Genomic DNA, 72089 nt, shown 5'->3' on the forward strand with positions numbered 1-72089 from the left:
AAAACTGAAGCAATTGTTGTTGTCCTACCTTAGAACCCCTGACCTTTAAAATATCTATAAGTAATGTACACAGAGTTGTTTGCTATTTTCCTGGCCTATATTTACCTTTTAAAAATTATATACAGGTTACTTCTTATTTTACAATTATTCTCGAGTTACTTCTTGTTTTTCATGCTACCCTGCTAACCTCTTTTTTATATTTACACCGTGCAACTGCTGATACTCCCGGGAGATCCTTAATGTACTTTAGAGCACCCTTACAATTTGTGGTGTCCCTATGAAGACACCCTTCCCCAGAAAGCTGCACAGCTGGATGTCAACATGTAGGAGTAGCTCCTACAAGGTCAGCTATTGTTCCTGGATAGGGGATCCTCCGATGCCAAAGAAGATGCCAAAGAAACGTCAGAAGAAACAGAAGACAGGATAGAATCAAGAGGTGTGTCCAGTCATGCTCTAGCAGCCAAACAGCCTAGGGTTTATTTCACAACTTCCTTAAATACAGAACAAATCATAGCATAAATGCTCAGTCAGTATCTAACCACAAAGCCTCCTTTCCACATTTATATGAACCCAATCAGAATTTTCCATCTGCATTTAATTCTCATCGAAGGGAAAACAAGGGTTATATTCCTTGGTAGTTTCAAGCACATCTATAAGTCTGATATAGATGCCATGAGCTTCTAGCAAGTGCTTAGGTATAGACAGAAACACAGGAAAGTTATCTTGTCCCATTACCTTGTAATTAATTTTCTTATTATCTGACACTCCTGTCATTTTTTCAAGGTCCCTGTTTCAGGCACCAATAGTTGGGGTCCCTTTCCAAACTACCTCTGTTATGGATGACCCTGGTTAGTACCACAAAAATTAGAACACAAGGGAAGCAGGGCAGAAGATACAAGATATTGCAAAGCCAGTGCTCTCTAATAATACTCAAATCACAATCCAAGCTAGGTTCTCATAATACCTGAAATAGTTTCAGAAACTAACAAATTTGTTAAAAATTATTTCAAGAGTTTGTTCCCCAGTTAATCTAAACAAGAAGCCTGTTGTTATGGGAACAACTTTACCTGTAATATAATATATAAAAACACTTCATCAGGAGACAAAGCACAACCTAATCATAGCGAGTGAACTATAGTGCACTTCTGTGTACTCAAGGACTGATTATTGGCAAGGTATTCTACTGATCAAGGAGGTATGCTTCCTCCTTACTTGGCCTGCCAAGCATGTCAGCAAAAGTGCCAGGTCAAGTCACCCCTGCACAGAGTTTCTATGAAGTTCAAAGATAGCCCTCCACAGTGGAGTTGTGTTTCTGCATTAGCATAATCTTTGACTGAACCTTCTAAACCTCTGATCTCTTTCTGTCCATGAGTTGTTCTCATGGGTATCTTTGTCACAGTCACTGGAATCTAACCATTACAGCTATTTATTACAGATTTACATCTAGGTTTTTTTTTCTGTGTTTGAAAATTTTTCATACCTACACACCAAAGGAACAAATGAAAGAGGAGAATTTAAAAAGAAAGAAAGGAGATGAAGAATGGAGAGCTTTGGCCAGCTGGGAAACAACAATATGGTGAGCAAGGGAATGCAGGTTTCAAATGGGGAGGAGCAGAGTGTGAGGTGTGGGAGACAGTGTGGTGCATTCTCCCTGGATCTGGGTGGGAACCTGCCATGACATTCCTTGTGTTGTGAAGTTCCATGCGGTCCTTCCTAATTTGTGGGCCTGTAGGCAGGCCTCTGAATAACTGCTCTGTGGGCTTTATTTGTTTTTAGAGAGTTGGGAGTAGGGCGCTGTGTGTACAAACATCTTAATAGTCAATTTCTGCGGGGTTGATACATTTATGGAAACAAGTTGACAAACTCGGAGAGGCCTAGTTTCTCCAGTATCTTCCTGACATTCAGTACTTTTCATTCCATCTTCACATATGGTCATCACTAATTTTAAATTTGTGGAGGTTATTAAAGGCTTCTCATGTTTTGGCTAACACTCCACTGCTATGTTGTAATGTGGAAGAGTAGATTTGGTGATATATAGAGTATTTACCAATGCTTAGGAAATAGGTAAGTCTCACAAAGTGGAATTTAACTGAGGGACAGCTGTGTCTAAAACACCCAAAATTTAAGTATATGATAATCAGTACTGGTAGAGATTAGAATGCTTGGTATGCATTGTTCACAAGTATTTTGCAGGTATTTTTCTCAAAACTATTATAAAGAAGGCATCACTGACTTAAAACCTGTCACTAGGCCCTTCTGCATATCAAAAGAGGCCTCTAACAAGCTGCTCAAGGAGGCATTACAGGGTCACAGACAACCTTAAGGCCTGGTGTGCCTTAATATTTCTGTTTTCTTTTTGAGAAGAGCATAGTTTGGCCAGATGGGCATTATGATATCAGGTGACAAATATTTGAACAGTAAAATAGGGTTGTGGTAAGAACTGACTTGATCAATCGAGGCTTTATGTAGCAACTCATGCATGGTGAAAGAACATTCTTGGGAGCATCCCCTAAGGGGCCAATGTATTAATAATAAAACACAGCTCATTCTCTAAAACTAGCAATATGTTTGAAAGAGTGGTAATGGTCGGGGGCTAAATCTTCCCACCATATTTAGCTATGGTTGTCACCCCAAGGCCACTCTGCACTTAGTAAAGTTCTTGAGATTCCCTGTGTTCCCCTTGTGTAGAATTGTTTGACTAGCTTTCTCCTATATTTGTGTGATTGTTTCTCCTGACTTCTGATAATTCTCCCATTTCCTTCCATTCCCCCCCTCGCCGGAAGTATACAAGATAGAGGATGCTTTTCTTCTCTCTATTTTTGTTTTTGTTTTTTGAACAGAGTTTCTCTATAGGACTGACTTAACTATCCTAGACTGTCCTGACTCTTCTAGAACTCACTTTGTAGACCAGGCATGCTTCAAACTCACAGAGATTACTTGGCTCTGCCTCCTGAGTTTTAGGATTGAAGGCGTGTGACAGCACTACCTGGCAAGAGGCTACTTTCCTTAAGAAGCTTACAAAGAATAGGACATATCTTCTACAAGACCTCCTCACCATAGCTTCTATCCTTTCTACATTTTACTTGTCCTGTCTTTCTCATCCCTTGTGACCTTCACCTCAGAACCCTGTCAGTGAAGAATGCCCTGCTGTTTCAGGTCACCCCTGTACTTAAGAAATTATTCTGTGAATAACTTTGACTCCTGTCTACCCAGTTGTCTAATATGGCAAGTTGTCTGTTTTTATTTCAATTGTTCAAGGTGTATCCTGGAGCCGGATCCTAAAGGACACTCAAGGATAATAGCATATGGGGAACTCAAAATCTATCTTAGCTCTCTCCTCTTTGAGCATTAGCCAGAGATGGATGCATGCCATCATTAAACAGGTTTTTCTTTATTAATTTCCTAAGTGAGTGAAATGGTTTCTCAATGGAAAGCCATATTGAAAGACCCCAAAAGTCAGAATGGTCTCAGTTGGAGACCCCTGCTCAAGGACCAGTCCACTGGATGCAAGAGCAAGAGGCAGTCTATTGAGTACACAGGTGCCTGCAGATGCCTAAACAGCTTAGCTGAATGAACATGCCGGGCTAGAGATACAACATGCATTTATGGGGGTTCAGGGGTTACATAAGAGGCTGAATAGCAACAAGCATTTCATTGGTTCTCACATGGTGGGCTGGGTCAAGCTTAGGATAGGGCAGTTTATCCATCTGCAGGTTATCAGAAAAACCATAAGATCTAGATAAAGCTAAGTTTGGCACTCTGGTTTTTCGAGACAGGGTTTCTCTGTGGCTTTCGAGCCTGTCCTGGAACTAGCTCTTGTACCAGGCTGCTCTCGAACCCACCTGGATTCGCCTGCCTCTGCCTCCTGAGTGCTGGGATTAAAGGCGTGTGCCACCACCACCCAGCGAAGGTGTCTGCTTTTATAGCCAGGGGCAAGTGCTATTGAAATGCATATCTCAGCCAATCAAGAAAAGATCTTTGACTGGGGGGGGGGGGAGGGGATGGAATGACCAGAAACCTCTGTGCTGTCTCTTTAAGTACACTTCAGCCCTGTGGGAGGTGTTCTTGTCACTCAGGCCGCAGTAGCCAATCAGACCCTCCAGGGGACCTGCCAGTCAGAAGTCTTGCAGGCCTCTTCCGGGCATCCGCATTCCGTCTCGATTTTGCCGATTTTGCTGAGGAGCTGGCACCGGTGGTTTCCTGTGTTAAGGTGAAGTTGCTGCTGCTGGGAGATGATGAACAGCTTTGGCGACCTGAGAAACGACAGCATGGTGAGCGGGGGAATGCTGTCTCCAGATGGGGAGGAGCAGAGGGTGAGGTGCGGGACACAGGATGTTGTGTTCTTCCGGGATCCATGAGGGAGTCTGCCGCCAGATTCCCTGTATTGTGAAGTCCCATGCGGTCCTGTGAATTCCTAGACTGAGGGGCAGGCCTCTGAACAACTTTGCACTTTGGGCTTAATCGGCTTAGAAAATTGGGAGCAGGGTGCTGTGTGTACAAACATCTTTCTTGTCAACTTCAGTATGCCAAAGTCGGAGAAGCCTAGTTTCTCCAGTTTCTTCTCGATATTGAGCACTTTGTATTTAACCTTATGTATAATCTCCATTTATATTTATAACTATGCGGATGTTATCAAGGCATCTCTCCTGTTGGATAGCACTGCACTTCTAAGCTGCAACGTGGAAGAGTATAACTGCTGATATGAAGGATTTGCCAATGCCTTCGAAATAGTTTAGTCTCACAAAGAAGAATTTAGCCTCTAAGTCACCCAAAAGATAAATGTGTTGTAATCAGGGCTGTTAGAGATTAGGATGCTAGGGCATACCATGCAGAAAAGGAGAGGCTGGACTGAGGGTGAAAAATTTCCCATTTCTTAAGTAGTAGAGATTATCTATGTGGAATCAGGTAGTCAGTTGGAGATGCTCTATCAGTGTCCTGATTGACCATTGTTTGCAGCCCACAGACCAGAGCAAAAAGGAATCTGGGAAAGGGACTGACCTTATCTTTAAACCTAATTGCTATATTTACTGTAGTTCATCTAAAATAGAAGATCTGGGTAAAATGTTGTGGTCCTACTTAACAGAACTTTTCTGCATTAAGACATTGATCTTTCGAGAAAATACATGAGAAATTTTTAATGTGGTCGAATACAAATCCCTAGTCTCTGGAGTACATGACCACAAAGTCTGTCTCAAGTTTTCAAAATAGTTTTAGAGTTGACAACTACATCATATCTGCATTCTCCTTGCTTCCTCCAAGCCCTAATATGCCTGGATTGTTTTATAATTCCTGGTCTGTCTTTCTTTAACAACAGTTAGAAAGTAACCATAGTTACACAGTGACAGTAGTTACTTTATGAATGTGACCTGTGTCTTTAGGATTAATTAGATTATTACTTCATCAGGCATCTTAAAAATATGTTCAGTTAACAGAATGGGGTCATTAAGACACCCAAAGATAGGTTACAGAATGGATTAAATTTTACTTTTTTAATCCTAATGGAAAGGAAACAACTGTGGGGAGACATTGGATAATAAAAAACTCTGCTGAGTTAAATCAACCTCTTTGCTTTAAAGATATGTTGAGCTCAGAATAAAAAAGCAGGATATGTGTTAAGTTGGGGAATAAAGATATAGAGACCATCAAAGTTGTTAGGAGTATTTTCCTAATGTGAGCTCTCTGCCAATTCCAAATTCTAATCAACTCAAATCAAAATACGCCAAATTAAAAAATAAGTCCAGGTTTAATGGGAGTTCTGCACTCTCAGGTGGCCCCAAGGGGTCACAAATGCAACCACTGGGAGGAACGGAAAGAGACCATGTGTTCCTCTTTTGGGAGTTCACTTGAATATTCTGTGGAAGTGGTTCTGAGCACTCCAAAGGAAGTAGCCAGATTTGAGTCTACATCCTTTTTTCCAAAGAGAACCTAAAGGTTTTTCATATTTACCACTCCAATTTTCTGTCAACCCTATATCCAAAGTGTCTAGAATGTTAATTTGGGAGCTTAGGCCCCAGCCCTTGCATCTGTTCTAGCCCTCTGACCCAGAGAGTTATCACTCTGGACCTGGTCACCTGGGATTTGGGGCATGTAGACTCAAATCTGGCAACTTCCTGTGGGCACAGGGCATCATGGGGAAGGGGAGAGGTAGGTGTCCACATTCAGCAAAAGGTGTGGCTGGAGAGGCATCCCAAGTACTGTCATCCCAGAGATGTCAGGCATCTGTTCCTTGGGGGAAGTGAGAGGCAGGTGTCTAGGAAATAATTGTTATCACCAAAGATGAGTGTGCCAGAATGAGGAGCAGGTAGGTGATGTAGTGGAGAGCGGGCTGCATCTCTGGCCTGGCTAGCTTATACCCAAAAAAACCACACAGAAATCTGTATTTATTAAATCACTGCCTGGCCCATTAGTTCTAGCCTCTTATTGGCTAACTCTCACATCTTGATTCAACCCATTTCTAATAATCTGTATGTCACCATGAGCTCATGGCTTACCGGGAAAGATTCAGCATGTCTTACCTAGCAGCTTCATGGCAGGTGGCTCTCTCTGACTCTGCTTTCTTCCTCCCAGAATTCTGTTCTGTCTTCCCCACCTACCTGAGTTTGCCTTATCAACTAGTCCAAGGCAGTCTCTTTAACCAATGAAAGTAACACAGACAGGAGGCCTCCTACACCAGGTAGGCTTTAATTTGTCAAAACATGGTGGGATGGTCTTCAAGGTTCCTTCTACACCAGAGAGTCTGCAAGACATTCTGAAAGACACAGAGGAAAGTAACTGATAAAATTTGCCAGTACAAGCTGGGACAGTCCTTCAAATTTCCTGCTTCACTGACAAGTCTGTCAGATACTCTAAGCCTGTAGGTTAAAGATTTATGGCCCATGGTCGCCGAAGAACTTCAAGTGACTGTCCAGGCAGCCAGAATTCTCTGACATCAGGTATTATTACATCCTTCTGGGATCTGTGATGGAGCAGAAGACTGAACAATTAGATTTATAGTTTTCCTTACTAATGATGGAAAGTAAATTAGGTGAAAAAGTTTTGAATTACTAAAATAGGGTAGGTAATAGAGTATTTTCTCTAAACTTGCTAAATACAAAAGTAATGAATATTTTAAATATTATTAAATATCTTGATAAATGGATTGTTGTATGTACTTTAGTGAAAAAGTCCAAACCTTTCATTTTAGTTTAGACACAATGTGGAATTGTTGTGGAATATCAGATGTGTTGTGTTTGTGTATGCTGTGGAATATTTGTATGACAGGATTTCTTGAATTCCTTTATTTTGCATTTGTTTAACTCTGTGTAGCTGTGTGACTTTGCCTGTTGAAAATACTTGATTGGTCTAATAAATATCTGAATAGCCTATAGATAGGTAAAATTGGGATAGGTGTGGCTGTTGTTCAGCAAGAATAAGTAGAAGGAGAAAGAGACAAGTATCCAGGAGCAAGACAAGGAGAGACAGACATTAGGGTCTAGTCACCCAGCTATGCAGATTAATAAGTAGCTAAAGGTATATAGAATAGAGAAAGATAAAAGCCCAGAGGCAAAAGATAGATGGGATAATTTAAGTTAACAAAGTCATGTAAAGGGAATCCAAGCTAAGGCTTGGCATTATTAGGTAAGAATAAACCTCCATGTGATTTATTTAGAAAGTTAGTGGTAGGCCTCTAAAAGTGCCAAAGATTAAAAAAAATGAACTAAATGATGAAGCATCCTTTGTGCATGTGCCCAAGAGTGGTATAGCAGCATTTCGAGGTGGATCTATTCTCAATTTTCTGAGGAACTGCCATTTTGATTTTCATAATAGCTGTATAAGTCTATAAAATTTATTTCTCAAACAGGAAACAGAGTGAAGCACTTAAAGTACTGCTCAGTTCATGCCTTTCTAAGGTATGAGTCCTTCAGCGACTGTGACTTGAAATTCCTAGGACTTCTCTTACTACCCTGATTGGACTTTTTTGTTTTTATTTTGTTTTCTAGCTCAGCAGGCCACTGTTTCATGATAGTTTTCCTGCCAGCTTATGAGAGATGTGGTTATATGTCATGTACTTTTCTGAATTCTTATGTTAGCTTCAGCATCTAAGAGCCATTTTTACTCCTTCTTGTAGGATTAGTAAGAAATGTGTTTCAGCCAATGAGAGGTATGTGACAGGTGCTGCAGAGACTGAGGACATTTGATGACATCAATTGTGCATGCACATGTTTGGGGTATTGATATGGGTTATATTTTTTGAAAGTTCAATAAGTGTGGAATAATGGTAACCAAACATGGGTGCTTGTTATGATTGCAAGAAGAGCTTACTACAGCTTACTGAATGATATCTGCATTTCTTTGAATAATAAAAGGTAGGAGTCGGAGCCTAGCAAATGGAATACTAAAAGAAAAAGATTTAATGTAGGTATTTGTAATTTGTAGCTCCAGAGAGTTGCACAGAAGCAGGACCTCTCTACTAGGCATCATGTGAAAATTTCACATTAGTATATGCATTCTGTATTCTTTTTAAAATGTAAGGATTTCCGCATCACCTGCTTATGCTAATAGATTGTATTATATTGTATTGTATTATAGCTCTTATGCATTTTAAACTGCATCTTTGTCCTGCGGCAAAGGTCTCTAGTTAATGTTTTGTACTAAAGAAGTATCATACTGATGTTAGCAAATGCATACACCAGTGAATATAATACATTTTGGTGATTCTAGCTACTGTTTCTTTGGATTTATTTTCTTTTTTAAAAAATGATTTATTTATTCTTATTTTCTGTGCATTTGTGTTTCCGTATGTGTGTCTGTGTGAAGGCATCAAATTTCTGGGAACTGGATTTACAGACAGTTGAGAACTGTCGTGTGGGTGCTGGGAATTGAACCTGGGTCCTCTGGAAGGGCAGACAGTGCTCCCTACCTCTGAGTCATCTCTCCATCCCCTGGGTTTAATTTCAATACTAAAATCTTGCCATTTGTAAAGTTGACCTAAAATATTTTGATAGTAAACCTGAGTTAGCTTTTGTATGTTTGGAAAGCAATCATACAAGTATATTTGCACTGACTTGATGTGTCAGTAATTGTTTGTAATCTTTGACTACATGTATTTGTGAGCTCTTGAGATGATTCATCCCATCAATGCAAACTGACATACATGTACAATTAATTTGTTCCAATGGTAGAGAGAATCAGTTCTTAAAAGTTGTACATTGGCCTTTACATATGAGGTATAGCATATACCAGGATTCACACATCAAATACACACACAAATCACATACACTTCTTTCTCAGATGCACATTTACTAACACATATACAAAATACCCATAAACATTCATCACACACAAAATCACAAACACTACTCAAAGAAAAACACACACAAGCGTCATCATATAGCATATACACATACCCACACATGTACACAAATATAAACAAACATAAGGACACACATAAACATATAAATACTCATCACAAATACACATACCTACACAGAAACACACACATATACATCCACAAAGAAACTTTCCAAACCAGTGTTAGCCTTTAAAGAACACTCAGTATATGTGTGGTGAATATATTTACACAGGATTGGATTTTTTTCTTCCATTTGTTTCTTTTTATTTGTATGACCTAACAACATGTTCTGAAAAGTTCTGACCTCCTAGAACTAATCTGTTCTGGTAGACTAGATAAATAAAATAAATATTTGCAGATTATGACTCAGCAGAATCATTTTGCATCATTTTGATCCTTTATCAATACCACAAAATATTGTAACAGTTGAAGACTATGATATTTTAAAGACTCTTAGACATAAGTTATAAAGATTTTTAATGTTTTGATGTAATGAAAATAGGCTTTGATTTGATTTTTTGACACATTCTTTGTAGTCAGGTCCGTTATGGAAATTGCATATAGTCCAACCTGGCCTTGAACTCACAGACAGACCCTAATGCCAAGTGCTGGTAATGAGGGCATGAACCAGCATGCTTGTCCTTTGTTTTAGGTTCTTTGAAATAGTGGTGATATGTAACCTTGAAGGGCCTGGCATTGTTGAGAGGAACAGGCTGGCTTCAAACTCAGATTTGCCTGCCTCTGATTCCATATCCCTGGGATTATAGTATGATCTGCCACACCTGGCTGAGATCATTTTAGTATGACCACTAAGTATCCATGCTTGTTGTGCTATGAAAAAAATAGAATAACATGTGTGGTCTAAAAATTTTTTTGTCAGAATTACTTATTTTGCTCCCTAGTCTTTAGCAGGGGTGGGTGTCCTTGACTTCCATATGCACCCAAGGATGGCCCTGTCTTGATGCTCTTATCCTCACACAATCACTGTCCAGCTCATGATTTCTATATGTAAAATGTGACGGTTTTGTGCCTTTTTTCATACTACATAGGTTTAGATTCAGAGTTGAAGGATGCTCTTGATTTTCCTTCAGATCTATGTGATTTCTGCTTGTTTTTGGTCCTTCAGGGCCCACGTCTACAGAAAATAGTACTAAGTCATCATTATTACTTGACTTCCCTTTTCAAAATTTTATTTTTTTTTACAACTATGATTTTGGGATATCTTTTATTTTCCATTATTCTAGGTAATTTTTGCATTGGGAGTGAAACCCAGCAGGGCTTCTGCTAGCAGTTCTTCGACTACTGAGCTGCTCCCTCCCTAGAAATACTTGTTTAGGGCCTGGAAAGATGGTTCAGTGGTTGAGAGCATTGCCTGCTTTTCCAAAGTTTCTGAGTTCAATTCCGGGCAACCACATGGTGGCTCACAACCATCTGTAATAAAGTCTGGTACCCTCTTCTGGCCTGCAGACATACACACAGACAGAATATTGTATACATAATAAATAAATAAATATTTTTTAAAAAGAATCAATAAAAATCTAAATTATGGGGAGCAAATGCCATCACAACCAAAACAAAATAAGAAATACTTCTTTAATATTGGAAAATGTGCTTTCTTCACTATGATTTCAGTAAATAGATCAAGTGTTTGCTTGAAAATTATTTCTATTGTTTTTTATTTCACTGTGGCTTTTCTCACAGTAGGATAGTTATCTTTTTAGATTACTTCATTTCTTAATTTTTAAGATTTTTTGTTCATGTATCTTACCTTTCAATAAAGATTAAAGCTTTTCTCATGGATGCTATCATGTCTGTACTTAAGAAAATATATTACTTTTTGTCACAAAGTCAACAAAATATTTTAGCTAAATAATATTTACATTGTTGTTGAACTTCTATTTAATAAAGTAATTGCTATATTTGAGCTAATTTTTCTGAGTAACATTCCTGGAATTCATTTTTGTAACCCCAGCTATTCTGACACTTGGGGAAATCCTGCTAACTCCTAAGAGCTGGGATTATACATCATGACCTGGAAAATATCATTTTTCTTCCAGTTATTTCTTACCTTGTATATGTCTAAATAAATGATTGTGTATTGTAACAAATATGAAATCTGCTTAGAAATGTAACTCTTGCTTACAACTAGACAGTCATTGGGAAGGATGTTTCCTATTCTTCAGTTGGAAGATAGATTTTTTTTGAGTTCAGATTAGTTTAATTCAAGATACATTTTCAGACCTATGAAAGCATGAAGACATTACCTGTATTTAAGTAAAGCTATTATTACTTTTCTATAACAGCTATAATGTACCAAGAAGGTCAAGACATTACAAATTAGGGAATACAATTTTGTTGCAGTTCTGGAGTAGGTTCTTCTAGGCCCCTGAGAACACATTGTTGTCCATGTAGGGAAAATCTAGTGCCTTGTGTTTTCACAACATTAGACTTGCTTAGCCAGCTTGGTTTTTATGATCAGTTTGGTGTTTGCCGTGGATTCAAGGGACCTGGGTTAAAAATGAGGTGTACACAAGATTAAACACAGTCAGAAATCCTGGGGTTTCCTTGTCTATATTTCAGTAGCTATTTATGGAATCCTGGTGCCTACATGTATGTCTGTGTACCACTTGCATTTCTCTTACCTAGTGAGTGATTCCCTGCAAATGGAATTAAAGATGGTTGTTGGTTTCTCTGTGGATGTTGGAAATCATTCCAGGCCCCTTAGAAAAGGAATCAGTGCTCTTTATTGTTGGGCTTTTGCTCTTCTTCCTCAATCTTTTGCCCATCACAGATTTGTTTCATCTTGTCTGTGATGATATTATTGCTATTGTTTGTTTAGTTTAGTATTTTGAGACAGGCTCTCAGGTAGCCCAGACTAATTGTGACCTCCTGTGAATCCTTTAGCTTCTGATCCTTCTAAGTTTCCAGAATTGCTGGGATTAGAAGTGTATACCACTACCACAGTTGCTACACATGTTTTTGGTGATGTGAATGCAGGGCAAATACCCCACCAACTAGGCAAGCTTCATCCACAGCACCTATTATGTTGTCTTTTCATTGAAACATGGTAAACCAAGTTGTCTTCTATTTCACCATATTTTCATTCAGTTCACTGATTTCAGTAGTTAGACCTGTCCTTAGTGACAAATGAATTAGATTTTATTTGAGTGAATGCTAGAGGCTCTGAAATGGATTCCTTTGAAGGAATACAAAATATTTCAAGAACTCTTGTCATTATTCATACTGTCATGCATTTGTAGTTTCCCACTCCTGTTTGAATCTTAATTATGTAATAATACTTCTGAAAATCAGCCCACTGTCACCTTTCCAGTAGTTTCCTGTCAGCTTTTGCAAAATTTCCATGTTTAAGCAACTATCATTTAGTTAATAGATGTACTGATAGTTCATCTGTATTTTAATAAATAAAACTTCCCTGAAGATCAGAGAGTTAAGCAGTTGCACGGATCAGCCATACTGACCATGTAGTGGTGGCACACACCTTTTCCCCCCATAACCCCACTAGTTTGCCATAGAAATCGGGCAGTAGTTGTGCACACTGACTTGAATTCAATGAAATTTCCCTGGCTTTACTGCCATATTCAGCATTTTTCACAGGGATCAATTGATGATACTCAAAATTAGTAAAAGAGACATAGTCTGAATTTCAGGACCTCTGCTTTGATTAACCTGAGACAATTCAGCGCATTTAAAAAACATGATTTCAGGATAAGTAAATACAAGTCAAAGTTGAAATTTTATTTTGAGATAGGACTTCTTTATCTATCTATGGCTATTCTTGAACTCATATTATAGATGAGGTTAGCTTCAAATTCCCAGAAATCTGCCTGCCTCTACTGCCATAGTATTGGAATAAAAGTCGTGTGCCACATTGTCCAAATGCAACTTTCTTATTTAATTACTTATGTATATTTGTGTGCATGTGATCATCTATATGCAGAAAAGTATGCATTTGTGTTGTGCTTTGGGTATAAAATTCAGAGCACAATAATTTTGGCTGTTGGTCATTTTACATTAGCATGTTTGAGAGAGGGTCTGTAGTTTGCTATCAGATATAAAGAAACTTGCAGAATTTCTGTTGTCTGCTCTGTATCTGTCCTTAAAAGCTTTGGGTTGTAGGCATGTACTGGTGCTGACATCAGGGACAGGAGTAAGCCCATACTCTAAACATTTTATATATTTTGACCTCAAACATGGCTCATTGATATTTGAGATATCACTAAAAAAGCAAGGTTTTCTTTCTGTCTGCTCAGAAAATTTTATTAATTTTGTTTGATGGTTGATACTGATTTTCAACATGATAAGACCTAGATTCAGGCAAGGGTGACCCTTCTAGGCCCACCTTTGAGGGCTTACCTAGATCATGTTATTCTCTGGGGTGTGCTTATGAGAGATTAGCTTTTATATTAAGTTCCTTGAGATGAGAAGTCCCTTATTCCTTCCAGGATTGATAGCACTATTACATTAAATGATCTAGGTACTGGATTTTGTAATAAGGACCAGGGACATTTATCATTCTCTGCCTCTGGACTGTGGATACAGTGTGATTGTGTTAATAGTAGAATCAACAACAATCAGGTTGAAAAAATAGAAACTACCCTTGCTTGCTATCTGGTCAGAGCACAAACTCTCCGGGAGTTTGCTGGGGATTCTTCTGCCTTGGGGTTTTCATGGACAATCCAAGATTTAAGGGTTCATGGAGCACTGATTACCTTTGAACAGACTTGAAACACCTGCAGAGAGGACATTAATTACAGTGAACACCTGAAGGTAGAAGTATTTTATATCCTAGATTATTAATAGAATCTCCTCTTTGTATTTGCACTTTTTTCAGAAGTAACCTGTAATCCCCAATGAGGCAAAAATTTCTTACTTCATCAAACATTTTCTCTAAAGTATGTACATTTGAATCAGCTCATAACATTCTGTATGACCTTGAAAAACATACCTAACATGAGTATAATTTCAATGGAAATAGGAGACTAACTACTAACATTCATTTCTGTATGTCCTAATTAGTTGGTAATAGTAACTTTCAAGGACTAGAAATTCTCATTACATTGTAAAGTGAGTTGTATTTGGTAAAATATCTTGGACAGGAATATAAATGTATGGACAGCGTGTTTCAACAAAAATAATCTCAAGTTTTTATCAACTAAAACATCCATATCAATGTAAAATATTTAAAATAAGTAGCTGTTTTTTAAAAGTTGATTCAACAATCTCCCCTTTTATCTTATAATATCTTTGTCCTCCTTTATTCTTTGTAAAGTAGATTCAATAATCTACACGCTCATCCGATCATTTCATTGGGGGCCTTTTGTAGGCGGATGTTTCTGCCCCACCAGAAACTCACAAGCATGTAGCAGCTGCTTCACAAACAACTGACCCAGGAGCTTAATATTTGTTACAAATAGTAGCTTAGGTTTATTACTAACTAGCTCTTGAACTGAAATTTACCAATAATTTTTATTTATGTTTATCCATGTAGTTTGTTAACTTCTCTCAGTATGGCATTCTCCATATGCATCTGACTCCACCTTCTCCTGTCTAGCATCCTCAGTGTGGATTTTCAGCCTGACTTTCTGCATAGTCTGTGCCTAAATTAGGGTTTTATCAAACCTATTTAAATGACAATTTTTTTTACAGTGTACAAGAGGCTTATACCACAGCAACACCCCAAAGATAAGTATTTGCTAACAAGGCCTACTAGAGATTAAGTTGCTAGGATACACATTGGTTCTCCAGGATCATCTAGACATATGGCTCAAACCATTTCAAAGGAGGCATTATTGATTTACAACTGCCCACAAGGTCCATCTCCATATTAAAGAACCAGCCTCTATCAAGCTGCTCATGGAGTCATTACAGGGTCAAAACCAACATTCAAGCCTGATGCACCATAGATTCACTTTTCTTTTTGAGAAAAGCAGAGTACTGATAGATGGGAAAGGTAACTAGTATTAGTAATGGAAAACATTGTTGTGTTGAGGGATGGCCCTATCAAGAAGATTTTCACTTTAGACCCTAACACAAGGAAAAGGGATATCCATGGCAGAGTCAGAAGTAGCCTGGAACCTGAGCCTTGGGAGCCACCACTTCACTTAGAGCCTGAGGTGTGAGAATATAAAAGATCTCTCTGTCTCTGTCTCTGTCTCTGTCTCTGTCTGTCTCTCTCTCTTTCTATCTCTCTGTCTCTCTGTCTCTCTCTCTCTCTCTCTGTTTTGGCCCAGCACGTTTGTGCAGGGATTGTTTCAGATCTTGAAAATCAAATTCTTCCTACCTAATGGGACTACATGTATCAGTCCCACTGACAACTATGGGCTTAATCAGTAATGTTCTTATATTTTTGGTTGTGAGCCTAGCTTCTAATGGCTGAGGCATCTCTCGAGCCCTGTAATGTTCTTGAAAATACCTGTGTTCCCCTTATACAGCTTGGCTTGATTACCCTCGTCCTGAGTTTTGGGCATTATATGTTACTCTCTGCTGACTTCATAGAGGTCCCCCATTTCCTTCCTGGAAGGTAGTATCCAAGGTGGTCTCATTTTTATTTTTAAAATATTTTCCTGATTTATTCAACTTTATTTCATATGTGTAGGTGTGTAGGTATCAGATCCTCTGGAACTGAATTTACATGTAGTTGTGAGCTGCAATGTGCATGCTGGAAGTCAACTCAGGTGCTCTCAAAGAACAGCCAATGAGGTTAACCACTGAGCCATCATTCCAGCCCAATGTTACTCTTATAAAGAAAATTACTTGGCATGAGACATAGTTTCTGCAAGACTCTCCAAAAAAGTTCTGATTTCTTTTCTACCTTATATATTTCTAATTTTTCTCATCCTGTGGCCCCCTGTCTCTCAATCCTGTCACTGAAGACAATTCTGCTGGTTAAGGTTGCCAGTGTATGTAAGAAATTATTCCAGGAATATTTTACCTTGCAAGTGTCCCTTCTGCCTAAGTGGGTAGACTCACAGTCTTCTGTCCCTATTTAAAGTGTTCAGAGCATGGAGCCTGAACCTAAAAGATGCAAGGATGACAACACATGGAATGCAGAATCTCTTCTAGCCCAGCAGCTCTTTGAGCTGTAGCCAGAGATGGGTGTATCATATAATTAAAAAGATTTTTCTTTATTAATCTTTCAAATGTGTAGAGTGAATTCTCTCTGGGGAAGTCCTATTGGTGCGGGAGAATTATCTGTATTCTGTCAATCATGTATTTTAATAAAACGCTGATTGGCCAGGCAGGAAGTATAGGCGGGTCAACCAGACAGGAAGTAGAGGCGGAGTAATGAGAATAGGATAAGGCTAGGGAGGAGAAAGGTTCCTCAGCCACTCCTGTACAGACCACCTAAGAGACAGCATGTAACTTGCCCAGCTGAGAAAGGTACGGAGCCATGGGCTAACGTAGATAAGGATAATGGGGTAATATATGTTATAAGAGCTAATAAGTAGCCTGACCAAATGGGCCAATCAGTTTATAACCTTATGGAGTCCTGTGTGTAATTTCTCTTTGGGATTTGCCGGCTGTTGGGGTACCGGGCGGGACGGAAACCCCAACAAGCCAGCCCTCATGTTACATATGGCGCCATATTGTGTTATTTTCATTGGTCAATAAAGAGACTGCCTTGGGCCCTTGATAGGACAGAAAATTAGGTAGGCGGAGTAAACAGAATAGAATGCTGGGAAGAAGGGAAGTGAGGCAGACGCCATGGAGCCAGCCACCAGGTCAGACATGCTAAATCTTTTCCGGTAAGCCACCACCTCGTGGTGCTACAGATTATTAAAAATGGGTTAATATCAAGATATGAGAGTTAGTCAGTAACTAACTCTCTAAGAGATAATGGGCCAGGCAGTGCTTAAATGAATATAACTTGTGTGTTATTATTTCTGGGACTAAGCTAGCCGTGCGGGAGCCGGGTGAGGAGAAAAGCAGGCCTGCCCTGCAGCCCCTCACTACATCCTATCAGTTCTAAACAGCCATATTTTCAGGGTTTTAGAAATTCCTTTCTGAGACTAGCTATCTTATCCTGACATAAGTGACTTTGGTCCCAGTCTTTTCCTCTCCAGGGCAATGACATTGTGGTCCTGTGTGACACCTTCAAAATCTTAAATTAAATGATTGTAGCACCTCAGTTTCAAAGCTGAGTCATGAAGTCCTGTGTGAAAGGAGGCAAGCCTCTGGTCACTGCTAGCAAGCATAACCCACCAAAGAGAAGGAAGTTACAAAGACACTGCATTTGACTATGTTTTCGGGTGTTTAGAAATTTTTTCCAAGTTGTTTCAGATTTTATGTGAAAATTTTGGCTACACATTGGAATGCCATTTGTGAAGAGATAATTACTTTCCTAACTGCCAGCACATGATTACCACACAGAGGGTTTTATGATTTTAAGAACTGAAAATACTTACCCAAAAGATCATAGTTATTACTAACCTGCTCTTACATTTTAAGTTAACCTATATTCCTTATTTAGTATCTTCCATTGGTAGAACATTTATCAGCATGGCACATTTATGTCTTCCTCCCTCTGCCTCATGCCCAGCTTATGGCCAGTCAGTGTTTTATTGAACCCATTTGAGTAACAAATCTTTAGAGTATATAAGAGAATTATTCCAACATAGATGTTACTTAGAAATGGGATTTAGTTTACCAAAACCCTTGGTACTCATGGAACTATGACTTCATTTTTATGTAAAACCTATTCAATAGCTGGGAATGTTCATGTTACAAATATAAATAGGCATACATAAACATTTAGAAAGCTACACAAGCAAAGTTAGTGTTGATTTGTATGTATGTTTGTAGGTGCAATTGTATATTTGTGTGGAGATGGATGTATGCGTGTGATTGTGTATGTGCATATGATGTGGAAGCTCTATTAACCAATCATGCCTAGTTAAGGCGTGGCTACCTGGAACCCAGGAAGAAAACTGGGACTTACCAGGTGCTCGCTTTCTCTGCACATTTCTTGCCCACACAGAGAATGTTGGACTCCCCATTCTTATGGTGTGAGTTTCCCATTGTAACCATTAAAAATATAATTGTTATCCTTAAGCTGGCCTGATTCTTTCCCATATCAAGCTAGTTTACAACATATATGTCTATATGTGTGGAATACAGGAGAAACTCTGGTGTTATTCCTCTGATTTTCCCAAACTCATTAGTTACTTCTTTTGAGATAGAGTCTCCGATTACTCTGTGACTTCCCAAGTAGAGTAGGCTAGCTGGCCAATAAGCCCTATGTACCCAGTATTCTCTGTGTCACAGTACAGTATTAAAAATCCTTGTGACCATGCTTTATTTTTTCCTTTTTCTCTTCAGCATGGATTCTGGGCCTCAAATTGATTTCCTTAAGCTTACAATACAGGGTCACCTGTCTTCTCAGCTCCAGAAAACTTCAGGTTTTTTGTCCTCACTCTTTGGTTTTCAAATTTAGTTGTTTGAAACAAATCCATGTAGCCTTGGCTAGGTGCCTTCAAACACACCTATAATACCAGAGTTTATGAGGCTGAGGAAAGATGTTGGCAAGCTTGATGTCAGCCTGTGCTACATTGTATGGTCCAGTACCAAGTAAATAAATAGATACTACTCATTGGTATTGCCCTCTTCAGTGTCCCCTTAGTCCAGCATCAGGAGTATCATTTTAATTACCAATTAAGATTGCATCAATCTGCTGCCTGACATCCATAAATGGCTCCTCATTGCTCTCGAGATGAAGAATATGATCATCAGTAGGGCCTCACGGCTGTCTGCCTGACTTTCTAGCTCCCCAGCTTCTCCCCACAATTTCATAGTCAATGCAATAAGTAATCAAATGTGAGTTTCAATCTTCCCTATATTCATAATGTGAAGTATCAAACCATGAGCCTTGTGGTAAAATATAAAATGATGGAAATGGGTTAATTTAAGATGCAAGAACTAGATTGGAATAAACCTGAGCTGTTGGCAAAGTAGTGTTGTTATTAACAATGTTTTGTGTGATTATTCAGGTTTGGATGGTCAGGAAACACAATTGCAGTCTCCATTTACACATCATCCACACCATAGTGAGGTAGGCCTGAGCTCTAACAGTGGTCTGCGGGTGTGGAATAGTATTTTAACTTTGTAATGGCATGCTACATTTTTCTACTACTTTGTAAAATGATGCAAACGTGTTACAGTTCTTGTTTAAATAGAATTAACCTGGGGTCAAGAGGCTGTATCAGCAATCAACTGACAAGAAGTGGTAGGGAGAAACTAAGAGGAGCAAGAGTTGTTAAGTGGGGCTGAGTAGAAGGACAGCACATTTTGGGGGGAATGCAAGCAATGAGAACATATTAGGTTGCTATTCAATGTCTTTGAATTCTTCACCTCAACTTTTAAGTCCTGTGTTCTACAGAAGGATAGAGACTTAGATATGTAGTTCCTTACTCACTTTCACAGCATCCCCTATCTCATGTCTCTATGAGTGTGAGGCTGGAGACAAGGGCCAAACTGCTGCTGGTAAATGTGGAGTTGCAATCATGGGTTGAGACATCAGTTGCTGAGTTACAGTCACTGGATTAAATGCAAAACATCAGTCTGGCCCTCCTGCTAGCTGACTGCTGGCCACAGCTCCACAAATGTCCTCTCTCTGCTCTATTGGATCTTCCTGTCTCCTCTGGGACTTTCAGTTAGGCAGGCTAGAAAGAGAGAGGAAGTTAAGGAGGAGGGCAAGTGAAAGGAGCTGTGCCCCTCAGGTCTAATTGGTATGTCTGGCTCACCAAGATTCAAGAAACTTCAACACAGTGATAATGAAAAACAGGTTTTCTGCAGATATTCCTAAACATATATCAAAGAGAATATTCAAAAATGATCAACAACTCAAGTTGGGCAATCCCAACACTCAGGAGGCAGAGGCAGGTGGATATTTGTGACTTTGAGGCCAGACTCTTCTACAAAAAAACAAGTTTTTGGACAGTCAGAGTGGTTACACAGAGAAACCCTATCTTATGGGAAAAAATGAAAAAAACTATCCAAAACCCAATAAATGACTCTAATTATGGCCAGAATGTCCAGGATAAAAGCTGGAAGGATGACTCAACAGTTAAGAGTACTTACTGTTCTTGCAGAGGATCCCTATGCACATGGCAGCTCACAACTCAGGTCCAGGTGACCCAGTGCCCTTTTCTGGCCTCCATGGACACTGCACACATATGGTACATATATTGACAAACAGGCAAATATTAATATACATAAAACAAAATATATACATCTTTAAATCATATACTTCTACTTTCAAACTATACTAAATCTGTAAGTTTTATAAATTTCATCATTTGTTTTTATTCGTTTTTGAGACAAGGTCTTATGCCTTGCCTGGTCTGGAACTCACTTTGTAGACCAATGGTCTGCCTGCCTCTGTGGTATGGGAAGTCCCTTTGTATATGTGTTTCTTTTGATGGTTAATGAATAAAGAAGCTGCTTTAAGCTGACTGCTTTACAGAATGTAGTCAGACTGGAATAGATATCTAGAGAGAGTAGGCATAATCAGAAGAGAAGCCTTGTAGCTACTACAGGAGAAAGACACCACCAAATGCTGGTATTAAAGGCTTATACCACTATGCTCAGCTATGAATTACATCCTTTAAGATATGTGACAAATGTTTACGTATCTTTTGTAAAGACACCTAAACACAGTGTCTGTCTCTATTTACTACCTATTTTAGGTGTACACACTTTCCCCTCAATGTCTCTTTGGGTTTTGCTGAAATATTTTTCTGTGCTGTAGCCAAGGATTCAATTTTTCCCAAGTGGTGGTTCCTAAATAGGGCTCTTCCCAAAGCATTTGAAGCAATGCTGGACTGAATCTGCCACTGAAGTTGATACAAACAGAGGTGAAAGGGAAGTTACCAGGGCTCAGAGACATCTTCTGAGCATGCATGAGTCAGGACTGGCATCAGTTTTGCTATGCTACTTTTAATTCAATCTCTGACAGGATATCATCTTCCCTTACACACTTAGTGTATCAGCTTTTCTTGATCTTGTGAATATTGTTAAATAAGGAGTTGGAGGGGTAATAAATCAATATGAACCTCTTATACAGTAATTGGAAAACAGGGTCCTTAAATGTCAGATCTATTAATCCTTCACTGCCAGCACTAGGAGTCTAGTTTAAGATAAAATGAATGACATCTCTGTATCATGGTGGTGCATACTCACAATCCTAGCACTTAGGAGACAGAAACAGGGAGATCAGAAGTTAAAGGCATTACTCAAACACAAGGCAAGATTAAGATCAACCTGGGAAACATGAGATACATTCACATGCACTTACACACACAGGTGTACATACACAGAAAGGTAAAAGAAAAATATGGTACAGTTAATGATTAATATGTACATATTTTATTTACAGCACAAATACATTAATCCAAGTTTCAAAAAAGTTGCAAACTTGATGTTCAAATAGAACAGAAATGTTTAAATAAATTTCTGTGGAGTACAATGGTGAAATGCAATAGATATGAGAAAATTTTTAAAGAAATATTAGATTATAGGAAATTATCATGATGTAATCAATGGGAGGGTAAATATGCAGACCATAAAACATTGCATTCACTTCTGTCCTAATCTTATTTTTTAAAATTATTTGTCCTATAGATACATGTTTAAGTCTAGGACAATTTGGAAAATTGTGGTGAGATACTAATAGTTGCTTCCTTTCTTGTCAATGTGGTTACTCTTCTTTTTACCTTTTTAATAATGTTAGTTATTTCTAAATAAATATGACCTTGGACCAAAGAAATAATGGTATTCTTTTAAAGAAGGCAGGCAACACCTTGTTCCAGACAGGTGGGCTCTGCTAGGGTGTAAGTGATGGAGATGGAGATGCAAGCTCAGCCATGTGGAAAGACTGAGAGAGAGGGCCAAAAATAAAAGTAGGAAATATTGACAGGGATGAATAAAATAGTAGGGAGAAGGACATATGTGGGATAGAATATGTGATTTACCTATGCTATTTGCCATCCTAGAAAAGGGTAAGAAAGAGGGAAGCTGGACTTCAGGAGATTTCTTGGATGGGTAGAGATGCTACTACCATCTACCGTGCTGTAAAAAATATGTGCGACAGAGGTAGCCTGTACTTGGAAATTCCTTCAGTCAATAGCCTTTAAGATACCTGCCCACCTTGGGCATAGTATCATGTACAATAAATACAGACAAAACCTCTTGGCTGTTGGATTTGGTTCCCATTCCCATTGCTCACAAAAAGCTCTGGATTGCTATTCTTTTTGTTAGTTTATTTCCAGATGAGTAAACCTTTGTAATCTCTATTCTGGACTATTTAGGAACTCTTCGTACAACAACAAATTGGTGACCATATGGCCAGAATCCGCACTATTGCTGGGCCTCTCCTGCAGCCCCACGACACACAGCTGAACTACCTCTCTGCAACTTAATTACATCCCCTTTGGCAAACAGTTTTGCACCATTTTGCTGGCCTCTTGCATGACAACTTTATAATTTCCTTCCTCCTATGCCCATGTGGCTTAGTCCCTTCTACTAAGTGGCTGACTTACTGTTGCTTGTGGCTTTTTGCTGAAACTCCTCTGCAGCTTCCGGCTTCTCTGGCTTCTGGCAGCTGCACTCTGATTAGTCTGAGCTCTGAATCTGAGAGCAGGGGCTGCTCCAGCTTGCATTTTAGATCCATGAATGCCTGGCCCAAGCTTTGGTCTGTAACCTCATGGCTCCAGCTGTCTGCAAGCTCTATGTTCCTTAATATTCTGCCCAAAACAAGTCTTTGTATGGGGGATGTGTTGTTCTTAAGTAAGTAACTAAATTTGTTAATATATCTAAGTCTCAGGTACTTCAGGTACTGATCTAGGCCTTGCTTTATTGCAGCAATTCTGATACCTGTTGGCCAATAAAGATTATTACACCTACAACAATTTTCTGAAAATTATAATGTATGTATGGCAACTTAATAAATAAATAAATAGGAAAATTGTAAACCAACCAACCCCAAGATAATTGCAGACAATATTGCCATGCCGAAATTTAACAGCATTTTTTTCTACTATGGATGGAATTCTGCAAGAGCTATGTGAGTTATCTTGTCCGTATATTTTTGTGATGATCGCAGCTATTAGGTTTGCTCTTCATATTATATCCTTAAAGAAATGGTATGATAACAGAGTCAAGAATGAGAAATCTTTGGAATGGATACAGTCTTTAGCTGAAAGGATTTATACCATTGAAAACGATTACTTTAATTTGACAGGCAATCCATGTCAATGGGTTATGAAATCTTAAAAAAGGGTATTGAGAGAGTGTATGAAAGGAATGATACTGATGAAATGACAGTAAAAATCTGTTAAAATGTTATGATAATATAGCAGATAGAGTATACCTCCAGGAAGGCAATCTACACACAATCCAAATAATATTTAAAGACAAGAAGATTTCATTAATGGAAAAATTTAAGAACTTGGAATCACATGTGCAGAATGAGAACCAGAAATTAATTGCTTATATGAAATCATTAAAATTATTTACATGTGAAATGCCATATTCTCCAGATCTCTGAAGTGACCTGTCTATCTATAATATATCTCAGCTTGACATTGAATACATACATAATATGACTATTAGATGAATTGTAATTGATGACCGCTACCTTGTATTTCATTATATTCTAATTAGTTGATAATAATAACTTTCAAAGCCTAAAATTTGCAATGTATTACTAAATTAACTATATAGGCACAATACTATGAATAAGATTAGATATATATATTATATATATAAATGTTCTAACAAAAACAACCACAAATTTGTATCAATATACAAAAACCCATATCAATATAAATGTTTTAAACTAGTTACTCCTTTTAGGCACAAATGTAGATTCATTGATTTACCTTTCTATCCTATTTATATATCCTACTTTTATAATTTTCAGAGTAGATTCAATAACATACTGTTATATCAGGTCATGTCTATGTTCACTATTTCTTAAAACAACAACCCTGAATCTAAACTCCTTTTAAAGCTTTCTTCCTGACTGTTACCAATACCAACTTTCAACATACTACCCTAAATGATGACAAATATCCATAACCCATCGAATACCAAAAACCACACACATTACTGTAAGGAGACTACACTTTCATTTCCAGGCAACCCTGAATTGAACAGACACACAAAAACTATATTAATTACAACACTGTTTGTTCAGTGGCTCAGGTGTATTTCTACCTACCTCTTACATCTTAAATTAGCCCATTTCTTTTAATCTGTGTATTTTAACATTGTCATGGAGTTACCTCATTTTATTTTTCATTATTTATTTTTTTCTTTTCTCCTTTTTTAATTGATATTTATTGAGCTCTACATTTTTCTCTGTTCCCATCCCTGCCTCTTCCCTCTCCCCCAAGGTACCCATGCTCCCAATTTACTCAGAAGATCTTGTCTATTTATACTTTCTACTTTCATTGTAGGTTAGATCTACGTAAGTCTCTCTTAGTGTCTGCATTTGGTGTCTAAGTTCTCTGGGATTGTGGATTGTAGGTTAGCTTTCTTTGCTTTATGTTTAAAAACCACCCATGAGTGAGTACATGTGATAATTGCTTTTCTGTGTCTGGGTTACCTCACTCAAAATAATGTTTTCTAATTTCATCCACTTTCCTGCAAAATTCAAGCTGTTGTTTTTCTTTCTCTTTTTTTCAAGTATCCGAAAACACTCTTTCCACTTCCTCCCCTCCTTCCAATACCCTTCCACTCCCCCCACTTCTCCCACTCCCTCTCCTCCTCCCTCACCATTCCCAAGAGCAGTCAGGGTTTCCTGCCCTGTGGGAAATCCAAGTTCCTTCCCCCTCCCTCCAGGTCCAGGAAGGTGAGCATCCAAACAGGCCAGGATCTCAAAAAGCCAGTCCATGCAGATGAAACAAGACCCAGTGCAATTGTCAATGGCTTCTCAGTCTTCATTTGGACCTTGGGGGCCCAGTCAGCCTCCATGTCAACCACATTCAGAGAGTCCGGTTTGTTCACATGCTTGTTCAGTCCCAGTCCAGCTGGCCTTGGTGAGCTCTCATTCGATCAGTCCCCTTGTATCAGTGGGTGATACAAGGTCCTGGCTTCCAGTGCTCCAATGTGGGTCTCTGTCTCTATCTCCATCCATCCTCAGATGAAGGCCCTCTCTGATTTTGCTTTCCTTGCTCACAATCTCCCTCCCTCTGCTTCTCATTTGGGCCTAGGGAGTTAAGTCCAGTGTTTCAATATGTGTCTCTGTCTCTATCTCCATCCATTGCCATATGAAGGTTCTGTGGTGATATGCAAAATATTATGGTTATGGGCCCAGGCCAGATCAGGCACTCTCTCCTCTGCTGCCCAGAGTACAATCTGGGGACCTCTCCTTGGGCCTGGGACCCCCTCCAGAATCAAGTCTCTCGCATACCCTAAAATGGCTCCCTTAGTTGAGATATAAACTTCCCTGCTCCCATAATCATGCTTCCTCCCTCCCCCCTCCCATTCCCCCAAGCCATCCCCAATCCTCCCCCTCTCTCCTCTTCCTAACCATCTCCCCGTACTTCCACCCCCCCACCCCCCGTGCACCCAAGATTGCCTGGCAATCTTGCCTATTTCTAATAACCAGGAGGATAACTATATGATTTTCCTCAGGTTCACCTTCTTATTCAGCTTCTCTAGGATCACAAATTATAGACGCAAAGTTAACTATGGCTAGAAACCACTTATGAGTGAGTACATACCATATTCCTCTTTTTGGGTCTGGGTTACCTCACTCAGTAAAGCGTTTTCTATTTCCATCCATTTGCATGCAAAATTCAAGATGTCATTGTTTTTTAGCACTGAGTAAAACTCTAATGTGTATATGTACCACACCTTTTTTAACCATTCTTCTATTGAGGGGCACCTAGGTTGTTTCCAGGTTCTGGCTATTACAAATAATGCAGCTATGAACATAGTTGAACAAATACTTTTTTAGTATGATAGGGCATCTCTTGGGTATATTCCCAAGAGTGGAATTGCTGGATCCTGAGGGAGGTTGACTCCCAGTTTCCTGAGAAACCGCCACACTGATTTCCACAGTGACTGCAAAAGTTTGCATTCCCACCAACAAGGGATGAGTGTTCCGCTCACTCCACATCCTCTCCAGCATAGGCTATCATTGGTGTTTTTGAGTTTAGCTATTCTGACAGGTGTAAGATGGTATCTCAAAGTGGTTTTGATTTGCATTTCCCTGATCGCTAAGGAGGTTTACCATGTCCTTAAGTGTCTTCTGGCCATTGGAAGTTCATCTGTTGTGAATTCTCTGTTCAGTTTAGTACCCCATTTTTTAAATTGGGTTAATTAGAGTTTTAGTGTCTAGTTTCTTGAGTTCTTTGTATATTTTGGAGATCAGACCTTTGTATGATGAGGGGTTGGTGAAGATCTTTTCCCAGTTCGAAGGTAGCCTTTTTGTCTTACTGACAGTGTTTTTTGCTTTACTGAAGTTTCTCAGTTTCAATAGGTCCCATTTATTCATTGTTTCTCTTATTGTCTGTGTTACTGGGGTTCTACTTAGGAAGTGGCCTCCTGTGCCTATATCTTGTAGACTACTTCCCACTTTCTCTACTATCAGGTTCAAAGTGGACAAATAAATGTTGATGTCTTTAATCCATTTAGACTTGAGTTTTGTGCAGGGTGATAGATATGGATCTACTTTCATTCTTCTACAGGTTGACATCCAGTTATGCCTGCACCATTTGTTAAAGATGCTTTCCTTCTTGCATTGTATACCTTTAGCTCCCTTGTCGAAAATTAGGTGATCACAGGTTTGTGGGTTAATATCCGGGTCTTCTATTCGATTCCATAGGTGAACTTCTCTGTTCTTATGCCAATACCAATCTGTTTTCAATACTGTAGCTCTGTAATAGAGTTTGAAGTCAGGGATGGTAATGCCTCCAGAAGTTCCTTTATTGTATAAGATTGTTTTGGCTATCCTGGGTTTTTTTTCCATATAAAGTTGATTATTGTTCTCTCAAAGTCTGTGAAGAAGTTTGATGGGATTTTGATAGGAATTACAATGAATCTATAGATTGCTTTTGGTAGAATTGCCATTTTAACTATGTTGATTCTCCCAATCCAAGAGCAGGGGAGGTCTTTCCATTTTCTGGTATCCTCCTCAATTTCTTTCTTCAAAGGCTTAAAGTTCTTGTCAAATAGGTCTTTCACTTCCTTGGATAGAGTAACCCCAAGATATTTTATGCTATTTGTGACTATCGTGAAAGATGATGTTTCTCTGATTTCTCTCTCTGCTTCTTTATCCTTTGTGTATAGGAGGACAACTGATTTTTTGGAGTTGATCTTGTATCCTGCCACATTACTAAATGTATTTATCAACTGTAGGAGTTCTTTGGTAGAGTTTTTGGGGTCGCTTATGTACACTATCATATCGTCAGCAAATAACGAAAGTTTAACTTCATCCTTTTCAATTCGAATCCCCTTGATCTCCTTATGTTGTCTTATTGCTATTGCTAGAAATTCAAGCACTATATTGAAGAGGTATGGAGAGAGTGAACAGCCTTGTCATGTTCCTGATTTTAGTGGAAAGTATTTGAGTTTCTCTCCATTCAATTTGATGTTAGCTGTCACCTTGCTGTATATTGCTTTTATTATATTTAGGTATGATCCTTTTATCCCCAGTCTCTCCAACACCTTTATCATAAATGGGTGTTGAATTTCGTCAAATGCTTTTTCTGCATCCAATGAAATGATCATATGGTTTTTTCTTTCAGTTTATTTATATGATGGATTACATTGATAGATTTGCGTATGTTGAACCAGCCCTGCACCTCTGGTATGAAGCCTACTTGATCATAATGGATAATTTTTCTAATGTGTTCTTGGATTCGGTTTGCCAGGATTTTATTGAGAATTTTCGCGTTGATGTTCATGAGTGAGATTGGCCTGTAATTCTCTTTCTTGGTTGTGTCTCTGTGTGGTTTTGGTATCAGGGTAACTGTAGCTTCATAAAAAAAGTTTGTCAATGACTCTTCTGTTTCTATATTGTGGAATACAGTAAGGAGTATAGGTATTAGCTCTTCCTGGAAGTTCTGGTAGAATTTTGCATTGAAACCATCTGGTCCTGGGCTTTTTTTGGTAGGGAGATTTTTGATAACAGCTTCTAATTCTTCATGACTGACAGGTCTATTTAGATTGTTCACCTGTTCTTGGTTCAACTTTGGTGTATGGTACTTATCTAAAAAAATGTCCATTTCTTTTACATTTTCCAACTTTGTGGCATATAAACTTTCGTAGTAATATCTAATGATTCTCTGAATTTCCTCTGTGTCTGTGGTTATGTCCCCCTTTTCAGTTCTGATCTTATTAATTTGCATGTTCTCTCTCTGCCGTTTGATTAGTTTGGATAGGGGTTTGTTTATCTTGTTGATTTTCTCCAAGAACCAGCTTTTTGTTTCATTGATTCTTTGGATTGTTTTCTGTGTTTCTATTTTGTTGATTTCAGCCCTCAGTTTGATTATTTCCAGTCTTCTACTCCTCCTGGTTGAATCAGCTTCTTTTTTTCTAGTGCTTTCAATTGTGCTGTTAAGTCTCCAATGTGTGCTTTCTCCGTTTCCTTTAATTGGGCACTTAGTGCTATGAACTTTCCTTTTAGCACTGCTTTCATAATGTCCCATAGGTTTGAGTATGTTGTGTCTTTATTTTCATTAAATTCAAGGAAGACATTAATTTCTTTCTTTATTTCTTCCTTGACCCAGGGTTGATTTAATAGTTGACAGTTCAACTTCCAGGAGTTTGTTGGCTTCCTGGGGGTAGCATTGTTGTTGAATTCTAACTTTAATCCGTGGTGATCTGAAAAGACACAGGTGGTTACTAATATTTTTTTGTATCTGTGGAAGTTTTCTTTTTACCAAGTATGTGGTCAATTTTTGAGAAGGTTCCATGGACTGCAGAGAAGAAGGTATATTCTTTCCTATTTGGTGGAATGTTCTATAGATATCTGTTACGTCCATTTGATTCTAAACCTCCAATAATTCTCTTATTTCTCTGTTGGATTTCTGTCTGATTGATCTGTCCATTGGTGAGAGAGGTGTGTTGAAGTCTCCTACTATTAGTGTGTGTTGTTTGATGACTGTCTTGAGTTCTAGAAGTGTTTCTTTTACATAAGTGGGTGCCTTTATATTAGGGGCATAGATATTCAGGATTGAGACTTCCTCCTGATGAATTGTTCCTGTTATGAGTATGAAATGTCTATCTCTATCTCTTCTGATAGATTTTAGTTTGAAGTCAATTTTGTTAGATAGTAGAATGGCCACGCCCGCTTGTTTCTTAGGTCCATTTGCTTGGAAAACCTTTTCCCAGCCCTTTCCTCTGAGTAGATGTCTCTCGTTGTGGTTGAGATGTGTTTATTGTAAACAGCAGAATGTTGGATGCTGTTTTCGTATCCAATCTCTAAGTCTGTGCCTTTTTATGGGTGAATTGAGTCCATTTAATATTAAGTGATATTAATGACCAGTGGTTGTTGACTCTGGTTATTTTTTGGGGGGCGGCGTAGTGGAGTGTATGCTTTTCCCTTCTTAGATTTCTGCTTGTGAAGGGTCGCTAGATGTCTGATTTAGTGTAGGCGGTGTTAGGAATGTTGGATTCCTTTGGTTGTGATTTGCCTTCTAATACTTTCTGTAAGGCTGGATTTGTTGCTACGTATTGTTTAAATTTGTTTTTATCCTGGAATATTTTGTTTTCTCCCTTGATAGTGAATGATAGCTTGGCTGGGTAACGTAGTCTGGGTTTGCATCCATGGTCTCTTAGTTTCTGCAGTACCTCTATCCAGGACCTTCTGGCTTTCATGGTTTTCATATAGAAGTCTGGTGTAAGTCTGATAGGTTTACCTTTATAAGTTACTTGATCTTTTTCCTTTGCAGCTCTTAATATTCTCTCTTTAATCTGAATGTTTTGTGTTTTGATTATTATTTGGCGAGGGGATTTTTTTTTTTTGATCCAGTCTATTTGGTGTTCTGTATGCTTCTTGAACCTTCATAGGGATATCGTTCTTTAGGTTGGGAAAGTTTTCTTCTATAATTTTGTTGAATATATTTTCTGGACCTTTGATCTGCAATTCTTCTCCTTCTACCCCTATTATTCTTAGATTTGATTTTTTTATTGTGTCCCACATTTGCTGAATGTTTTGTGATGAGAATTTGTTGGATTTGTTGTTTTCTTTGGTCAGAGCATTTAATTTCTCTATGGTGTCCTCAGAGTCTGAGATTCTTTCTTCTATCTCTTGTATTCTGTTGGTTATGCTTGTTTCTGAAGTCTCTGTTCATTTACCTAGATTTTCCATAGCCAGCCGGCCCTCGGCTTGTGATTTCTTCATTGACTCCATTTCAGTTTTCAAATCTTGAACTGTTTCCATTACCTGTTTGATTGTTTTTTCTTGGTTTCCCAGAATTTCATTTATGGATTTACTCATTTCTTCAATCTTTTTGGTATGTTTATCTTCCATTTCTTTACTCATTTCCTCAATCTTTTTGTTATACTTATCTTCCATTTCTTTACGGCAGATTTTCACCTCCTGTGTAAGTTCCTCTATTATTTTCATAACGATCTGCTTAGAGTCAATTTCTTCGATTTCTTCTGGAGTAGGGTGTTCAATTCTTCTAGTTTCGTGATCCCTGGATTCTGGAGATGTCATGTTGCCTTTCAGGTTGTTGGAGGAATTCTTGCATTGGCGCCTGCCCATCTCTTCCTCTCTGGATGAAACTCCTCAGCACTCTCTGGATAGAACTCCACAGCACTCTCTGGATAGAACTCTCAGCACTGCATCAGGGATAGCTGGTGTTTCCAGGACCCAGGAGACAAAAGGACAGCAGCAGTGGGGGCAGGGATGGGTCCTGTGGAACACCGAAGACCCTGCTGCAGAAGCTGAGGGGGGAGGGGCTGTGCTCTCTTCGGGGACAGAGCGCCCAGGCGAGCACCCACTCACCTCTCTGGATAAAACTTTTCAGGACTGCAGCAGGGATCAAGCTGTTGTTATTTCTTTCTGTTGTGTAGAACTCCATTGTGTAAAATTACCACAATTTTTTAAATGTATTTTCTCGAAGGTCATTTTGGATGTTTCCAGGTTCTGGCTATGACAAACAAAGCTGCTATGAACATAGTTGAGCATATGTCTTTGTGGCATAATTGAGCATCTTTTGGATATATACCTAAAAGTGCTATTATTGAGTCTTGAGGAAGGTTGTTTCCAAATTTTTTGAGAAATTACCACCCTGTCATCCAAAGGGGTTGTACCAGCTTGCATTCCCACCAGCAATGCAAAAGTGTTCCCTTTTCCAGAATAACTTGTCATCAGTGTTTTTGATCTTGGCCATTCTTACATGTGTAAGATGGAATCTCAGAGTTGTTTTGATTTGCATTTTTCTGGTGACTAGGGATGTTGGACATTTCCTTAAGTGTCTTTCAGCCATTTTAGATTCCTCTTTGGAGAATTCTCTGTTTAGGTCTGTACTCCACTTTTTTATTGATTATGTGGTCTTTTGGTGTCAAATTTCTTGAGTTTTGTATATTTTAGAGATCAGACCTCTGTCTGATGTGCTGTTAGTGAAGATCTTTTTCCATTCTGTATGCTGTCCTTTTGTGTTGTTGATCATGTCCTTTGGTCTACTTTTCAGTTTTTAAAAGTCCCATTTATTAATTGTTTTCCTCAGTTTCTGTACTGCTGGGGTTCTATTTTGGATGTGGTTCCCTGTGCCAATGCATTCAAGCATACTTCCCGCTTTCTCTTCTATAGGGTTCAGTGTCACTGGCTTTATGTTGTGGTCTTTGATCCATTTGGACTTGATATTTTTTATTTTTTAAATGAATATTTTTTTCATTTTATTTGGTTTCAAATGACAGATCTGCTCAAGGTAATTTTTCTCAGTTTATTTTAAAAAGAATAGGGCTACTTAAAAGACTATACATACAAAAATTTTTATTATAGGGTCAAAGTTTTCTATACTGAATTACAAAACTTACAAAATTATTTAGTGGGGTTTCTGTCAGTTGTGGTGACATCTAAAGAACATGGCCCAGATAGTATTTTGCTGTTTAGGATGCTAGTGCTAAATGAGGAAATACACTAAATGAGGACATTTAGTAAATTTTAGTAAGACTCTAATTCTATAAATACTGAAATAATCAGCACATATGCATTCAGCTAATAAAACAAAGAACATGTTTTTAAAAATGTATTTAAGATATATTCAAAAGAATTTATGTCAGGTGAATAAAACATGAAAATTTTCTAACATAGTATAGCAAATGTTAGATCCAAAACAGAACAGTAAGTTAACAGACTTCTACAGAAATGAACAGACTATTCTGCAATCCTAACAGAGCAAACCTTCACCACAGTGAAAGTCAGATAATATCAGATCCTGTTAACAGCCTGCTTTTTGGTTGCCCTGAGTTGTGGTTCCCACCAAGGATATTGTAGTTTAGAGAGACTCCACTGGGCTTACTCTCATACCTGGTTGTTATTGTAACCACATGTAAAAATAGTACAAATAATGAAGCAAGAATAAATGTTCTTGAATGTTAAGTTTTCTATAAGGAAATGCTCAGGAAAGGCAAATAGCTTCAAAAATTATGTCAATGAGAGAAAAAACTATCTTTAAAATATCAAAGTATACTCATTTGTTTTTAAGTTTCTGAAGTTTTGGACCTAAAAATTTTAAATTCTAGACACTAATGTCTGACTTACCTAAAAAAGTAAGTGGGATGTCCAAGGTCTCAGGACTCTACCCAGCACTCAGTAAGAGGCAGCCATCAGAGCCTTGACAACAGTCTAGTAATACATAGGCCTTCAACTTTACACCCGGGGCCATGGAACAGAAATTAACAACTATTATTTATAAAGACAGCTTTTAGGAAAGAAAAATGGTAGAAGTGGCTACTGTGCCAACAAGTAAGTTCAATTCCTAACACCACCAAAAAAATTAAATAAAATAAAGATGATAACTTAAAAAAGAGTAGAAACATATATATAGAATATAATATATATAGAATATAATATATAGAATATATATATACACACTATATATATTTATATGGTGTAATACAATTGACCTTAATTTTTTTCAATAGATCAAAATCATACTCGTGTATTTATCTCAATATTATATCCACCTTTTTTCTCTAGTAGAGAGACATTGGCTCTGACCATTAATCCTTTATAATCAACCCCATTTAAATGGAAATAAACATTTTAAATAATCATTTCAGAAATTTGAGCATTATTTTCTTCAAATTGCTTTCTGTTGGTTTTTGGACAAAGTATTTTTAGGGTTCATAGAGACCTCTCTGGGGATCTTGTTTCATCAAATCACATTAGCCTGAAATTAATCTATAGTTTTTCATCATCTGTGGAAATAAAAGCAGAACATATTTTCCAAGTTACATATCATTAGACTCAAATTTTGAAGTCAACATACCTTTAAATATATATTTTGGTTTAGCTTAGGAGCCCATACAATAAAATGTCTTTCTGTAGTTAGCTCATGCACAGTTCACAAATTCATAGAAAACACAATAATATACATAACCCAGACTTCTGCCTTTATTTTGCTCTCTTTTTTACTCTATTTTTTACATTAATTTTCTTCATTTTGAGTTTTTTTGAGACAGAGTTTCTCTGTGTATCTTTGGTTGTCCTGGAGCTAAGTTTATAGCCCAGGCTGTCACTGAACTCACAGAGATCCTCCTGCCTCTGACTCCCAACTACTGGGATGAAAGGCATGTGCCACCACACCTGACTAATCTATTTATTTTAAAGGAATTTTTTTCCCTTTTTCTCTTTTCTCCCAAGCCTGCATGTATTTTTTAAAAACTTTTGAACTGTTTGGACCATATGTATTTCAATCTGAATCTGGCTTTACCATAGATCTGTGTCTTTTTTGGAGCATATTAAATATTTTTTCTTTTGTGCATTTCTTTACTTTACTTTAAATTTGTTTTTCACATTTTATATACCAATACCAGTTCCTACTCCCTCCTCTCATCCAGTTCCCTTCACCTCTGCTCCACACATCTCACCCACTCCTCAAAGAAGGTAAAGATTCCCATGGGGGGAGTCAATAGGTTCTACCATATTGTTTGAAGAAGGACCAAGTCCCTCCGTACTATATCTAGGCAGAGCAATGTATCCATCCAAAGAGAATGGGTTCTAAAAATCCACTACAAGTAGTCGGAACCTATCCTGGTCCCACAGTCAGTGGCCCTGCAGTTTGTTCCAGTTGTATAACTGTCATCCACATTCAGACAGTCGAGTTTGATTCTATGTTGGTTCTTTCCCCATCAGTCTGAAGTTGGTGGTCTCCAATTATGTCAGGTTAACTGTTTCAGTGGGTATCCCCATCATATTCTTGACCTCTTTGCCCATATTCTGACTTTTCCAAATCTGTTTTTAAAGAAATATAAAACTACTTATTAACCACTCTTCACCATTATTTACAATAAAATGAATATACAGTTGGATGACATTCTGATACTACAAAGTTACTTTTCTGGCTCATTGAACCAGAACCCAAATACTGAAAATATTGATCCTACCAATAAGGAATGAAACAGGGTAAAGAAAAAGCATGCAAATCATTAGTTTATGTTACCAAATTTTGTTCATTTATGTCAGCAGGTCTGATATTGCCAACATTATCTCTAACCATGATTCTATTTCCACAGCAAACAGATATTTCACACATCATAACCTTTTAGTAGATTTCAACTTTTTACAAAGGAATGGTTCACCAGAGGAACCTTATATGCCTAGTTGTATTTTTGCTTAGTTTTTAGAGACAGGGATTCTCTGTATATCTCTGGCTAACCGGAAACTCAATAGACCCAGCTGATCTAGTCTAAATTAGAGAACCATCTGCCTCCAAAAGGGCTGGGATTAAAGGCATATGCCACCACACCCAGCATTAAGTCTTGTTATTATTAAGTCATACTGCTACTTTGTCTAATTCCATTTTCTGAAGGGGTAGTTTATAAGAACAAAATTTTGTAAACAAACTACTGTATGTGATAATAGATAAATTCTGATGTGGTTGATTTAAAAATATCCAGTAAATTACACAACTGTTTACTTGATGTGAAATGTTATGGTTTCAGGAAAATGTTCACAAGGGCGGAATCTCAATACGTGTTTTCATCTACAGTTTTTGAGTATTAAAAACAAGACAAAATGAAAAACAGTTTCATAAGGGTCTTATGCACACACAAGCTTACAAACAAAAAACCCAGAATGGTATTTCTGTGTCCCAGTTAAAAATAAGTACTGATCGAGTAACGATGGTAAAGTCTCCCCGGCATTTGAGAAAAGCTGTTCTTCAAAGCTGAGGAAATACAACACGGTATCAAACATTCTACTGTTTAAAGAAGCAACTACAGAAAGCTTTTATTTGCTCGAAGGAATCAGTGCCTTTTGATGCAGAACAAAACCCAAAAACATCTCAACTACTGTCAGTACTTTCAATACCAGCATATCAAACTCGATTTTCATTAGAACGCTATTTTTGCACACTAGTAATTCAAAATTTACGATCCAGTATATGTGTGTGTGTGTGTGTGTGTGTGTGTGCGTGTGTGTGTATATATATATATATATATATATGCAAACAATTATTGTGCCTCATTTTCTGGATAAGAATGCCAAGTCAGCCTTTCGTCATAAAAGGCGATGACAATCTGAGGACACGTCATATTCGCCTCCTTTGCCAGCACCAAGTCCACCTCCTCTGAGTTCTTCCATTTCATAAGAAACATTAATTTTCCACTGCTGTGGCACCAATTATGCGTTCAGCATCAAGACCTCTGGCAAAACCCCTTGGTTTGTCAGCGGCATCTCTTTTTTTTCTTCAATTTGTATCATCAGATTCACTGTCAGATAAAGATTTCGATTTTGCACCATCCTTTTCTTGATCAGCTTTTGGAGAAGTAAGAAATGCTTCAATTAATTCTGGACAATCTAAATTTTCTTCTGGTTCTCAAGGACTATCAGCATCTGTGAATGCTTTCCACTTCAGGAAAAACTCCACCTTCCCATTCACTACACATAGGTCCAGTATTTTTCTACCACAAATTCTTCTGGCTCTGCCTCTTCCACTTTTCTACTCTTTCAGTTCTGTTTGTTTCCCATTTTTTTCCAATGTAGTTTTATTGACGGCCATTTAAAAAAAAATCAAAGAGTTCACCACTCGGATGCTTTGGGCTGCAAAGCCTGCAGAATCTCCCAGTGGTGCGCCTCAGCTCAGCCACATCCCGACCTTTCCCACTCTTCAACTAGAGTTTGGGAGCCCAGTCCAATGGTCTGCTGTAGATCTCTGTCTCTGCTTCTATCAGTTGCTGGAGGAAGCTTCTATTTAAGATAGTCATCAATCTGAATACAGGGCAAAATCAGTTTAGGCACTGTCTCGTGGAGAAAATCCTAGGGTCTTAGTGGGGGTCATCGTTCTGGCTTCCTGGGAATTTCTCTCATGTCAAGTTTCTTGCTATTCCCATAATGGCTCCCTCAATCAAGATAACCCTTTCCTAGCTCTCCATTTCTGTCCTTCCCTCATCTCACCTTTCCTGTTCCCTTCACTTCTCCACACCTCTCACATTGTCATCTCCTTCTCTCCTTCTGCCCTCCTCCTTTCCCCCACCCTCATACTCCCAAATTTCTCAAAATGATATTTCCAGTCCCAGGGTGATCTACGTAGGTTTCTCGTTGGGTTATCCTTGCTATTCAACTTCTCTGTGATTGTGGACAATAGGCTCCTTATCCTTTGCTTTAGAGCTAATATCCACTTATAAGTGAGTACATAAACTATGTTCTTCTTTCTGTGTCCGGGTTTCTCATTTGAGATGTATTTTCCTATTCCATCCATTTGCATGTAATTTCCAAGATATCATTTTTTTTTTCACCACTAAATAGTACTCGATTGTGTGTGGCTTTTGTTTTGTTTTGGTTTGGTTTGGTTTGGTTTTTCGAGACAGGGTTTCTCTTCAAACCTATCCTGGAACCAGCTCTTGTAGACCTGCTTAGCCTTGATTTTACAGAGATCCACCTGCCTCTGCTTTCTAAGTGCTGGGATTAACGGCCTGTGCTACTACCTCCCATCCTGTTTTCTGTGTTTGTTTTTATGGTTTTTTTTTGAGTATATGATTGTATAAATGTACCATATTTTCTTTATTCATTCTTTCATTGAGGGTCATCTAGGTTATTTCCAAGCTCTGCCTATTGCAAATAATGCTGCTATGAACATATTTGAACAGATGTCCTTGTACTATGATTGAGCATCATTTGGGTATATGCCTAAGAGTAGTAATGCTGGGTTTTGAGATAGGTTCAATTCCAATTTTCTGAAAATCACCATAATGATTTCCAAAGTGGTTGAACAAGTTTACATTTCACCAGCATTTGAGGAGTGTTCCCTTTACTTCACATCCTCTCCACCATAAATTTTCATTGATGGTTTTAATCTTAGCCATTCTAACTGATGAAAGATGCTATCTCAGAGTCATTTTGATTTGTATTTCTGTGATTGCTAAGAATGCTGAACATTTCCTTAAGTATCTTTCAGACATTTGAAATTCTTCTCTTGAAAAGTCTCTATTTAGATCTGTATCTCACTTTTATTTGGAATATTTGGAATTTGATGTCTAATTTCTTGAGTAGTTTATATATTTTCCAGATCAGTCCTTTGTGTGATCTGGTGTTGGGACGATCTTTACCCTTTCAGTGGGATGCCTTTTTATCTTATTCATTGTGACTTTTGCTTTACAAAAGTTTCTCAGTTTCAGAAATTCCCATTTGTTTATTTTTGCTCTCAGTGTTTGGCTACTGGTGCTATATTTAGGAAGTAGTCTTTTGTGCCCATGCATTGAAAGCTACTTCCTACATTTTTCTCTACCCATTTAAGTGTGCCCAGATTTATATTGAAGTATTTTATCTATTGTAACACGAGGGCTGGCTTGTTGGAGTTTCTGTCCCGCCCAGTACCCCACGTCCGGCAAGCCCAAAGAGAAATCACACACAAGACTCCATAAGGTTATAAAACTGATTGACCCATTAGGTCAGGCTACTTATTAGCTCTTATAACTTTTGTTACCCCATTATCCTTATCTATGTCAGCCACACAGTACTTTTCTCAGCTGGGCAGCTTACATCTTGCCTCTTAGGTGGTCTGCGCAGGAGTGGCTGAGGAACTTCTCTGCTTCCCAGAATTCTCCTGTTCTCATTGCATCACCTCTACTTCCTGTCTGGTTTTCCCACCTATACTGCCTGCCTGGCCAATCAACATTTTATTAAAATATGATTGACAGAATACAGACAATTCTCCCACATCATTTCCCTCTTTTTTTTAAACAAAGGAAAATACCCATAGTCCATTTGTTGGGAATGTGGGCGTAGTATTTCAGGCTACTTCCTGCTGATTGGGGGTGCTGATGATCTTATGGAGACCTAAAGAAAATTTAAAGTTATAATCAAGTCCTGACTGGAGTATCCTGTGAGACCTAATCATCTCAGGCAGCGCCTTGAATCCATTCTGGATGAAGAACTCAGACATCTGGGCCATCTGTTCCTGTTGGAGATTTCTCAGGTGGCCTTCCTTGATCATACTGGATTTTTCTTAACTCAGAATGAATCCACAACCTCTCATTTTCTGTGGAAACAAAAGCAAAATCTCTTCTCCAAAGTAACAAACCATTTGACTTCAGTTTTGAAGCCAAGGTATTTTCAAAATGCCTATCTTGGGTTAGTTCAGCAGCATTTATAAACAAAAGTTTTTTAGCAGCTGTTGCTCCTTCCTCAGCATTCAAACAAATCAAAGAGAGCATAATAGCATACAGTATCAAGATTCTTTGTATATTTCCATCTTTATGCAGCTTTATTTCAACCTCTATTTCTTCTATTTTTACTTTAACTTTTGGCTTTTTGAGACAGGTTCTCTGTATATATCTTTGTCCTGGAATAACTCTGTAGACCAGACTGTCCTTGAACTCACAGAGATCCCTCTGTCTCAGCCTCCCCATTGCTGGGATTAAAGGTGTTTGTTACCACACCTTGAACTCACAGAGATCTGTCTGTCTCTGCCTCCCAGGCATTGGGATTAAAAGTGTGTATCTCCACACCCTGAAGTCACAGAGGTCAATGTACCTCTGCCTCCTAGGCATTGGGATTAAAGGTATGTACCACCACACCTTATTTCTCCCTTTCTTTCTTTTTTATTTTTAATGACTTTAACCTTTAGCCTGCATATATTTTCAACACATAGTAAACCATTTAGAGGTTTTTTCCTCTTTGAATCTCTCTTTACTGTATCTCTCTTTTTCTGACTACATGAGCCTTTAATTTACAAAGCAATATGGAAAGCCGTGACTTTGACAGCTAGATCCAGCTCATTCCTTAGCTTTCCAGTCTCATGGCTGAGATACCAGCCAGAGCTGCAGTTCTCTGCCACAACTCTATGACGTTTCAAGGTCCTTGCTAGCAAGCAAACAGCATCATCCTGCTCACAGACCACACTCAGTTGGTCCGCCTGCCTGAAAGAGTCAGAGTTTGCCCTGGCAGGACAGCCCATAAAGCCGACATTTTAAAACAGCACAGCTTTTTTCCTGCTACAGCTTAAAACCGAAAAGCATGCGTTAAGCTTTTCATCAACACCGTTTAAGTGTTTCATGGCAGGACCTTCTAATGAGCTGCAAGGTTTTGCAGCTAAAGCTGAGTCAGGAAGCCTCTCTTAGATGAGAGCCTTGCTTGCCTCTAGCAAGCAAAGTAGACCTGAGAAATTGCTGCTACAAACAAAACAAGCTTTACTCTATTCTTTCCCAAGCTTTCTCAGGCTTTCTGTGGATTCAGTTATCCATGTCTGGGCGCCATATGTAACACGAGGGCTGGCTTGTTGGAGTTTCTGTCCCGCCCAGTACCACACGTCCGGCAAGCCCAAAGAGAAATCACACACAAGACTCCATAAAACTTTATAATCAGGTTATAAAACTGATTGGCCCATTAGGTCAGGCTACTTATTAGCTCTTATAACTTTTGTTACCCCATTATCCTTATCTATGTCAGCCACACGGTACCTTTCTCAGCTGGGCAGCTTACATCTTGCCTCTTAGGTGGTCTGCGCAGGAGTGGCTGAGGAACTTCTCTGCTTCCCAGAATTTTCCTGTTCTCATTGCATCACCTCTACTTCCTGTCTGATTTTCCCGCCTATACTGCCTGCCTGGCCAATCAGCGTTTTATTAAAATATGATTGACAGAATAAGACAATTCTCCTACATCAATCTATTTGCATTTGAGTTTGTGCAAATAGTTGAGTTTGGGAATAGATATGGATCATTTGCATTCGTCTACATGTTGATATCTAGTTATACCTGCACCATTTGTCGAAGATGCTTTCTTTTTTCCATTACATAATTTTAGCTTCTTTGTCAAAAATCAGGTTTTCATAGGTATGTAGATTCATATCTGAATCTTTGTTTCGATTCCATTAGTCAACATGTCTGTTTTTATGCCAATACCAATCGGCTTTCATTACTATAGCTCTATAAGCTGAGGTGGTGATACTTCCAGAAGTTCTACTACTGTACAGCATTTTTGGCTTTCCTTGGTGTATTGTTTTCCCCTATGAATTTGAGTAGTGTGTTTTCAAGGTCTGTGAAGAATCATGTTGGGATGTTGAAGATGATTGCATGAAATCTATAGATTGTTTTTGATAGGGTTGCCTTTGTTATTATGTTGATCCCACCTATCTAAGAGCAACGTTCCATTTTCTGGTATTTTGTCAACTGCTTTTTCAGAATCTAATGAGAAGATAATAGATATTTTTTGATTCATTTATATGGTGGATTATATTGACAGACTTTCATATGTTAAACCATCCTTCATCTCTGGGATGAAGCTGACTTCACTATGGTTAATAATTTTTTGGATGTGTTCTTAGATTTGGTTTGCAAGGATTTTACTGAGTATTTTTGCACCAATGATCATGAGGGAGGTTGGTCTGTAATTTTCTTTCTTGATTGAGTCTCTTTGTGGTTTTATTATCAGGGTAACTGTGACTTCATAAAAAGAGTTTGAGAAATCTTTCTCATTGTATTTTCTGTAAAAAATTTGAAGAATATAGGTGTTAACTCTTTTTTGAAGTTCTGATAGAATTCTTCACTGAAACCATTCAGCCCTGGATTTTTTTTGGGGGGGAGGGGGCTTTGGATGTCTGCTCTAATTCCTTGCAGGTTATAGGTCTATCTAAATTGTTTTCCTGGTCCTGATTTAATTTTGGTATGTGGTACCTATCCAGACAATTGTTCATTTACTTCACATTTTTCAATTTTGTGGAATACAGGCTTTGAGGTATAACATAAAGATTCTCTGAATTTCCTCAGAGTCTTAGGTTATGTCTACTGCTGTGGGACAATGGTCTGTACCCTGTCACCTCTATTTTAAATGAATGCTGAATGGCCAGCAGCCAGGCAGGAAGTATTGTCAGGGCAACGAGAATTCTGGAAGAAGTTGGCAGTCGTTACCCAACACAGAGAGGAAGCCTAACCCAGAGCAAGCAAGATGTGACTGCCTTTCTGAAAATTGTACCAAGCCACATGACTAACACAGACAAGAATTGTGGGCTAATACATGTTATAAGAGTTAATAAGAAGCCTTACATACTAGGCCAATCAGTTTATAATTACTGTATATCATTTTGTGATTTCTTTGGGACTTAAAGACTGCAGGACCCAGGAAGGACAGAAACCTCGACAAACAGTCTACCTTTTCATTTATGATTTTGTTAATTTAGATGTTCTCTCTCTGCTTTTTGGTTAACTTGGATAAGGGTTTGTCTATCTTCTTTATTTTTTCAAAGAACCATTCTTTGTTACATTGATTCTTTGTATTGTTTTCCTTGTTTATATGTTATTTATATCAGCCCTAAATTTGATTATTTCTTTTCATCTACTCATCTTGAGTGAGACTTCTGCTTTTGATCTGGAGCTTTCGGGTGTTCTCTTAAGTTACTAGTGTGAGATTTCTCCATGTTATTTATGTAGGCACTTAGTGCTATGAATTATCTTCACAGCACTGCTTACATAGTGTCCCATAGGTTTGGGTATGTTGTGCTTCATTATTGTTGAATTACAGAAAGTGTTTAATTCCTTCCTTCTTTCTTTCTTCTCTCCTTCCCTCCCTCCCTCTTTCTTTCTTTGTTTCTTTCTTTCTTTCTTTCTTTGCCCCACTGTGATACAACTGAGCACTGTTCACTTTCTAAGAGTTTGTAGACTTTCTGTGATTGGTGTTATTGAAGTATAACTTGAAAATATGGTGATTTGATAAGACTCAGGGTGATTCCAATTTCTTTGTGTCTGTTGAAATTTGCTTTGTTACCACATATGGAGTCAATTTTGGAGAAGGTCCCTGAAGTGCTGAGAAGAACCTTTAGCTTTTGGGTGGAATATTCTATAGATGTTTGTTAAGTCCATTTGAGTCATAACATCTGTAGTTGTCTTAATTCTGTAGTAAGTTTCAGTCTGTTTGTCTTGGAAGGAGTGGTGGGGTGTTTAAGTCTCCTACTATTAATGTGTGGTGTTTGATGTATGATTTAAGCTTTAGTAATGTTTCTTTTACATATATGGGTGCTTTTTATATTAGGGGCATAGATGTTCAGGATTGAGATTTCATCTTGATGGATTTTTCCTGTGATGAGTATGAAGTGTACTTCCCCATCTACTCTGATTGATTTTAGTTTGCAGTCAATTTTCTTAGATATTAGGATAGCTACGAGTGCTTGTTTCTCGGGTTCATTTTATTGAAAATCTTTCCCCAACCCTTTACTCTGAGGCAATGCCTGTACTTGAGGTTGAGGTGTGTTTCTTGTGTGCAGCAGAAGGATGTATTCTGCTTTTATTTTTATTCTCTTAGACTGTGTGTGTTTTAGGTGAATTGAGTTCATTGATATTAGGAGACATTAATGAGTAGTGATTACTAATTCCTGTTATTTTTGGTGGTAGTTCTTGGGTTTCCCTTCTTTGGGGTTTGTTGGTATGAGGTTATCTATTGGTATAATTCACCTCCTTGGGTTGGAGTTTTTCTTTTCTTACTTTCTGTATGGCAGGATTTGTATATAAGAATCATTTCAATCTGGGTTTCTCATGGAATATCTTGTTTTCATTGATGGTGATTTAAATCTTTGTTGGATCTAATAGTCAAGAAAATGCCATTTGGAATTGTTCATAGTCCATCTGACGCAGGTGTTTTCTCAGTTAGGTTTCTCTTCCCAAATAATTCTAGCTAGGGTTAAGTGGATGGACAAATAATCAGAACAAAAGTCTACTCAGAATTTGCACTTTTTTTCTGGGTAAGTTTGAGTGTGTCCATCTGTAACATGAGGGGCCCTGCTTGTTGGGGTTTCTGTCCTGCCCAGTTCCCCACAGTCCGTAAGCCCCAAATAAAATCATCACACAGGAGATTTCTATAAGTTACTATGCTGATCGGCCCATTAGGTCAGGCTACTTATTAGCTAACGCTCACATCTTGATTAACCCATTTTTCTGATCTATTTTAGCCATAGGCTCAGGACCTTTTTCAGCAAGGCAGCTCACATTTGCTGCTTCAGTGATATGGGCAGGAGTGACAGAGGAAGCTTCCTCCTCCCTAGCCTTCTCCTATTCTCATTGCCCTGCCTCTACTTCCTGCCTGGTCAATCAGTGTTTTATTAAAATACATGATTGACAGAATACAGACAATTCTCCCGCACCATTTCCCTCTTTTTTTTTTAATCAAAGAAAAATATCCATAGTCCATTTTTTGGGGGGAATGTGGGCATAGTATTTCAGGCTACTTCCTGCTTGTGGTGGGCACTTATAATCTTATGGGGACCTAAAGAAAATCATGAGTGTGATTGTGTGTATGTGAGAATGGTTATGTATGTGCACTGCAAGTATTACAGCGCCAGAGGTAAAGGAATCTTGACTTGTCAGAAAGTCAGGCTATACTTCAAAGTGTTACAACTAACTCTGGGGGAAGTATCCTAACCTTTTGGGAAGTTCATATATATATATATATATATATATATATATATATATATATATATATACACAAGTGTTATAGCTATGGAGATAAAGGTATCCAAACTTCTCAGGAATTCAGGCTATACCTACAGTTCTGAAGGTATAACCTGGTTACCTACAGTCAAGAGAAAAAAGGGTTCTGGTATGAGATGGTCACCCACAACATAAGGCAAACATGCGCTTCTCTGAGAGAGAGCCATTAGAGCTGATTTCTCATCTGCTTCTAAGGGAGATTTACTGCAGAAATATCCTTTTAATCTCAACTACTGCAAAAGTTGTTATTACTTCTGCTTCACTCTGCTAAGGAGAAACCCTGCAGAAAGGGACCAATCTGCTGTTTATAAAAAGAAGTTATTACTTTGTTTGGCTATGGTACCCTGTTGGAGCTTCCAAGAATAAACTGTGATCTGTGTCACCAAATGATCTTTACCCAAAATTCTTTCAAAATTTATTACTGACGGAGAAATCCAGGAAATTGGCTGCCTCAGCAAACGTGGAAAAAGAGTTCCCAACTGAACACAAACAGGGGATTTTCTAGGGCTTCTTAGGAATGGAATTTTCCAGGGAGAAGATTTTCAGGGAGGGAATTGGTCAGGTTTCAATTCCCTTGAGCTTAGATAACCTCAGATTGGTTAGATTTCATAATTGGGAATTAGTTGGTTTTATGTTCAACTATTGGTTGATTTTCCTGCAAAGGGATTGTTTAGTTTTATGTTCAGTTGGTCAGAGGCCAATTTGGTTCTGGTTCCAGGGCCAAAGTGTATTCTTTGGCTCTGGTTTTATGTCAGGTTGTGTTCCTTTTGTTCTGCTTTCAGGGTTAGGGTATGTTTCTTTCACTAAATCAGTGCTCTCCCCTCCCCTTCTACATTGTCTCATGAACTACGTGCTACCATTTTACTCAGAGATCTTGTCTTTTTCTTCATACCACATAGATCCATGATATCTCTATTAGGGTCCTCTTTGTTGTCTATGTTCTCTGGGATTGTGTATTGTAGGCTGGTTGTCCATTGCTTTATATCTAAAAGCCATTTAGGAGTGAGTACATATTTGCCTTTCTTGGTCAGGGTTAACTCATTTCATATGTTTTATAGATCCAGCCAATTGCCCAGAAATTTCAAGAGGTCATTATTTTTCCCCTTGTGTACTCCTCCACTGTGCAAATGTACAACAATTTCTTTATCCATTGTTCAGTCGAGGGGTTGTCTTCAGGTTCTGGCTATGACAAATAATGCTGCTATAGATATATTTGAGCGCTTGTCCTTGGGGTATGATTGAGCATCCTTTGGTTATATACAAAAAAGTGGTATTGCTAGGTCTTGAGGTAGATTGTTTCTTATTTTTTTTCCTTTTCTTTTTTTGATTTTTTTCAAGACAGAGGTGCTCTGTAGCTTTGGCGCATGTCCTGAAACTATCTCTTGTATACCAAGCTAGTGTCAAAATTACAGAGATCCACCTGTCTCTGCCTACCAAGTTCTAGGATTAAAAGCATGCACCACTACCACCCAGATTACTTCCTAATTTTCTGAGTAACCACCATATTGATGTCCAAAGCAGCTGTACCAGTTTGCACTCCAATTAGAAATGTAGGAGTGTTCCCTTTATCCTACAACCTCTCCAGCTTAAATTGTCATCAGTGGATTTGATATTGCCTATATTTACAAAGAATTTTCAAAGAGTTTATTATTACAGAGAAGCCATTACTATGCAGTGGAAGCTTATCAAGGTGCCTGAAGGGTAAGACTCCATACACATAAACCTTCAATTTAGGGAAGGTTGAGCAATGTGATTCATTGTCTCAGGAAGCTACTTCATTCAAAACCTTCTGCACCTATGGTCCAAGCTCGTTAGTGTTCTTTACAATTAAGAAATCCAACGTCTCAGCATTACCAATCATGTGTTGGTTTTGGGAACATGAAAGAATCAAAATTTAAGATCACGGCTTTTAAGTTTATGGTTTACAGTTTACCATTGCTGCAGGCATCTATGTTTATTTTTTAGAGTAAAAAGCCCAGTAAGGAGACAGTGAGAGTTCATTGCATGAAGCTGTGAGGACTGAAGCTGGGTGTGGTGATGTTGGTTGTTTCTTTTCCTCTCTTGTTCCTTTAGGGCCTCCCACCTAAATTCTCAATTAATTTCACACATGGAGGCTTTTTTTTTTTTATAAATGTTTGACTTTGACTTGTTTCAAGACAGGTTGTTTTTAACTTAATTGTTCTCGCTACATTTCCTAATGGCCTTTATCTTTATTTCTCTCTTTATTTCTAATGCCATGGCTAGCTGTGTAGCTGGATTGAAGGCTCCTGTTGATCTCTCCTTTTGTTGCCTCTTCTTTCTTTTTTCCTCCCAGATTCCCCCCCCCTAATTTATTCTCTTTTCCTGGCAGCCCTGCCTATCCTTTCTTGTTATGCTATTGGTCTTTTAAATATGTTTTAGATTAACCAGATATTTTAAATAGGCAACGCATCACAACTTTAGAGAGCTAAGCCAATGTAGCACTTCTTTGCATCATTAAAACAAATGTTCCACAGCATAAATAAATATAACAAATTTAAAAATGTTATTTCACAACACACTGGGTTACATTTTGAGCACAAAGATGTTAAGATTCCTAAGTTATGACACAACTTCCATGGATATCTAGCAGCTTATAGTGAGTGGAAGGTACCAAAGAGAGAAATGCATGAGAAGTTGTAAGGATAGGGCCATTTAAGTCATTTGAAACTGAAGCCCATACATCTGACCAGAGAGCTACAGGATTTGACATTTGTCTTGCTCTGCTTCAGTCTTGCGTTGGTCCAACCATCCCTGACTGTGTGTTTATTTTTCTCTTTAGGAATGTTAAGATTATTTTGTGCCCTTGATGTTAGAAATAGGTAACATGTTTTCAGGTTTTATACAATGTTGTTGTCAACAGAACATCTTGAGTGCCAGAGGAGACATTACACATTTGGACAGTGTAGGGACCCATTGTAGATGACGATCATTAAATGTCTATCCTTGAAATGACTAAATGCAATTTTTCCATTGTTCACCATGAACCAATAATGACTGGGTTCATGATGCATGTGACTGAATGAACAACCTCCCAGAAAAGATCATGTATTTGAACAAGTTTCTCTCCTTGGTGGCTTTCTTTCAATTTCCTGAGAATCTTTAGTAGGAAAATCCTGTCTAGGAGAAATTCCTCATTGTATGTGATACGTCTCAATACTCTCAACTAATTTCCTGACATTTATATCTACTCTTTTATGCTTGTCATTAATTAGATAATTTCCTACTTTTACTGAAATGCTTTTGCTATCATTATAGGCTTAGTCTCTACATTCCATATCTTACCTATATTCTATAGGTAAAAATGAGATATAGCAGAAACAGTTGCTTTTAAAAAGTTTGGCAACCTGCTATTTTAATTGCTATATTTGCATGTCTAAGTAGCCCTTACTGTGTGGCTCCAAATTCCTGAAAGTAAAGGGGGCATCATTTTTATATTATAGGATGACAGCCCTAGAATATAGGTTTTATATGTCAGGTATATGCTGCTGTGCTGAGCTTCATGCGTATTTTAATTTTAAAATTTGAAAGAGGGTATCACTCTGATTCCCAGGATGTCATGTATTTATGATATTAATACTACCTGAACATTCTGAGTCAGTTAATTGCAGTACATGAACTTTGTCTGGCTTGTTACGCTTGGTTTGATTTTTTAAAAATCTTTATGACTATTTTATATGTCTTCATGGATATTCATTACATGTGTACCTTGTCATCAAGGTGATCAAAAGATCTCAGAATTCCTGATCAAAGAACAATGGAAAGTTGTGATCCCCATGTAAGTACTGGAAAATGTGCCCACCTCCATTCAAGATGAGCAAAAACTCTGAATTACTGTGCCCTCTCTCCAGCCATGTGTTGATTATTTATACCCAACATTTATATTTCTAGTGTTTTCTTCTTTCCATTTTAACTGCTTTATACACGGAGTTGCTTTCTACAAAATGTTATTGGAATTACAGTTTAAATTAAGGCACTCAGATATCTGGAAGATGAATACAGAACTGGAGTGAACATAGAATTATTTGTAAGAACTTCAATAAAAGTCTTTCAGTTCTTTCTATCTCATTTGTTTGTTTCACTGATTTTTGAATGGAGATGGTGTCTGAATGTGTACTTCCACCTGTCCTGGACCTGATTGCATAAGCTTGACTGGCATTCAACTTAGAGACAAATATACCCACCTCTTTTTTCTGAGCATTGTGGTTAAAGACACAACATACCCAGTGTTTACGTATTACTTTTTTTGTGTGGTCTGTAACTCTTCATACAGTTTTCTCATGCATACTATATACTGTTGATCTTTTTTGTTGTCTCTTCCTCTCAATAAACATTGGTCTTATGAGGTGGTAACCCATAAAAAAGGGTAGAGAAAAGACAGAGTTGATTCTGCTTTTCAATTTCCTTAAAAAGTGATTGTCTATGTCATGGAATAAGAGTTAGGAACACCAGAATCATATGTCTATTCTCTGAAAGAAGTATGCATTTCTAACTTTGTCATTGTCATGCTTTCCATTTTACACATGTGTGGTATATTTTAGAAGGCAGTGACCAATGAAGATGTGTATATCAACTTCACTCAGGAAGAGTGGGATTTGCTGAATCCTTCCCAGAAGAATCTCTATAAAGATGTAATGCTGGAGACATATAGGAACCTCATTTCTATAGGTAATAATGAATTTCCTTCATGTTTCAAAATATGGACACAACTTTTACTTGGTTAAGGATGTTGTTCTGCAATTTGATTTAGAAAGAAGAATGAGGTGTATAAAGCAGTCATAGTTCTTAGGTGCACTTAAGATAATAAGCTAAATGTTGCACATTTTTAAATGATATAACATATATTCTGGTCCTGTATTTTAGGATACATTTGGGAAGACCATAACACTGAAGAACATTGGCAATGTTCTAGAAGACATGCAAGGTAATTTTCATGTGTAGTTGATAACAATGTGCCTCTGATGAGATTGCACTTTTTCCTAGAACTTTTAAATAAAAGCAGCAATGCAAAAAAGCACAGCTTTCAGTGCAGAGACAGTTATTGAATCCTCACAAATTCATATATCCCAATTTTATGTATGTAAATTATTCTTCCTATCCTATGTGTATATAAGCTTATGAGCATAGGGATATGGAAAGATTTAACATACCTTTCCTTAGAACAAAGTGAAGATAATCAGTAGTTCCCATGTAGAGTATACTTGTTGAATTTGATTAAAGTATACAATACAGATGTCTTCTACCATCATTATTAATATATAAACTTCACAAAAATGCCCTATGAGTTTTAGGTTTGTGAAAATACATCTGAATGTCCTAGTTCACTTAACAAATATATATGATTCACAGTATAGTAAAATTTATGAATGCAGTAAAGTTGGTAAATCTCTCAGTGTATTCAGTTGTCTTCAAAAATGTGAATAATATAATATAAAATGTTTTTGTAAATGCGAAAAGGTAAACCATGAAACAAAGGAATTTATCATTATACTCATATTCCTAGGTGCAACCTGACCATTAATTAAAAAGCAAACATGATTTTAAACAAAGTTATGAAATCTTAATACCTAATTCCTTTTAGAATTGGAACAAGTTATAAAATTAATTCATAGGGATATAATGTTCAACAGTGTCTTGAATGTGGTAAAGATTTATGTGTGCCAATTATCTTTGCAGGATTCAAAGAAATCAAAATGGTGAGGCCTTTGCAACTCAGAGTAATCTTCAAAATCATAAAAGAACTCATACTGGAGAGAAACCTTTTGAATGCAATCAGTGTGGTAAGGCCTTTGCCCAGCACAGTTATCTTCAAAAGCATAAAAGAACACATACTGGAGAGAAACCCTATGAATGTAATCATTGTGGTAAGGCCTTTGCAACTCACAGTAATCTGAAAAGCCATAAAAGAACACATACTGGAGAGAAACCCTATGAATGTAATCAGTGTGGTAAGGCCGTTGCACGTCACAGTGATCTTCAACAGCATAAAAGAACACATACTGGAGAAAAACCCTATGAATGTAATCAATGTGGTAAGGCGTTTGCTGCTCACAATACTCTGAAAAGTCATAAAAGAACACATACTGGAGAGAAACCCTATGAATGTAATCAATGTGGTAAGGCCTTTGCCCAACACAATAGTCTTCAAAAGCATAAAAGAACACATACTGGAGAGAGACCCTATGAATGTAATCATTGTGGTAAGGCCTTTGCAGCTCACAGTACTCTGAAAAGCCATAAAAGAACACATACTGGAGAGAAACCCTATGAATGTAATCATTGTGGTAAGGCCTTTGCACGTCTCAGTCATCTTCAATTGCATAAAAGAACACATACTGAAGAGAAAACCTATGAATGTAATCAATGTGGTAAGACCTTTGCATATCAAACTAGTCTTCAATTGCATAAAAGAAAACATAACTGGAGAGAAGTAAACCCTATGAATGTAATCAGTGTGATATGGCCGTTGCAAGTTGCAGTTGTCTTCAATTGCATAAAAAATACATTCTAGAGAGAAACCCTATGATTGTAATCATTTTGGTAAGGCATTTGCAAAACACAGTCATCTTCAAATATACAAAAAGTGACAGAGTAGAGAGTACCACAATGAATGTAGTCAATGTGGTTAGGCCTTTGGAGACCACTGTAGTTTTCATGGTAATGAAAGAACACAAGGTGTAGGGAATCTTTATGAATGTATATGTGTGTAAGAAAGTCTTTTCACATCTTATTCATCTTCAAATGCATAAAAGAACACAGACTGGAGAAATAACAGTGAATGGAATCTGTGGTGAATCCTTCATCACAATCATCTGCAAATACATAAAATCAATCATCTTGTAGAAAAACTCTATGAATTTTATGTGTGTATTCTGTAAAGCCATGAAAAATCATACTATAGTGAAACTATAAGTGAATTTAGTGTTTTAATGTTTTGTACTTCATACATGAGTAAGACTTTTATATGTAATCAATCTGATAAAGCGTGTGTATATTGCCCAAATCATTTGGGACTGTGGAAGAAACTGAGGGCTTATTATAACTTATGTTTTAAATATCTAAATTCAACAGACATATAGTCAGTTAAGCATCATCAGTTATTTCTTAGAAAAAATGGACAGCATGAAAATCTGTTCAAGCACTGTGATATCTCTTTTTATTTTGCTTGAACCAGAAAACTTATGGACAAAATCATTTTTTGAGCCTCTGGGTGGGAGAAAGGGCTAGTCAAAGAAACACACCTCAGACCTGAAAGCAGAGCCAAAGGAAAGTACTTTTTTTCTGAATCTGGAACTGGCTAAAGAAACAATATCTCCCTGAAAACAGCCCAAACATTAAAAAGTACCAGTGAAAGAAACACACTGTCAAAACACAACCAAATAAAAAAGCCCCACACTCTACACTTCTCCAAGTCAGCACAAATGTAACCAATCTCTCAGTATAAAATCCATCCCATCTCTGATTTTGTTCAGGATTGAGATTTAAAGTCTTTCAAATTCCCTCATTCAAAATCTCCTTTGATGCCCCCTGGTTTTAAGAAGCCCTATCTGAGCCATATGCAAATTCAGTATGCAGCTGCCCCATTTCACACTGGCAGGGGTATTTATGATTTTGGTTTCTTCCCTCTCAAATAAATCTCTTGATTGGAGATTTGTGTGAAAGCATTCTTTTACGAGAAAGCTTCAAAAACTCCCCAAGTTTTGCCAACATTCAATTGTTACTTCCATTTGGAAACCCTTATGAGAATTGAGTTCATCCCAGATGTGATTGATCTTTTTTAACTTCTCTAGCCACTGTCAAAGATTTTTTGTTTCACATGCCTGCAGCTCTTTAACTGCAAGCAGACAATTGTTTACTGCTGCCCCTTTTGCATGAGCATGTCTCTCTGTAGGATCTCTGCCCAAGTGAGCATGCACATGCACCCCTTTCCTCTTCCAGAACTGCCGGCAGGCTGTGGTCCAGAGAGTAATGAAGGAAGGTGGTCAGTGTCATGCCTCTCCTTAGAGAAGCTTTTCTTTTGGGACTCAAAGTTCTGGAACTGATCCAATAAAAGTTTCTAGAAGCATAAAGGCAGAGGTTGTCTGCCTCATCTCTTTCAGGAAAAAAAAAGAAGGTAAATACACAAAAATGTACAGTAATGACAGACAAACAGGTATTTGTACCACTTAACTTTTTTAGAAACATAATCACATAAAACAGCAACGTCGTAATAGTCAAAACACAGACCAAGGAAACATGCACTTATTCATTCACACATGACTTTTTTAAGCTCTAGATTTATACTTCATTTTGGAGGAAATGGGAGCACATATCTTTTATACATTTCAAAAACTGAAGCAATTATTGTCCTTCCTTAGTATCCCTGACCTTTAAAATATCTATAAGTAATGTACAGATAGCTGTTTGTTATTTTCTTGGCCTATATTTAACTTTTTGAAAATTATATACAAATTACTTCTTATTTTACTATTACTTATTTTACAATTATACTCGAGTTACTTATTACTTGTTTTTCATGCTCTCCAGCTAACCTCTTTTTTATATTTACACTTTGCAACTGCTGATACTCCTGAGATATTCTTAATGCACCTCAGAGCACCATTGGAATTTGCGTTGTCCCTATGTAGACACCCCTCCCCAGAAAGCTGCATATGTTATATGTATGAGCTGATCCTACAAGGTGAGCTAGGGTTCCTGGATAGGGGATTCTCATGGCCAAAGAAAAGTCAGAAGAAACAGAAGACAGGGTAGAATCGGGAGGTGTGTCCAGTCATGCCAAAGCAGCAGCCAAACAGCCCAGGGTTTATTTCAGAACTTCCTTAAATACAGAACAAAGCATAGCACAAATGGTCAGTCAGTATCTGACCACAAGGTCATTCATGTCCTTGAGTTAGCAGCCTTCTCTCCACATTTATCTTAACCCAATCCCAATTTTCTATATCCATTAAATTATCATCTGAGGGAAACCAAGGATTATATTCCTTGATAGTTTCAAGACACATCTCTAAGTCTGATATAGATACATGGGTGCCATGAGTTTCCAGTCAATGCATAGGCATAGACAGAAACAGAGAAAAGTTACCTTGTCCCATTACTCTGTAATTACTTTTCTTATTATCCAACACTCCTGACATTCTTTTTTTTTTCAAAGTTTATTAAATTATGAAAGTTTCCATTTCTGCCCCTCCTCCCAACACCCTCCCTCTCCATCCCTAAGAGCAGTCAGGGCTTCCAGCCCTGTGGGAAGTTCAAGTTCCTCCCCCCTCCCTCCAGGTCCAGGAAGGTGAGTATCCAAACAGACTGGATTCCAAAAATCCAGTATATGCAGAGGAAACAAGTCCCAGTGTCATTGTCAATGACTTTTCAGAAAGGCTCTGGGCCAGCCACAGTAATTACCCTGTAATTACTTTTCTTATTATCTAACACTCCTGACATTCAGGGTCCCTGTTTCAGGCGCCAATAGTTGGGTTTCCCTCCCAACTACCTCCATTATGGATGACTCTGGGTAGTGCCACAGAAATCAGAACATAAGGGATGCAGGGTAGAAGATACTATTGCATACTTTATGCAAAGCCAGAGCTTTTTAATAATACTCAAATCTCTGTCCAAGCTAGGTTCTCATAATATTTGAAATAGTTCCAGAAACTACCAACTTTGTTACAAATTATTTCAAGAGTTTTGTGTCCTAGTTATTCTAAACAAGAAGCCCGTTGTCATGGGAATATCTTTAGCTGTAATATATACAAATATTTCATCAGGAGAAAAAGCATAACCTAATTATAGCGAGTGAATTCTAGTGCACTTCTGTGTACTCAAGGACTGACTATTGGCAGGGCAGTCTACTAATCAAGGAGGTATGCTTCCTCCTTACTGGCCTTCCAAGCACGTCAACGAGAGTGCGACCTCAAGTCATCCCTGCACAGAATTCCTATGAAGTTCAAAGATAGTCCTCCACAGTGGAGTTGGGTTTCTGCATTAGCAGAATCTTTGACTGGACCTAATAAACCTTTGATTTTTTTCTGTCCTTGAGTTATTCTCATGGGTATCTTTGTCACAGTCACTGGATCTAACAACTACAACTATTTATTGTAGATTTATCTCAAGTTATTTTTCTGTATTTTACAATGTTTCATACCTACACACAAAAGGAACAAATAAAAGAGGAATTAAAAAAGAAAGTAAGAGAGAGTCAGAAAAAACTGTTCTTGTAGGACCAGGAAAATGAAAATGTAATGACAGAAAGTGGGTACTGAGATCGTAAGATTTCAGTTGAAAATAAACTCAATAAAAACATTAAACCTGAGGTCTTTTGTTTGATTTTTTTGTAGTTGTTTTTGTTTTTGCAAGACAGGGATTCCCTGTGTAACAGTCCTACCTGTCCTGGAACTAGCTCTTGTAGACCAGGCAGGCCTCAAACTCTGCCTCTGCCTCCGAGTGCTGGGATTAAAGGTGTGTGTCCCCACCTCCCAGCTCTTTGTGTGATCTTTTAGCATGGAACTAGAAAGCATCATTTTGAGTGAGGTAACCCAGACCCAGAAATAAAATTATAACATGCACTCACTCATAAATGGCTTTAGAGCATTAAAGAAAGAAACCCAGTCTACAAATCATAATCCCAGAGAGCCTCAACAACAATTAGGACCCTAAGAGAAATATACATAAATCTAATCTACATGGGAAGAAGAAAAAGACAAGTTCTCCTGAGTAATTTGGGACTATGGGGATATTGGGAGAGAGTTAAGGGGAGAGGAGCAGAGAAAAATGTAGAGCTCAGTAAAAATAGATAAAAAATGATGCTTCAATGTGTAGGCAAAATTTTCACATAAAATCTGAAATAACTTGGAAAAAGATTCTAAACACCTAAAAAGCTTTGTCAAATGTAGTTTCTTTGTAAGTACCTTTCTTGGTGGGCTCTGCTTGCTAGCAATGACCAGAGGCTTGCTTCCTTTAGCAGAATGCTTCCTGTCTCAGCATTGGTGACAAATAGAGCAGCTCTTTTAAGAGATCCTAAGTTTACTGATTATGTGTCTTCTTTCTCCACCTGTCCTGAGGGACTAGGCTATGATCCTGCTGGCCACTCTCCCTGTATTTCTGTAATTGAAAGAATGTGTGGAGCCCGATTTGATTCTTCTCTAAGACAGACTCTCTCTGGTGTGAAGGCCATTAATTTACATGTGACTGCTGCCCCTCTCTGGTCTTTTGTTCAATATAGCTACCTCTTGAATAGTTTCTGGGCACCATTATGGGGAATTACCTTCAAATCCTTTCCAGAAATGTCCTTAGACAGTACACCAACCTACTTGGTTACATTCAGTATAATTTGAAATTTACCACAAAGTTCTGGGGCCAAAGATAGGAATGCTGACTTCTACTGTGGAATAGTATTTCTTTCACTTTTAATTTTGTGGGCAATTTATTGATAGTTCAATATGGTGAGTTAGTTAAATGCATGATGGTTAATTATAGTCTTTAAATAAAAGTCAGGATAAAAGAAATTTTTGATGTGTCATCCCACAAAAGTGATTTCTTTACTCAGACCACAACGTGGTGCCACCAATAAATGAAAACAATGGTGCTCTTCTGACTAGCCAATTAAATCCACCCACAACATAGTATGGTACATGAATGCATAAGTACATTTATCCAAGAATATGTGTACATGAAAGAAATGATCTCACTAGTCTTCACAATGTGACATAAAGTGTACTTGTGCATATAAAGACATTAAGTTTAGGCAAGGGATTAAAGTAAGACAGCAAGAACTCCCAAAGGCTTGCAAATCAGTTGGTAGTCTAAAATGACTGCATAAAGAAGCTTCCTTAGGAGATGACTGCTGGTGATTTAAAAACAATCAGCTGAAACTTATTTGTTTCTTAAACATGCACCACTGCCAAATGTAATATCTTTGTACAAATTCTGCAATGTGAAGGTTAAATCATGTAGGAAATAAACCCATTTAATTCCAAAAGAATACTCTTGTTTCCCTTTAAGGAGAAATACTATTTGAGTGATGGAGGAGGGTTATCTGTCTATTGTGTTATTTTCATTGGTCAATAAAGAGACTGCCTTGGCCCTTTGATAGGACAGAAAATTAGGTAGGCGGAGTAAACAGAATAGAATGCTGGGAAGAAGGGAAGTGAGGCAGACGCCATGGAGCCAGCCACCCGGTCAGACATGCTAAATCTTTCCCGGTAAGCCACCACCTCGTGGTGCTACAGATTATTAGAAATGGGTTAATATCAAGATATGAGAGTTAGTCAGTAACTAACTCTCTAGAGATAATGGGCCAGGCAGTGCTTAAATGAATACAATCTGTGTGTTGTTATTTCTGGGACTAAGCTAGCCATGCAGGAGCCGGGCGGGATGAAAAGCAGGCCTGCCCGCAACTCCTCACTACAGATGGCGCCCACGTGGATAACTGCATCCACAGAAAGCCTGAGAAAGTTTGGGAAAGAATGGAGTAAAGCATGTTTTCTTGGTGGCAGCAATTTCTCGGGTCTGCTCTGCTTGCTAGAGGCAAGCAAGGCTTTCATCTAAGAGAGGCTTCCTGACTCAGCTTTAGCTGCAAAACTTTGTGGCTCTTTTAAGGGGTCCTGCCACGAAACACTTAAACGTTGATGAAAAGCTGAATGCACGCTTTTCGGTTTTCAGCCATAGCAGGAAAAAAGCTGTGCTGCTTTAAAATGCCGGCTTTCTGGGCCGTCCTGCCAGGGCAAACTCTGACTCTTTCAGGCTGGCAGTCTGACTCAGAGTGGTCTGTGAGCAGAATGCTGCAGCTTGCTTGCTGACAAGGACCTTGAAACGCCATAGAGTTGTGGCAGTGAACACAGCTCTGGCTGGTACCTCTACCATGTGTCTGGAAAGCTAAGAAATGGACTGGGTCTAGCCATCAAAGCCACGGTTTTAGACTTATGTGGTCAGAAAAAGAGATATACAGTAAAAAAAGAGTCAAAGAGGAAGGAAAACCTCTAAATGGTTTACTATGAGTTAAAAATATATGTAGGCTAAAGGTTAAAGTTCTTAGGGTAAAAAAAGGAAGAAAGAGAGTAGTTGGGTGTGGTGATATACACCTTTAATCCCAACACAAGGGAGGCAGAGGTAGACTGACCTCTGTGACCTCAAGGTGTGGTAGTACACACCTTTAATCCAGTGCCTGGGAGGCAGAGACAGACAGATCTCTGTGAGTTCAAGGTGTGGTAGCATACACCTTTGAGCCCAACACTTGGGAGGCAGAGACAAGTGGATCTCTGTGAGTTCAAGGACAGCCTGGTCTACAGAGTTATTCCAGGACAAAGATATACAGAGAACCTGTGTCAAAAAGTAAAAGTAAAAATAAAAGAAATAGAGGTTAAAAATAAAGCTGCATAAAGATGAAAAATACACAGAGAATCTTGATACTGTATGTTATTATGCTCTCTTTGAATTGTTTGAATGCTGAGGAAGGAGCAACAGCTGCTAAAAGATATTTGTTTATAAATGCTGCTGAACTAATCCAAGATAGATATGTTGAAAATACCTTGACTTCTGAATTTGGATCTAAGGATTTGATACTTTGGAAAGGAGGTTCTTCTTTTGTTTTCACAGAGGATGAGACCCTGTGGATTGCTTCTATCCCAATATGGTATGATAGACCACGCCCTCCTGAAAGGTTTCTGTGAACACCCTCAAAAAATTTCTTCACTCAACTGCCGACTGAGATGAACCTGGCAGACAGGTTATACCATGAAAGACCTGATTAACTGCGCCCCTATACAGCAGGAAGAAGTTTGGAGAGAAATAACTACGTCCATATTCCCAAATATTGTTCATAAATGTTCTTTTACATTTAAAGGGGGATATGATATAGATATGAATAATTTCATTGGTATGGATTTTAAGGTCAATTTTGTTATATGTATATATATTTCTGATCTTGACTGATGTATTGTGATTGTGTAGTTCATTTTAAAAATGTAATGTATAATTAGAAAATATAGGTTGTTAATGGATAATATCGATAATAGTCAAGCTTGTAGTAATATTAGTCTGATTTTCTAGAAGTGCACAGATATATTTCAGATAGACATTCATATCTTTCAAAGACTACAGAGCATGGCATTTAATGTTTTAATAACTTAGGACTTTTCATGACAATGAGACACGTCTGCTCCTGGCAGCACCAATCTACTTCAAGAGGAAGATGGGCATTGAAGAGGCTCCTTATGGAGTTTGATAGCCATTTGGGCAAGAAACTGCTCTTGCCTGGACTGTTGCATAAACTGGACACAGAGAATCTGCAGAGAGAGGACTGCTGAACTTGCCTAAAGGTGAGATGATCTTTCGGGGTTCCTGATTCATGAAAGAGTCTGCGAGACATTCTGCAGGACACAACAGATAGTGACTGAACTGCCTTTGAAATTTCCTGCTTCATGGAAATGTCTCTGGATATTATGGGCCTGAAGGCTGAAAATGGATGCCCCAACGATACAGAGAAACTTTGGGTGACTGTCCAGGCAGCGAGATGTCTCTGTCATTTCTAGAGTTTTGGAAGTTGCTTACTTGTTTACTTAGGTAATATTATATCCTTCTGGAGTCTTTGATGGAGTTGAAGAATGGATAGTCATAGTTATAGTTTTCTATTATTATGATAAAGATATAGTTATAAATATTGTGACTGTAATTCTTGCTTGATAACTGTTTTGTTATATGTAATTTTACTATGTTAAAATGAAAGCCTTTCTTTTTTGTTTAAACAGAAAAAGGGGAAATGATGGAGGAGGGTTATCTGTCTATTGTGTTATTTTCATTGGTCAATAAAGAGACTGCCTTGGCCCTTTGATAGGACAGAAAATTAGGTAGGCGGAGTAAACAGAATAGAATGCTGGGAAGAAGGGAAGTGAGGCAGACGCCATGGAGCCAGCCACCCGGTCAGACATGCTAAATCTTTCCCGGTAAGCCACCACCTCGTGGTGCTACAGATTATTAGAAATGGGTTAATATCAAGATATGAGAGTTAGTCAGTAACTAACTCTCTAGAGATAATGGGCCAGGCAGTGCTTAAATGAATACAATCTGTGTGTTGTTATTTCTGGGACTAAGCTAGCCATGCAGGAGCCGGGCGGGATGAAAAGCAGGCCTGCCCGCAACTCCTCACTACATTTGAGTAACTATTTAAATAAAATAAAAACATATGTAATGGTTTGGGGGTGGAGTGGGACTGGTAGCTTACAGGGTGCAATAGAGAGTGTGGTGGTTTTGGAGTAGCCTACCTATAGGAATCTCACCTGCTGGCTGACTAGGGAAGTTGATGCAGGTGGGGGAGGGGACCAGGGTTTTGCCCTGGTTCCAAGGGTCTGATGAATGGGTGCCTAGTGGATTGGGAGCTCACTCACCTCTTGTTCCACTGTGTGTCTTCTCAGCCTATACTTTAGAGTTCCTCTGAGGTCTGCATATGAGTTTTTAATCTGCTGAGCTGCGTGGCTAGGTTTAAAGCTGTATCTTTGTTGGCTGGTTCCATTGCATTACATAGATTTCTGAGAGTCTAGCTTCATTGAAGAGGTACTGAAGAGAGACATGCTTAGTATCACAACTCTGGAGATTCTAGGTCCATGCAGACACCAAGAAGTCTGCAGCTGACTGCTAATAAACACAATTTAAATATTTCATGGTAGATCTTCTTAAAAGAGCTACAAGTTTTCTGCTTTTAAACCTGAGTCAGGAAACATCTCTTAAAGGAGACCTTCCTCTGTCTCTAGCAGAGTCCTCATGATAAAATATGCTACCACCAAGAAATTATGTTTGACTTTGTTCTTTTCTCTCTAGAATCCTTTTCTAAAGCATTCTCAGACTTTATATGGAAAATTTTGACAACCATTTGGGTTCCATTTTTAAACAGAGAGTTCTTTTTTTACATCATAAAAGGGCATGTCAGGCTACCTCCACCCTGATGATCTACCCATGTGTATTATCCAAAACACCTTTTATCCCCCAGGTAAACCAAAGTGGATACTCATTAATATTCTCTTTGCAGGGTACATGGGGCTAGGGAAATACATGCAACTTGAGTCAACAGCTTTGGAAAACACTTCTCCCCAGCTGATCTACGTGTTTAACAAAGGAGAAGGAGCAATACATTCTGGCCTTTGTTAGGTAGCTATCTTGCTTGTTTGTCAGGATTGCAGTTGCCTGGTATGAAATATAGGCCCACAATCCACTCTCTCTTATTAAATTTTAATAATCCCTGTGCTTCTGCAACAAGACAGGTAGATCACACCTGGCTTGAGCAAAGTCTTCTTCCATTACCCAAATATTCCCACCTTTGGAAACAGACATTGTCATATACAAGTTCCTGTCTTAGACAAATGGGGAGGAGAAGCTTCAAACCCAACATTGACAGCTGATCTCTGTAAAGAAAAGAGATTACTGGAGAGAAATATATTTTCAGGACCTGTCTCTCAATAGCCACACCTTTTGTCAGGATAAATCATAATGCTTTATGAATAATTATTTTTTCAAATCTATAGTCTCCTATTTTAAAGGAGAAATAGAATCGCCCAAGTTGAAAATGTTCCATGGGTTCAGAGCACCACTTAGATCTAACATTCTCAGCATGTGCATCAACTCTCAACACTCACCATGTCACAACCTCTTTTCAGTAATTGCCAATAGCAACAAGTCACAGTCATAATTTTTTCACATCATCAGTCAATACCAAATCTCCAATTATCTTTTTCCATATCTTAGTTTCATATTTTGTCGGTCAGTACTGAATCTCCAATTCTCTCTTTTATTGTATCATAATATCATATTCTTTTGGTCAGTACCGACTGAAATTTTAAAATTTCTTTTCCGTCAGTACTGATGTATTTAGCACCATTGGTCAATACCAAATCTTTTCTCATCACCTTATATGCAGCTATAAATATCAGGTCATTATCAGTAAGAGTATAATACCATTTGCTGTTATCAAATACCATTTTCAGTCTCTGAGCAGCTGTTAAGCCCTTGGTCTGCCCCCTTCTTAAGTGAAGGGGGTTTTAGTCATTCATTATTTTGTGTCTTTCTTTCTCTGAGGGGAAAGTTTAGGTCTTAGTTCTTAGGCTTAATATTTTATTCGAAATGAGTCCTGTGTCCCAGGAACTGAGAACACTCTAATGTTCAGTCTGTATTTTAGGTCTAGAGAAAACAGGTTCAAACCACAGCCAGCTGCAGACATTGTAGTCAGCTTCATCTCAGCAGGGTTTCTTTTTCCAAAGCCTCTGGCAGCAGAATGGCACCCTGCAGGCTAGTATGTTGGCAGCTGCCAGTCCAAACCAGGCTCTCCTCTTGGTAGGGGCTGGGAAAGCTGGATTACTGGTTCCTCCTGGAGCTCTTCTTATTCTGTTTCTCCTGCTGGGTGGTAGTCAGCTAAGCTGTCCTCAGGTCTTTTGTTCTTCTGCTGAATGCACCAGTCTCTCTGGAAGCCATCGGGCTTGATTTTCATCCTGGGAGAAAATACACACATGCCCTGAACCCAATATTAATATGGAATCTGGCCCCTTCCATATTCCAGTGCAAGCGACCCTCCACCTTGCTTTAGAAAATGTGGTTTTTGTACCATTATGTCACAATCTGTCCACTGCTGATAGCTCATGGACAACCATATTTCGAAAGTTTAATGTAAACAATGCATGATTTAATGCATTGTGTGGTGTCTGAGGATAAAACTCCCCTGTCTTTATTTTTTGGAGTTGTGTTTTCAAGGAGCTATGTGCATGCTCCACAATTCCTTGCCCTTGAAAATTATAAGGAATACCAGTCTTATGAACAATATTCCATTGAGTACAAAATCTTTGCAAAGCTTTGTTAGCGTACCCGGACCCATTGTTCATCTTTATTACTTTTGGGGTTCCCATGCATGAAAAGTATTTCAAGCATTGAGGTATCACATGATCAGTGACTTCCCCAATTTATGCTGTGGCCATCATGAATCCTGAATATGTATCAACTGTCACATGCACATATCTCAATTTTCCAAATGTAGTAACATGAGGTACATCCATCTGTCATATGTGACTAGGAAGCAGTTCTTGGGGATTTACCCCCAAATGAGACACGGGTAGATATTGTGAGCATCTTTTATATTGTTTAACAATTTGATGAGCAACTTCTTTAGTCAGCTTACATTGCTCTCTTAAACTTAAGCTGTTTTGATGGTGCAAAGCATGTGATTGCTGTGCAAGTTCAATCTGAGATAGAGCAATTATTGTTGTAAGTTTGTCAGCTAGAGCATTACCTTCATCTAATGGACCAGGAAGACTTGAATGTGCTCTGATATGTCCCAAAAACATGATAACTTTTTACACTGTATGGCTTCCTGAATCTGCTGAAACAATATCTTAATTTTTTCATTGCTAGTTCCTATATATGGCACTTTTTTCCAAGACTTGCAATGCATTATAAATATACTGGCTATCAGTAAATAGATTAAAAGCCTTATTAGCAAAATTCTCAAACACTAGAGCTACTGCCCACAGCTCAACTATTTGAGCTGAAGTTGGTTCTGTCTGGACCATGTGTCCGGCACCAATGAATACATAAGCATCTTTTCCATTTGATGAGCCATCAGTGAAAATCAAAAAAGCATTCTTTATGGGATTGTTTCCTATAGTTTTAGGAAAAATGAATGAATGCTGTTGAGTAAACTGCAGTAACTGGTCATCTGAGAAAAGATTATTAATCTGACCTTGAAACTGAGCAAACACAATTGCCCAAGAATCACTATTTTGAAATAACCATTCAATTTGCTACTTAGTGTAAAAAACATTGAATACAGCTGGTTCTTTGCCAAAATATTTCCTAGATTCTATTCTGCTCTTCTGTGATAAGCATGCTACTGTTTCAAAATAAGGGTTTAATACTTTAACTGGTGATATAGGAAGGTGCAGCCACAGAAGTGGTATGATCTGCCATAAAACTGCTGTAGGAGCCAGTCTTGTATGTAAAATACATGCCTGTCATGTTTGGCTGTAATTGATATAGCACATCTCCTGTTACTGTATAGCCTTCTCTATCTGTGAGATTGTCTCTCTGGCAGCTTCTGAAAGCTACCTGCTGGAATTTGGATCACTATCTCCTTTAAGGATTTCACTTAGAGGCTCAAGATCTCTTGTAGCAAACCTTGAATAAGGACTTAGCCATTGTACATTTCTTAACAACCTTTGAAAGTCATTAAGAGTTTTTAAGTCATCCTTCCAAATTTCTATCTTCTGAGGCTTAATTTCTTAGGGCCATAACATATGACCTAGATATTGAAAATGTGGGTGCCTCTGCACTTTCTCAGGAGCAATAATTAACCCTGCATGGCTTGTGCTCTGTTTTAACAATCTATATGTCTCTAGTAAAATATCCTCATCTCTAATGAGCCAGCATAATGTCATCCATGTAATGAATAACATAAACCTGTAGAAATTGATTTTTAACTTTTTGTATAGCTTGAGCCACAAACTTCTGACATAAAGTGTCACTATTTAGCATGCCCTGGGGTAAAACATTCCATTGATATCTCCTCATTGGCTCTCTGAAATTAACTGAAGGAATACTAAAAGCAAACCTTTGTCAATCTAGTGGCACTAAAGGAATGGTGTAAAAACAATCTTTCAAGTCTAAGATAATTTTACGTGTGCCCTTTGGTTTGGCTACTGGAGATGGGAGCCCTGGCTGTAATGCTCCCATTGGATGCATGGTTGCATTAACCTCCCTTAAATCCTGAATTAATCTCCACTTTCTTGATTTCTTTTTAATAACAAAAAGTGGAAAGTTCCAAGGTGAATTAGATGGTGAAATATGTCCACTATCCAGATGTTCCTGCACTAACTGCTGGACAGCTTGTAATTTTTCTTGTGTTAGAGGCCACAGACTCACCCATACAGGCTCATCACTTTTCAATATTATTGGGTCTGCATGGAGAGAAGGTCTTTCAGTGATCTCTCCTAAAAATACTATAATCCTGCTCTAGCAGGTCTACTGTCTGGTGAAACAGGATTAACCTTTCCCTTATTATCCTTGCATAGACCTTGATTAGGTAATAATCCTTGTTGAAACATCTGATTAGTAACAGCTGTGCTTGAAGAATGTAAATATACTCCCATTCTGGATATGATATCTTGGCCCTATAACTTCACAGGTAAATAAGGAATAATATACAGCTTAAAAGATTCTTTATCGGGCTGGAGATGGCTCAGCGGTTAAGAGCACTGACTGCTTTTCCAGAGGTCCTGAGTTCAGTTCCCAGCAACCACATCGTGGCTCACAGCCATCTATAATGAGATCTGGTGCCCTCTTCTGGCCAGCAAGCAGACAGACAGACAGAACACTGTATACATAATAAATAAATCTTTTTTTTTAAAAAAAAGATTCTTTATGGCCTTCCTCATCTTTCAATGCAATTTATTACTACTCTGCTCAGGATTTCTATTCTGACCAATTCCTTGTAGCTGAGTAATAGTCTCTGTTTTTTGCCACTTAGAAGGCCACGGACTGGCGGTTACAACGGAAATATCTGCATCAGTATCTAGAAGCCCAGAAAATCTTTCTCCATTTATAAACAAACTGAGTTCTGATCTTTGAGGAGCTATTGTCTGTACCCAAAGTGCATCAGACAAACCAAATTCATCTTTCCCACTCTTTTCTTTCTTCCTCTGATTTTTGGTTTGCACAGCTGGAAGTAAGATTAATTGTGCAAGCTTCTGACCTGCCTTAACTATAGAAACTCCATTTGGTGAATGAATCATCATTTTGATCTCTCCCTCAAAGTTGACATATATGACTCCAGGAGCCACACAGATCTTTTGCATAGCTGAGCTCTCCCTAGCAGTAATTGTACACTGCCTTTTGGTAAAGGCCCATATAACCCTGGAAGGAGAGCTTGCATCTTCATCTCAGGTGTTACAACCATGTATATGATTGAACTGAGGTCAAGCCATGCACTACCTGGTATGGCCATGAAAAGGTCCTGTATAGATTGCCTTGTGAGGGTGCAGATTGCTGGATTACCCCATAAATTTGTCATGGGGCCTGAGACTGGCCCCTGAATCCATTTCCCAAAAGGAGATTTCCTAGATCAACTCTTTTTTGATCTGCACTCACTAGTCCAATGTTTTCCTCTCCTGCATCTCCTACACATTCCTGGTGATTTTCTAGTTGTAGGGTTTGTTCTTTTATCAGGATGTCAGCTGGCCTGATGTCCCATAAGACCACACCCAAAACAGCCTTCAGGCATTCCTGTAGCTTGCATTTTTCCCTGGGGCTAGGTCTCCCTGCTGGGATAAGACAATAGGAAATAATATACCTTCTTCTCCGCATCTCATGGAATCTTCTAGAGAATTGATCACATACTTGGTAACAAAGCAAACTCCCACAGATACAAAAAATATTTTGTAACCACCGGTGTCTTATCAGATCACCATGGAATAAAATTAGAATTTAAGAACAATTCTATCCCCAGAAAGCCTACAAACTCATGGAAGCTAAACAGTCAACTACTGAATCATCCCTGGATCAGGGAAGAGATAAAGATAGAAATTAAAGTCTTTCTTGAACTCAATGAAAATAAAGACACAACATACCCAAGTCTATGGGGCACTATGAAAGCAGTGCTATGAGGAAAGTTCATAGTACTAAGTGTCCACATTAAAAAAACAGAGAAAGCTCACATTAGAGACTTATCAGCACAGCTGAATGCTCTAGAAAAAAAGAAGACTCACCCAGGAGGAGTAGAAGACTGGAAATCATCAAACTGAGGGCTGAAATCAACAAAATAGAAACACAAAAAACAATCCAAAGAATCAATGAAACAAAGAGCTGGTTCTTTGAGAAAATCAACAAGATAGACAAACCCCTATCCAAACTAATCAATAGGCATAGAAAGAGCACACAAATTAACAAGATCAGAAATGAAAGGTGGACATAACAACAGACACTGAGGAAATTGAGAGAATCATTAGGTCTTACTACAAAAGCCTATATGCCACAAAGTTGGAAAATATAAAAGAAATGGACTTGTTTTTTACATAAATGCCATATATCAAAATTGAGTCAAGACTAGGTGAACAATCTAAATAGACCTATAAATCATGAGGAAATAACATCTGTCATAAAAAAAAACCTCCCAACCAAAGCAAGCTGAGGATCAGATGGTCTTAATTCTACCAGAACTTCCAAGAAGGGATGATACCGATACTCCTTAATGTGTTTCACATAATAGAAATAGAAGAGTCATTGCCAAACTCCTTTTTTATGAAGCTAAAGTTACACTGATACCAAAGCCAAACAAAGACTCAATTAAGAAAGAGAATTACAGACCAATCTTGCTCATGAACATCGATGCAAAAACCCTTAATAAAATACTGGTAAGCCAAATTCAAGAACCCATAAAAAAATATCCATTACGATCAAGTAGGCTTCATCCCAGAGATGCAGGGCTGGTTCAGTATATGAAAATCTATCAATATAATCCATCACATAAATAAACTGAAGGAAAAAAAACATGAAATCATTTCATTAGATGCTGAAAAAGCATTTGACAAAATTCAACACCCCTTCATGATAAAGGTCTTGGAGAGGTTAGGGATACAAGGACCATATCTAAATATAATAAAAACAATATACAGCAAGCCAACAGCAAATATCAAATTAAATGGAGAGAAACTCAAAGTCCTTCCACTAAAATCAGGAACAAGACAAGGCTGTACACTCTCACCATATCTCTTCAACATAGTGCTTGAAGTTCTAGCAATAGCAATAAGACAACACAAGGAGATCAAGGGGATTTGAATTGGAAAGGAAGAAGTCAAACTTTTGTTATTTGCTGATAATATAATAGTGTACATCAGTGATGCCAAAAATGCTACGAAAGATCTCCTACAGCTAATAAATACCTTCAGCGATATGGCAGGATACAAGATCAACTCAAAAAAATCAATAGACTTCCTGTACGGAAAATATAGAGAAGCAGACAGAGAGATCTTTCTAGTCATCAAGAAATAAATATTCACACAGAAAGTTTACTAAATATAACACTCTTTGGCCAATGTGTCAGGCATATTTTTGGATAGCTCTTACATCTTAAATAACCCTATTTATTAGTCTATGTTTTGCCACTTGGTCACAGAGTTACTTCATTTTCTACATGTCTTGTTTCCTTGGCTCCTGGCTGGTGTCTGCTTTACTCTCCCTACACTCTCTATCTCTGTTCAGTTTTCCTGCTTGAAATTACTCTGTGAAACCTTTGGTCAAAACAGCTTTATTCGTCAACCAATAAAAGTAACACATACAGAAGGACATCCCATGTTTCCTCACTGCTTGGGAATGTGAATGTTTTGTTCTTAAATTTACTGTCTGATATCTGGTGTTGACAACATCTTTACAGAATCCTGAACAAAAAAAAATTGCGGTAAATTTTCAAATCCTGAAGAGTGAGCTATTTTGTTTGTTGTTCACTTTCTATGTAATGGGACAGTGCAGGGTTTATCTTATGTTCTGGCTAGAGTAATCTGTGAGACTGGGTCATATCAGCTAGCCACCTTGAAATCCTCTGGATCAATTTAAATTTCAAATCCTATCTTAAGGTAGTGTTTTTTTCTGGTTAGTGATGTTAGTCCTGGTGGTATCATCATTGTGGAGACCCACCTTCTTTTTGGAGACTTTAAGTTTACTGTTAGGCATGGCCATGATTCACTGCAGAAAATTTGATAACATGAAGAGGAAGGCAGATGAAGTGTTTTCCTAGAATAGGTTAGCCTTCAATATGACCATTAATATTATGACAAAAAGTTTAAAACATGTATTGTGTGTGTGTGTGTGTGTGTACATTAGTCTCATCAATTTTGAGATATTTATCCCTTAAGAACTGCTTTAAGTAGTTAAAATAAAATCAGAATCATAAAATTAGTGTCAATAAGATAATACATAAATTTTCATTTTCTTCTATCCCAAGCCTCACCTCTGTGTCTATTGGACTTTTGTTCACACACTGATCTTCAGGCAAGTTTTATTTCATAGATCATGATGAAAATATAATTTTGTGTTATTTTACTTAGAAAATGTAAAATAATTTTAGAAATCTTCAACATACAATCTATACTATGTTCTCTCTCACAAACAAAGCTTGTTATTATTGTTTTATTATTTATATTTATATTTTATATTATTTATACTATTATTTACTATTGTTAATAATTATTCACTGATATTTTTATGTTTTAAGTCTGAAATATTTACTATATCTGGAATTTTTCATGTGCATAAATTTATACTTGTTTTTATTTACTCTTTGAAGACCCACACCCAGTTCCCAAATAAATACACAGAGACTTATTTTTAATTATGTATTTCTAGCCGTAACTTGGCTTGTTAGTAGGCAAATTTTCTAAACTAAATTAACCCATTTCTTCATAACTACATTTTACCTCTGAGATGTTTTACTTTTTCTTTTTTAATATATCTCTTTCCTTCTGACTCTGTAGCTGACTGGAAGGCTGAATAACTTGCTCATGGACTCTTATTGTCCTTCATTTCTTATTCCTCTGCCTTTTTAGATAAATCTTCCTCTTTATTTTCTCTGCCCACCAGCCCCACATGTTTTTCTCTCTTATCTAGCTATTGGCTACTAAGCTCTATATTTGATTAATCAGGTCTTTTAGGTAGGCACATAGAACTTTATAGTGTTAAACAAATTTAAAAAAATGAATGCAATACATCTTCGCATCATTGAACAAATATTTTACAGCATAAATGCATGTAGCACATCTCAAAATTATATTCCATTACACAAATTAATTCATCATGTACTGTAAGCAAGGTCTGTGATTTTCATAAAATTTAGAGTAACTGAGCTCTGCCTATGTAAAGATACATATGTCTTACTCTTATTTGAAAATCAGAGTCTCCAGTCCCCCTGCCAAAAAAAAAACAAAAACCCAGGGCCAAATGAGTTCAGAGCAGAATTCTACCAGAATTTCAAAGAAGAGTCAACACCTATACTGATCAAATTGACTTGGTAGATCAAGGAATATATTGTGGGAGGGGATAGGAGCCGATGGCATTCAATCTGAGTATTCATTGAGACAGGATTATGCCCACTTTTATCTGAGGATTCAGTAGGCATAAAAGATCTTTATAGTGTTTGACCCCTTTACGTCTCTGATCTTTCAGAATTTATCTCAATATCTGACTCTGTCTTTTTATAATAAGAACAATTAGACTTTGTACTATAGTGATATGTAAAATAAATTTCATTAAACCATTTATTTCCAAAAATCCCACAAAAGTTTCTTGTGTATATTCTCTTTTTGGAGTCTACATCATTATTAACACTTACTTTTAGAGTATTTTATTCCAATTTTATACCTTCAGGTTTAGCAACTGAAGCATGCACATATACCTCTGAAAATACATTAAGTGTGGATGATACTAGCATGAGACCTCCATTTAGAAACTAATGGTAAATTTCATTCTGTATGTTAAATGTATTTATTTTTATGTTATATACATTCCTGATTTGCATTCTTGGATATCTGGGTGACAGTGTTATGTTCTCTAGAACTGGAGCTATAGACAGTTGTGAGCTTCCATGTCGGTGCTGAGAATTGAGCCGTTTCTCTAGAAGAGCAGGCAGTGCTCTTAACCACAGTACCATCTCTCCAGTGACATCATTCAAGTACATCTCTAAATGTGGCTTCAGAACTGGAGACAGAGTTTACTTTCCCAATCTTTGGTGGTATGAGCTTTGATGGTGGTATTTTCCTTAAACATCAATTTACTTAATTTTTGAATTTTAGTAAACTTAAGGAATATGTGACTTCAAGAATAAACTAATAGATAAACAGCTTTCTGCTAACAAGTACCTATCAACTTGATTGAAACAAATAACCAAATCTTGCCATGGATCTAATGCCTCATAGTGTTTTATATTTTTTGTCAGAAGTAGCACTCAATCATTTGCTTCACCGTTTCACATATTTTTATCTTATTACAGTATAAAGGGTTATTATCTTAAAATGTTTGCAATGTGATACTAAACTTTTTGCTAAAAGTGTTTCTAATGTGTAGTTTGAGCATTAGCAGAAAAATTAGAAACTGAAAGTTTAAATTTTCAATTGACTGAAAATCACAGTAAGGGTTCTCTAAAGTCATAGAACTTATGGACTAAATCTCTCTCCATTCATGTATGTATGTATGTATGTATGTATGTATGTATGTATGTATCTATCTATCTATCTATCTATCTATCTATCTATCTATCTATCTATCTATCTATCTTGCTATCTACAAATCTATCTATCTCTAGTCCAAAACTTCTCTGTCACTGAATGGAAAGTTCAAGAATCTAGCTCAGACCCACCAGACTGGGTATCTCAGCTGTTTTCTGTATATGCTGGAATCCCAAAGAAGTAGAGTTCAAAGACAATAAAGGAATATCTGTGCTGAAGAGGTGAGGGAATGCGGGGATGTTGGAACCCGCACAACTATACAGGGAATGCACAGCTGACAGAGCACTAGGCAGATTCACGGGAAGTGTATACATTCACCTCAGCATGGAGCAACCCATTTTGCTCCACTGGGGGAACATATTTCTTTTGGAAAAATCACTGTTGTACCTGTGTTAACTTTATGAAGCCATGATTCTTCCCTTTGAAATGGGATTTGTTCCCAAAACACCTCAGCAGTGTGACTTCTGCAGGGCAATGATGTAACCTTGCTTCCTAACATCAGGGGGCTTTAGAGTGATACTATTCATTCCTTTTTATAACAGTCAAATTTACATTTGTCAATCCAACAAAGAAATTTCTATAGAAGACAGGCACTGAGCAGTAAGGCAGCATGCCCCACCTTTGCTATAAAACAAATCTTGACATTCCTATAACTGGTTATAACAAAGAGATTAGATAAGGAGAATGGGTGAATCCAGGACTCAGGTGTGTTTATTAATGTTTTCTAATGGTTTGGAATGTCAGGTACTTCCCCTTGAATGCTGTTTTTTTCCTGGGTCAGGTCACCTGTTCAGGAGTACTGCTTTGTCAGGTTCTACCTGCCTGTTTTTGTCATTCTGACATGCCTCTTATCATTGTCCTTGCCTGTGGAATATTCCTACTATGTCTAAAAACTAGAAACCTCGTGGAGATTGGTCCTTATTGTTCCCTTCTCACTACTTCTATTTCTTCCCCTTACTCTCTTTTGTTCTACATTTTCATCCACTTATTCCCTTCCACTCCTCCTCCTTCTCTGTGATCCTTCACTTTATTTCTTTCCCCTTGCATGAAAAATAAAGAAGATGTAGGAGTAATGTAATTTCTAACTTTTACACTCAGGTCCTTGCCTGCTGTAGATGTCCAATTTTGAGCACTGAAGGGTACCGAGGCTGGTACTCAAGGTGCCCTGGTAGAGAGAAAAAAATACCCCATCTTTCTTCTTCCATTGTCCTTCCAGCACAAGGTGTGACACAAATTAAAGCTGTGCTTTCTAGCTTCAAGGTCTAGATCAAAGTCGAGTGTCACCAGTCCTTATTATTTGGATCAGTGGCATGTTGTCCTCTTCCCTGAAGGTCCAGATCACAACTGTGCCCTCCATTTTTGAATGATAGTTCATTCCTTATATAATAAAGTTG

The 72089-nt window shown here is 38.0% G+C and overlaps 1 protein-coding gene and 1 pseudogene across 1 annotated transcript; one reads left to right on the forward strand and one right to left on the reverse strand.

Annotated features, from left to right (window-relative positions):
• The first annotated feature begins 4118 nt into the window (after nt 1-4118).
• On the forward strand, nt 4119-54770 carry LOC148117633 (uncharacterized). Its single transcript, XM_087902248.1, has 4 exons — nt 4119-4271; nt 49009-49135; nt 49331-49391; nt 50144-54770. Exons 1-4 carry the CDS (start codon nt 4233-4235, stop codon nt 50976-50978), a joined length of 1062 nt encoding a protein of 353 aa, XP_087758374.1. The 5' UTR covers nt 4119-4232; the 3' UTR covers nt 50979-54770.
• On the reverse strand, nt 35990-36537 carry LOC148117634 (chromobox protein homolog 3 pseudogene; annotated as a pseudogene).
• Nucleotides 54771-72089: the final 17319 nt, after the last annotated feature.

The sequence above is a fragment of the Myodes glareolus genome, chromosome 27 (assembly GCF_982192425.1).
Source record: "Myodes glareolus chromosome 27, mMyoGla1.1, whole genome shotgun sequence".
In the NCBI taxonomy this organism is placed as follows: domain Eukaryota; kingdom Metazoa; phylum Chordata; class Mammalia; order Rodentia; family Cricetidae; genus Myodes; species Myodes glareolus.

Bases quoted from the DNA above. Each gene is read 5' to 3' on its own strand.
- LOC148117633 (XM_087902248.1), top strand. From the start codon at position 4,233: ATGATGAACAGCTTTGGCGACCTGAGAAACGACAGCATG. The intron at 4,272-49,008 runs GTGAGCGGGGGA...GGTATATTTTAG, and splicing joins ACCTGAGAAACGACAGCATG to AAGGCAGTGACCAATGAAGA. The intron at 49,136-49,330 runs GTAATAATGAAT...CCTGTATTTTAG, and splicing joins TAGGAACCTCATTTCTATAG to GATACATTTGGGAAGACCAT.